General features: G+C 34.4%; 5 protein-coding genes across 5 annotated transcripts; 1 reads left to right on the forward strand and 4 right to left on the reverse strand.

The window, feature by feature from the left end:
• Positions 1–5,407: 5,407 nt before the first annotated feature.
• On the reverse strand, positions 5,408–37,969 carry LOC120197016 (transcription factor MYB4-like). Its single transcript, XM_039198665.1, has 6 exons — positions 37,965–37,969; positions 26,579–26,589; positions 6,860–7,006; positions 6,626–6,755; positions 6,036–6,545; positions 5,408–5,683 (listed from the first exon to the last, which is right to left on the reverse strand). Exons 3-5 carry the CDS (start codon positions 6,990–6,992, stop codon positions 6,062–6,064), a joined length of 747 nt encoding a protein of 248 aa, XP_039054596.1. The 5' UTR covers positions 6,993–7,006; positions 26,579–26,589; positions 37,965–37,969; the 3' UTR covers positions 5,408–5,683; positions 6,036–6,061.
• LOC120197017 (uncharacterized protein At5g23160-like) lies at positions 37,114–38,219 on the forward strand. The gene is made up of 2 exons (XM_039198666.1): positions 37,114–37,555; positions 37,641–38,219. Exons 1-2 carry the CDS (start codon positions 37,319–37,321, stop codon positions 38,112–38,114), a joined length of 711 nt encoding a protein of 236 aa, XP_039054597.1. The 5' UTR covers positions 37,114–37,318; the 3' UTR covers positions 38,115–38,219.
• Positions 38,220–45,288: 7,069 nt separating this feature from the next.
• Positions 45,289–47,427, reverse strand: LOC120197077 (pentatricopeptide repeat-containing protein At1g03560, mitochondrial-like). The gene has a single exon (XM_039198705.1). It carries the CDS (start codon positions 47,382–47,384, stop codon positions 45,417–45,419), a length of 1,968 nt encoding a protein of 655 aa, XP_039054636.1. The 5' UTR covers positions 47,385–47,427; the 3' UTR covers positions 45,289–45,416.
• A 1,280-nt stretch (positions 47,428–48,707) lies between these two features.
• LOC120197055 (putative cell wall protein) lies at positions 48,708–48,995 on the reverse strand. Its single transcript, XM_039198689.1, has one exon. It carries the CDS (start codon positions 48,993–48,995, stop codon positions 48,708–48,710), a length of 288 nt encoding a protein of 95 aa, XP_039054620.1.
• A 2,317-nt stretch (positions 48,996–51,312) lies between these two features.
• LOC120197011 (probable protein phosphatase 2C 52) lies at positions 51,313–54,538 on the reverse strand. Its single transcript, XM_039198662.1, has 6 exons — positions 54,413–54,538; positions 52,891–53,427; positions 52,466–52,804; positions 52,256–52,373; positions 51,956–52,179; positions 51,313–51,852 (listed from the first exon to the last, which is right to left on the reverse strand). The coding sequence occupies exons 2-6, from the start codon at positions 53,131–53,133 to the stop codon at positions 51,442–51,444; spliced, it is 1,335 nt and encodes a 444-aa protein (XP_039054593.1). The 5' UTR covers positions 53,134–53,427; positions 54,413–54,538; the 3' UTR covers positions 51,313–51,441.
• Between the last annotated feature and the right edge of the window lie 17,551 nt (positions 54,539–72,089).

The raw sequence follows: 72,089 nt of genomic DNA on the forward strand, positions 1-72,089 counted from the left end.
TAGCTTCCTCTGGAGAGATAAATGTATCTGTGGCTCCCGTGTCGACTAGAGCTTTAGAGGTTTTCCCATTTGTTGAGATGTTCACATACATCAATCCCCTTTCTGGATCTTTCCTTAAGTTACTCAACTGAGACTGTAATGCAGTTATGAATCGGATGGAGCCCGTTCTAGCTGGCTTAGGCTCGATATCTCCCGTGGGAGCGTTTACTCGTTCTCCGTCCTTTGTTGTTGCCACCATGGCATTAAAAGTACTTCATTGTGGATACTCTGTAACCCGATGAGGTTCATTGTAAATAAAATACCTCAATGAGGGTTTATTCCCTCAATTGCTCGATCCAGGACTAGTAGGGACTCTATTTTGAGCGGGGTCCCTTCCAGGGAATCTTCTATTCGCTCCCCAACTCGATGTCTTCTCCACTCGAGCCAACTTGTTCTCACTAACCTATTGGGTGTTAGCTCCACTCGTAGAAGGCGTCTTGCGCTTTCCAGGATGATCATTGTAATCATTAAGGCACTCAGCAGCAGCTATCGTTACTGTAAAATCTTGAACCTTCTGTCTCTGTAACTCGAGTCTAGCCCACAGCTTGAGTCCTTCAAGGAAATGAAACAACTTATCCCTTTCCAACATATCCTTTATATCCAACATCAAAGTTGAGAACTCTCTCACATACTCCCGTATAGTCCCTGTATGGGACAACTCCCTTAACTTCTTACGAGCGTTGTAATCTACATTCTCGGGGAGGAAGGAGGTCTTCAACTCATTCTTCAACGCATCCCAAGTCGTAATGGAGCACACCCCATCTTTAAACTTGGATCGCCACCATAACTTAGCGTCACCACCTATATACATCGAAGCCATCGTCACCTTAACTTCATCAGAATCCGTGCGCATAGCCCAAAAATACTGCTCTATGTCAACCAAGAAATTCTCAAGCTCTTTAGCATCCCTCGCTCCATCAAAGCGTTGAAGATTGTGGATATTGGCTCGTACGCCCACTCTTTCAATAGGGTTTTTGGTCAAACTAGCTACAGTTGCCTGAAGCACACTGACTTGAGCCTTCAGCTCATCATACCCAAGTTGTATAACACCTATGGCATCTCTTGCCTCATTGCCCAAATCAGTCACTATCTTGAGCAAATCCTCTTGGGTCTCCTCAACTCTCCTCATACGATCACCAGAGATCATATGAGCTCTAAGGGCTGCTAGTGCGGCTTCGATCTATTCTAGCTTTCGTCGATTAACTGAACCAGTCTCCTGTACAACCGGCTCGATAGCTTCTTGCTCTACACCTCTATGAGAGCTTGTCGATCCTCCATTTCGTGTGCGAACCATTCTTGGTACAATCGGCTCAGTAGCTTCCTGTTCTATACCTCTGTGAGAGCTTGTTGCTCCACCATTTCGTGTGCGGACCATTCTCTATAACTCACTGGCGCCTCTATGCCTGCAACACAAATAAGCACAATAGTGCCCAAATTAGGAAGGAAAAGAGCACCGCTGTGCTTGAATTAACGATTGAGCACCTTTGTGCTTCAACCGAGAGCTGACACCTCTGTGTAACTAAAAGTGATTGAGCACCTATGTGCTTCAATCGAGAACTGATACCTCTGTGCAGTTAAAAAATACTGAGAACCTCTATGCTTCAGCCAGGAGCTGACACCTCTGTGTAGCTAAGACTAATTGAGCACCTATGTGCTTCAATCGAGAACTGACACCTCTGTGCAGTTAAAAAAGACTGAGCACCTCTGTGCTTAAGTCTAAAATCTGGCACCTCTGTGCATTAGAATGATTGAGTACCTCTGTACTATAATCTAACTCAAACACCTCCATGCTTTTACAACCGACCGAGCACCTCTGTGCTGCGATCTACAGCCACGCACCTCTGTGCTAGGTTTAGCATTTGTGCACCACTGTGCAACAAGCACTATCATGCTTGACTCAACAAAATGAGCACCTCTGTGCTTCTAGTAAACGAACACGCACCTCTGTGCTCTGATACCAAGTGTCACAGACTTAGCCTAGTTGGTTCGGTTGATAATCCGTGCGGCACTCGAAAGGGACGCTTCCCAACCAAGTCAGCCTTTATCTTGTATAGTTGATCAAACAGAAACAAACATCACGTTAGATCTTTGTAGCCATATGGTCATTCGACCAATAATCTGAGCCCGTGGGGCATAGCGGATGCACCTCTCAACCCCCGGACTTCTCCAAGAGAAATATGTTTTATTAATAAAAAGAAACATCGGGTTACAGAAGACTCACCCACATCATCGATTAGGCCATAGGGGCGGCCCTCGATGGTGTTCACAAGACACATACCTTTACCTGTGGATCAACCCATACTCTGCCGGCTGTCCACCCCCTACATATATGCGAAAACAAAATAACATAAATACTACCTATAGACGTTGAGATGCTCGAACAAGGGATAACAAGTCATACCCCCACTCCTTACCTAAAATATTGAAATGCTTGGAAAGAGGACAAGTTTATTGTACCCTGCCACTAGGCCCTATACAGGGTTGACCTTAGCGTGCCTACCCGGTTGTGGGCCCATAAAAGTGGTCACGACAATAGCACCCCCTAGTTTTCCTTAATTCCTTGTGCAAATAACAGAGGAACAGAACAAAATATTGAGAAAATGAAAATGAAGGAATGGGTGCCAGAGATGAATATGGGAGCTTGATGTTTCGTTCATGGCTACTGGCTATTGTATGCCCCAATCTCTACTAGGCTAACGTGCCTTGCAATGGCTAATCCGTGGTATTTGTTTGCTGGAAATGGAGGGAGGAAAAATCGAAAGATTGAATTTTGCTTCCTTTTGACAAGGCTTACCATAATAAATGAGCAACATTGCGCCAACGGCTCCCCACGGTTGGTTGTTGGTACTGAAATTTTAAGAGGTGAAATTTCTAAAATTTAAAGAGAGGTGAAAATATATTATTAAAAAATATACAAAATATAAAATATATTATTATTTGAAATTTTTAGAATACAAACTAAGTGACTTCTGTGGTAAAAGAATTGTTCTTATTTTTTAATGTGTGCAAGTTGTCAAAACCTCACCTGCACAGTTACAAATAATGATCCTTGGAGTGGCTTTATGCAGGGATGGATCGATGGGGTGTTAGGGTGAGATCACATTCTCTAAAAAATTTAATTTTTTTTATATATTAAGTTTTATTTTATTTTATATGAATTATTTAATTTTATACATTTGAAATTTTATAATCTCGCACTATTAAATTCTTAATATAATTTTTCATATTTGTATTCCCTAACAAAAATTCTTGTATCCGGCCGCATCAACATGAATCTTCACAAAATTATAAGCAGGAGGGACCGTATTAGTGTCCTTCTCATGCAACGCTTTACCACGAGCATTCCAGCTAACTAAAAATTATCCTATTAGTCACTCAGTTATTGGTTCTGTGCTTTTTTAGTCACCGAACTAAAAATATCGTAAATTTAATTACTAACGTTACAAATTAATTAAGTTTAATCAGCGGCTGTTAAGATGATAGTAAAGTTATTGACGTGGCAGTTTATAAATTAACATAATAACATATTTAGTCCTTAATATTTATATATTCTAACAATCTGATCTTGATTTTTAATAATTTAATAAATTTAACTTTTTAATTTTGTAAATTTTAACAATTTGGTCTGAAAAAACTACTTCACATTTATAAATTTTATCAATTTGATCTAAATTTAGTTCCCTTCTCTCAAATTAACCTTAGCCGGTATCAACTAAAATATATAAAAAAATATTTTACCTGAACTCAAAACATCTTTGGTGGTGTATAGGACTTCTTGGGGGTTGTTATTCTGAAATTTAGTGATATAATAAGGGTACAAATGTAAAAAAAACAAGACTTTTGGTGTTATACAATAATTACAATATGTTTCTTTTTTCCATAATGTGAAGTGATTACACGATAGTATCTGTCCAAAATCTTTTTTTTAATTAATCACTAGTATCTGATTTATTGACCGACTAATCTAGATCGGGTATTATAGAGGCGAGGGCGACCCTCCCAACCCAATTTGCTTTATTTGCAAACGCCATGATTCGAACCCCTAACCTTGCTTAAAGGGCCTAGTCCCTCATCCCACTAAACCAACTGATTGTTGGTGTTCAGAATCTTTTTTAACCATTAACAACACATATCTTGCAGACGTAACTGCTCGAACTCAGAGCCTCTAACTCTAGGAAGAATAATATTTCTCTTTACCACTGATGTTACTTGATGGATTACAATAATTACAATATCTAAATATTAGAGATTAAATATATTATTATAACGAGGGTTAGAATCTTAAAAACAACAACCAAAACGTTGGGTGAGAACGTTGAATAATCAAATGAATACATGTATCACATGCAAATAGACCAAAATTCTACTAAAAATACTACATAGCTTGCTTTAGTTAACTAATCACGACAGTGTGATGGACCGAGTCTTTGAGTCAATTCATATATTCTACTATTTATTTTTTCTGCTGACATAAGGAATTCCTAAGAAAACATACGTGAACATGGACTTACCCATGTATATTATTGTTTCATCATACATTAAATATTCCACCGACCTTCTCTGTAATCAACTGGGATCTTCCCTACCATTTCTCCGAAACCATCATGGCGACGTACACATCTCATAACATGCAATTTTAGGTGAAAATATCTACTATTCTTAATTATCATGCCAGGCAATTATATTACACAGATAATAATATTAAAAAATTAATTACTTTATAATTTTCAAAATGATTTATCATAACGTAAATAAAAATTAATCTAAATCTAAATTTAAAAATGAATAATAATTTAAGTAAGAAAAATAATATTTATTCAAAACAAATAATATATATTCATTATTTTTATTTAATAATAGTATCTATTGACAACTTGTGGTTATGCGATTGTGTTTAAGAAAAAGACGTATTTGTGGGTGCATCCAAACGTACAAGGTTGAATAAAGTAGTAGCTATATAAATCTAATATGATGTTATATTGCTTATGCATGCACGACGTTGTATAAATCTAATATGAGATTCAGCTGTTTTTCTCTTTATTTATTTTCAATAATAGAGTCATTTATATCTTTCTTAAAAAACACACACACAAGCGATCGGGTATTGGTTATTCACCTTAATTTATTGTAATTTGTTAGTTTAAAATTTTAACTAATAGTTTTATGTAAATAAAAGATAAAAAATTCGTTACTTTGCATTATAATACAAAAAATACACCACCCCAAAGATCTCATTAAAAAACCTCTCTAATCTTAAGTAGAGGAAAAAGAGTAAATCTTGGGATGGAAGAAGGTCCAACATGAACCCAGGAACAACAAGAACAACAACAACAACCAGGAACAACACCACTAGAACAGTCCGAAACAGACTACAACATTGTAGCTACACACTACCCCGAATGAAAATCAAAAAGGAACAACACACATCCAAAACAAAAAGCAAACCCAAGCTACAAACAAAACCACACGAAACGTTGCCCTCGCTTCATTATTCTATCTCCGACCAATCAGTAACGAACTCCAATCACAATAAACCAGGTAGGACTGCTGGGAATGCGCTAATTCCACCATGCATGTTTTTACTGCAAAAGTCCTCCACCCACTGCTAAATAAACATCAGAGGCCCACCACGTGCGTCACCAACCTGAAAATAATGTCCAACAAAATCAAATGATAAAAAGAAGTGGTGTACGTATTCTAATGCAAAGTAACAATTTTGTTTAAAAAAAAATCAAATGATAAAAAGTTTGATAAAATTTGAAGCTTAAATTATATAAATAGAAAAGTGATGAGATAGTATTACTCACAATTAAATTTTTTATTAAAGTTAATTTAAAATATAATCGAGATTTATTGAAGTATGAGAAAGAAGGAAGACTTAGATTTTTGGTTGTTTGTTTATTTCATTAGATTTTCATTATCCGTTAAAGATAAGAAGAAAAACTCTTTACGACCCCACACATGACATCAAACAGTAAGATAAACACCCAAGAAACCTGGTTATGTTACTGTTTTTAATCAATCAGAGGTTGAACCCTTCAAGCTCGTAGAAACCGAAAGGGTATAAGACTTCATCGTCGAGTAATGGAAACTCAGCCCACATATCACTCCACGTGTCATAGCTATCGTAGAAGAACGGCTCCGTCCAGAAACTTCCACTATCCGCCTCGTATGCTTCAAACAAATTGTTATCTGAAACTGGGTCTAATCTTCTGGATTCAACTGTGTTGTTATCTGTAGTGATGGAGGAGTTTTGATTGCTCGAGGCTGGTTGTGGGGATGACAGTGAGCTTTCAAGAATCAAAGGAGGATTTGGGGAACTGATTACAAGACGATTGGCGTTGTTGTTTAGCTTTGTTCCTTGTTTCTCCGGATCTTCATTCTTATCTTTCCCATCTTTTGGTGTTGAAGACTTTTGTTTAAACCGCTTCTTCAGAGTTGTGTGCCAATGGTTCTTTACTTCATTGTCTGTTCTTCCAGGTAACTCTGCTGCAATGGCAGACCATCTGCGTAGTAAAACCGCTAATTATGAAAATGGTTTTTAACAAATATGAATTTATGGCTCAAATGCAAGTGCTGCAAGTACCTGTTTCCCAGTGACTCATGTAATCTGATGATAGTCTCTTCTTCTTTCCTGCTGAAATTTCCTCTCTTGATATTAGGCCTTAGATAATTCAACCATCTCAGCCTGCAACTCTTTCCGCACCTTGCCAGACCTGAAACCCACAAAATCAAACATCGAATTATGCGTGTTGGTAAAGAGTACCGCTGCAAAATAATACGGTTAGCATTGACTAGCGAGGTATACTGGCTAGCTTACCGGCATACTTGGGAAGCTGACGCCAATTCCAGCAGCCATATCGGGTAACATAAGCCGTTAGTTTTCGATCTTCCTCAGGTGTCCAGGTTCCTTTCCTCAGTCCAGTTTTATCACAGCAAGGTGTTCTCACCATCTTTTCCCTCTCTTCTGTTTTTTTTAACGATCTCCCTTGACACCAGTCACGAGTCTTCAAAGTGGCAGCTATTTATAATCTACCATCTTTAGACCAAAACGTGTTACACGTTTTCTTGCCTCATTTAATATTATGAACATTGTTTTTATTCATTTTCATTTCCATTTTATAGATAAAAATTCGTTAGTCTTCTTATGAGATGATCAAAATCCAGGAAGCCGCTTTCTAGAGTCCACTCCATGAATCAAATGTATATGGAAGAGGGTAAACCCTTAATTTACGTAGCTGGACGAAACATTATTATGATGGAACATGATTATGATGAAACGTGATATCTGCAAAGTCTGGTGAATTTTTAGTTTCCATGAAGTGAAAATATGAAGTTCATAAATATTTAAACAACTGTAGGAATTACCGTAAATTTGTGCTATTCTATTCATAGTCTATAGACAAAATACAGACAAAAAAATGAAATCTGAAATATCTGTGGTAAAGTAAACAAAAAAAAATTATAGATCGTGTGGTGTAGATTTGTAGATGCTGCCTTGAAAAGTAGGACATTAAATGGATATGCATGAGTACCATGGCATTCAGTTATCACACTCAAATACTTAATTATACATCGTTCATACGTACGACGGGGATTTGAATGGCCTGTGTCAAGTGTATACACAGGCAATCAGATAGTGAAAGAATATATATGGTTTTTATTAGATTAAGAGTTAATTGTCTCTAAACTATAACTCTCATTTTAAATTAATATTTAAACTTTTGAATATTTTAATTTAATCCCTAAACTATGATTCTCTTTCTAAATTAGTCCCCAAACATTTGAATATTCCAATTTCATCTCCAAATTCATCCAAATATGTAATTAGTTTCAACCATAATTTAAACTAAAATTTGTTTTTAAAACGTATAATAATATAACTTGGTCTAACGATTTTATTAACAAGAGACGTGATCAGTATATATGTATACTTTTAGATGAAATTGGAATATTCAAAAAGTTTATGGACTAATTTAGAATGAAGGTCATAGTTAATAGAAGAAATTGAAATGTTCAAAATTTTAAGGACTGATTTAGATTGATAGGTAAAGATTAGGGATGAAATTGAAATATTTAAACATTTAAGAGTGGAACTAAAAATATAAAATTATTTATTAAACTGTAAACAATATTCATTAAAAAGATATTTCATTTGTCACATTTTTATTAAACATTTTATAAAATTATTATTTTTTATTTTTGAATTAAATAAATAATAGATTAATTCAAACAAGATTAATTTTGGATATAGAATATTATAGGGTTGAGTTTTTCAAAATGAAAAGCAAAAGTGAGATTTAAATGGATTGAGGTTAGGATGAAAAACATCTCTGATCTTACCTAAAATAACAATACAATGTATAGAAATATAATTTTTATAATATCCATCAAATAAAAAAATAATTTTTATTTATTTGTTTCAGACACAACTTTAACTCAAAATTCATATCCAATTAAAGATGGATACATGATAGAACAATAATTTTTATCTGTACCCTTAATTAGTGACAGATTTAGAAATATTTTTTAAGGTGAACACATATATATTAATAACATAAATTTTTTTGTATGAGGTAAATATAAATAAAATTTAAGGGTGGAACTTTTAATAAAATTGACCACTAATATAAAAAAAATATAAATTTTAAGATAAACGCGTATCTACCCTAAACGATACGTGACGCTGCCCTTAATCCATCCATATATCTAATGGGAATAAGACGAGAAAAGATAGAAAAGAAAGGAAAAGATAGAATATAAAAGAAAAGGGAAAAAGGAAAGATAGAGAAAGTGGACTTGCGACTGAAATTTCAACCTATCCAAAGTTTTAGGACTTTGAATAGCTTTGGAAAGTATTTCTTGGATAATTAATTCCTCATGACATAAAAAATCGTTTCCGCTTAAATATCACAAAAAATATTAACATAAAAATATTGTCATTTTTTTTAATTGAGGTGGAATAAGATTTAAACTTTAGACAAGAAAAATATTAATATTGTCAATAAATTAAAAACACCCCACAAATTCAAAGTGACATAAACTACACGTTTAGTACTTCAAATATTACTTCAGTATCGTTTTGATCACTCAATTATTTTTTTTAATTTTAAAATCATACCTAACGTTATATTTTGATTTTATTTTGATCATCTATCATAAAAAATTAATGGTGATATTGATGTGTCATCATACGATAACATCACGGCATTGTTGAAAACAAAATTTTTAGAAATGTCATGTCAGTAATTCTATTAATTTTTTAATAATATATAATCAAAATAAAACTAAAACATAACGTGATTTATAACTTTAAAAAAATAATAGTTAAATGATTAAAATAAAATAATAATTATTATTATGATACTTAACGTCTACTTTACCCTTATATTGTTTCTAGACTAATCCAGATTGTGTGGTCACAACTTTTTAAGATTATTTTTATTAGTATTTTGTCATTTTAAGGTGTGATTTCTTTAAAACGTGTTTTACCGTATTTGACGAGATTAAATTAATAAAGGGGTAAATTACTAGATTTTCTCACTCAATTTTCTCATCACTCTTATTTTGATCACTCACATTTAAATTTTTTTAATTTAATAACTAAAATTTTAAATTACTCATATTTTGATCACTCTATCGTTAAAGTCGCTAACGGTATTTTGACAAGGCATTTGTTAAGTTAAAACATAAATAAATCTCTTTCTCCAAATTCTCTCTCATTTTCATTTTAAAAAGTAGAACATTTTCATCACTATTTGAAAGGAAAAAAAAGAGAGAGAATATTTTCTTCTCAAATCGCCATAGCTACTGATGCTGTTTCTTTTCAAATCACCATAGTTGATTTCTACGATGTTGTTTCCAGTAGAACAAAGCACATCGTAAACCACCATTTTCAAACTTTTTTTTCCCAATGAATTGTTCACCATGGATTCAATCGAGGTTTTTAGGAGAAAAATTGTTTTCATGGATTCAAATCATCATGTATATTCCTACTATTTCACGTTTTTTTTAAAGTAGGACTGAATCTATGATATATTCATTTGTCAAAAGTATGTCAATAACGTCTTGTTAAATACATACTGAACAAATACAATAATGACTAGCATAAATAAAATATAACAATGATCGACTAGTAATAACATGATAAGCAAAAGTGTAACCAGTTGAGGCAACGACGTACATAAATGGATCACTCAAAGATCTTATAATTTAACATAAATATCATTCATGAGTTAGTAAAAGGATAGTTTAAACTTATATAGTGCAGATTAAAATAATATGTAATTAGTTCTGACTTTTCATCTATTAATTACATAATTATTACTCCACTGAAGTACTATGATTGAACTCGATTTGATCATTTTAAGTAAACTATATCAGATACTACTAAACTTTAGATGGTGTATCATTTATACCATTGATTTTTTTAATTATTTTAATTATAACATTAAATTTTAGTTATGACTTCAATCATACCACTTTATTGTTAAGTTTTATCGGCACAATTTTTTCGTCATTGTGATAATGTGAACAAAATAATATCGGTTTGGAGTGACTAATAATATCTAAAATGATGCTGTTTTAAATACTAAACTTTAACTGTGCATTAATTTTATCACTACATTTTTAAATAATTCACTTTTTAACATTAAATTTTTAACACGTCTTGTATTTTCAAATAGTTGAACAAAGAGCCTTATTGTATTTCACACGAATTATTTTAGAAATAAACATTGTAATGTGCATTTCTGGGTGTTGTTAACTGTGTGATCAATCACAGATTAAGTAGTGAAGATTATTTAAAGGAAAGAATAGTGAGATGATATTGTACATGGAAACTCTTGTAGTTAGTGTGAAGTTAGATTCAAGTTAACGTGTCTTCTGTATTGAGAATATTTTAATAGTTTCCTCTCTGAATAAAATCATGTATACGTGAGATTTGGTTGAGTTGAACAAATCTTTGTATTATTTGTTTATATTTCGTGTTTTATGGATTTTCACTCCGTTATTACCTACTTAAAGTATTATCCATATACAACTGTATTAACATGGTGTAGACACTAATTTTCGTCGATATATATTTTTTTTCTTTTATATGTACCTACATATTTATATATATACATATTTTGAAACTACGTATATAATATATAGTTTTTAATAGTTTTTAAAACTATATAATATATAGTTTTAAAAAAAACATTTTAGAAAATATATATAATATATAATTTTTAAAATCATTTTTGAAAACTTATATATATATAGTTCTTGAAAACATTTTTGAAAACATATATATTATAGTTTTGAAAACATTTTGAAAACATTTATATATTATATAATTTTTAAAACGTTTTTGAAAACTTATATAATATTTTTTTTTTGAAAACATGTTGAAAACATTCGTATATTATATAGTTTAAAAAAAATATTTTGAAAATTTATATATTATATGTTTTTGAAAATATTTATGTATATATATATAATTTATTATTATTATTTATTTTATTTTTATTTTATTGTTTTGGTCTTTTCCAGGTCCAAGTCCAGTGTCCATTTTTTTTAGTCCAACACAGTCACGGCTCCAGCCCGTAGGACAGACCTGATCCAGCCTGTTGGAGTTTAGGGTTTGGGAACCCTAAAACATGTTATGTCACAGTGCCACACAACAGGGACCGTTGGATCAACAAAGAGATCAACAGCCAACATAGCAAGGGAATCAGGGTTTGTTTAACCCACAAAGAGCTATCAGTCGCGGCCAATCTTGGACCGTTGGATCTGAACCAATCCAACGGTCAAGATCAAATCAAGGTTACCAGAAGCCTGAACGCCACCACACACCGGTCACCGAGATTTCCGGCCGAGGGGATCGGGACTGACCCATCCCGAAATCCCCGGCCAACCAACCACGATCTCGAGATCGTCGGAACCCCCAACGGCCAGTGGGGGTTATAAAAACCCACGGCCAACCATCACAGAGGGAGGGGAGCGAAACATATTACTAAAGAGTACACCGACCATCAACACGAAGCCAAATACAGTACCCACATCAATAACAAACCAATCGACCATCACCAAAAAATACTAACACAGATTTACACTGAACAGACCATCAACACAAGAACGAAAACCGAGAGCCATAAAATACCAACAACCAACACACACATCACTATCATCGTCGAACCATGCAACCAAAATAACAGAAAACCAAAGACTCTTCAAATCGAGCAACTACGACCACAAAACTACAAGAAATAACCAAAACAGTCGAAGCGAAGTTAAACCCAAAATAAAGGAAACAAAGCAACGCAAAGATCAACCACGGTGTTGAGGGAATAGCCACTGGAAGTCTGAAAGTCGTCGGCTTTAGAAGGTAAAACCCGAAGGTTGAGACATAGATCTACGTCGTTCAAAGTATTTTTAGGGGTTTTTGCTTTCTGATTTGGGTTGAGGGAGCTGAAAGGGAGTTTTTGGGGTATTTTGGGTGTTTCGGCCACCGCCAGCGGTGGCCGACAGCAGCGGCGCGATGGTCGGGCGGTGGCCTACAGTCAACTGGAGAGTGGAGAGCGTTTGAGAGAGATGATATCTTTGAGAATGAGAGAAATGAACTGAAAATGGGTCTTTTGGACCTTTTATATACGAGGGACCATTGTGCAATTATAGGATTGTTAAACTCTCTCCGCCATCCCTAAGAGTTTGAATCGCTTTACAATTCGATCACTACATGCAATTTGGCCTTTGAATTTTCGAGTTATTCAATTTGGTCACCGTTTATGCTTTTTGCATTTTGCAAATTAACCCTCTGATTTCTGGTTACTTCAATTCGATCCTTTTTTTATATATTTTGTTTTTTTTTATGTTTTATTTTTGTTTATTCTATCATTCTATTTATTTTGTTTATTTCTCTTTACTTTATCATTTTTTTTGTTTTTTATATTGTTTATTTATTTCGTATTTATGCATTTTCCATCTTAAGTTGATTTTGCACTTCTTTACAAATCTAATAATTTCATCTTTTTAAGGGTCTTCGTTCAACCGATCAAAGGTAAGTAATTTGAATCGGTTTTTAAATTTTAATTTAAATTTCTAATTTTTCGCAATTAAAGACAACCGACGAATTAATTGGTACCGAAAGGGCGGTTCAAGGGTGCTAATCCTTCCTTGACCGTGTCCGACCCACCTAAATTCGTTTTAAAGTGGTCGGTGGCGACTCCAATTCATTTAATCCAAGTCGAAACCCCATTCCGGGCCCAACCGAAAGACGGTTCCGACACATGGTTTATTCAACTGCTATTATTATTGTTACCTTATTTAAGAAAACATGATTTTGAATGTCCTACTAATTGGGGGTTGATTAATTTAAGCATTACAAGTCTTGAAGCCATCCAGTTGCTTTCGTCATGGTGACAAAAACGATAAATATTTCTGGAAGCCAAAAGCATAAAGAATTTGCATATATTAATTGATTGATCAAGCCTTTAATATCCCCCTTAAAAAAAATCTGAAATTAGATCATTTAAATAAGACAGAGAGGTGCCACTGTTACTTTTTAATTAGTAAGAGGGGGTGGGGTTCCACACCGTATGTGAACTTGGCCATTGATTTTTGACTCACGAGTAGCACCAATCAACGCAGAAACCTTGCAGGGCTCGACCCAGGAAATGAGATGGAAGCAATCACAAACCAGAGCAGAAAGAAAGAGACAAAGGGTTCCACACTGTTAGTATTATCAGATTAGTTGTTCGTTTTGAATGTTTTCTTCAATTTTTCGGAATCCAGCAGTGAGTGGCCTCAAGTTCTCAGCATTTTCCAATAACTTGGTCAATGGTGCAGATTCAAAGTCAAAACCAAAATCTGTGGCTCAAATTCGAAGCTTTGGAAAGTTGTGGAAAACGAAGAAAAGAAAGTCATGAAATCTTTGGAAAGCCGATTGGATTCACACTGTTTCACTATCCCAAATATCTTTTCTCTTATCAAACTATCACTTTCCAACTTAAATAATAACTAAGATTTTCTCTTACAATAATTTTGTACTGTTTTTCAACTCTATACTAACAAGTTATATTTTAATTGTAACTGGTATGACCTGTTAGTAGCAGAATTTTTAATTGTAATTACGTGTAATCAATCTTTGAAGACTTCAATTGTTAATATATTACATGAATACCAAGACTCGTTCGCTTTATTATTTATTTGTTCTGCCTATTTTGCTCATGTAATGTATGCCATTTACCTTAACTCTAATTATTAGATAAAATAATATTGAAACTGTAACCTTAATTTAGGGTCTGTTTGTTTACTTCAGAATGATTCAAATGCTGAATGATTCAAAGGCTCTGTATGAAGTAACTCTGAATGTGACATGTTTGATAATAGCTTTGAATCATTCAGAATGTACTTCTGTGCTGAATCATTCAGCATTGTTTTGCTGAATCATTCAGAGGTGAGAAACAAACACGTTGAATGTTGAACGGTTCAGCATTCAGTACTGAATATTTCATTCAGAGCCAAACAAACAGCCCCTTAGTCAGCCAAGTATATATAAGCCATAGGAAGGACGATGATGTCTTGGTCTTCATCGTCCCAATGCAGTGAAGCATCCATGTACCAGTCATCTGGATTGTCCTTAATCTGTTCAGTCTTGTGAGTTAATACTAAATTTTATTTTCATTAAAAAAATACACAAAACGTCTATTTTTAAGGTTTTGGAGTTGTGATTATATGAATATTTTAATTGTAATTAGAATTATAACATTAGAGAAAATTTAAGCAAAAATATTATAAGGGATTGGGCCAAGATGTTGTTGAATAAAAATGTTCTCACTTTGGAAAGTTGATTTAAGATCAATGTATTTAATGTTTTCGTACATGGAAAGTTGTTATTCGTCGTCATACAAAGGCAGTTTAATGCACTGAAACGTAGTCCATAAATATAATTACCTGGGGGGAAATTGGAACATTTTTCCACACGTTAATGTAAATATGTTGAATAAAAATGTTCACACTTTGGAAAATTGATTTAAGATCAATGCATTTAATGTTTTGTACATGGAAGTGGTTATTCGTCGTCATACAAAGGAAATTTAGTGCACTGAAATGTAGTCCATAAATATAATTATCCGGGGGAAATTGGAACATTTTTCCACACGTTAATGTAAACATGTTGTTGAATAAGATTGTTCACACTTTGGAAAGTTGATTTAAAATCAATTTATTTAATGTTTAATTTCCCCCTTCCCCATACAGACAAGTGTACAAGCCATGCAATCTTACTCTAAACTTGTATTACTATGTTGACTCAAAATGTTGTGACGAGTTTGAGTATCATGTATGCAAGGTATGGAAGGATATGAGCGTATAATGTCAAATAGTTGAGTTTTCTAACAAAAACTATCTAATATTCATCCCAAATTAATAAAAAAAATTATGGGTAAACTATACCAAATACCGCAAGACTTTTTCCGTTGACTCGTTTATACTACTGAACTTTCAATTATGCCAATTATAGTATTGAACTTTAGTTTTACATTCAATTATGCCACTCCACCGTTAAGTTAGTAACAATACGATGACATGACTAACTGTTGCTGACGTGGCATGCCACACCAAAACGACATCGTTTGATGCGGTTGTTATGATGCCTAAAACGATGTCGTTTTAGATAGTAAACTTTAAGGGTGTATCGATTATGCTACTAAACTTTTAAACAATTTTCTTTTTTACCATTGCATTTTCCGACCACTGTCAGTAACTAATCGTGCCCATCACCAATAATATTTCTGTGGAACACTCGTTTTCATCCCGATAATATTAATATTATTATTTGCTTTATTATTATACTTTTCAATTTTTATAGGTCCAAATACAACAATAACAGCCCAAAATACACCCCAAGCCCGCAAAAGTCACACAACAATGGCCCAATGCCACAACCCATGTATGGAAGCCCGAACCTAGTTAGGGTTCTTTACTCTTTACATTAGGTACCGCCAATCCACGACCGTTGGATATGGTGTTAGATCCAATAGTCTAGATCACCCAATAATTAGGGTTTACCCTAATGTATTTTAGCTGCTGCAGCTACTAAGGGCCTTTTGCCGCTATCGATTTCCACCAATCGGATATGTCGCCTTGCTGCACCAATCCCCAGCCACCGATGCTGCCACCAACTAAGCCACATGCCCTTGTCAAACAACCAAGTCATCAAGCAACAAACCAATACACAAGGCAAACAATATCCATACACAAGAACAATAATCATTCGATTGTAATCATTCGATTTTGTGAAAAAATGAAAAATGTAAAAGGGGTTATAAAGACCCCAAACTATTTTGTAAAAAATTATTCTTCCCTCTAGATTTTTTCCAAAGAAAACAATAAAAAGAAAAAAATCAAAAACCATTTGAAAGGTATTTTTTATTTACAGTTTCAAAGGCATCAAAAAAATAAAAACAACAATAAAGTTTTGCATAAAGCGTAAATATGGATAGATCTAGAAAATACCTAGGTCGTGGGGGTCTTAGCGGCTGCCAAAGTGCGAGAAAGTCAAAGGAGACAAGGGACCTTTAGGGTATTTAGAGGTCTTTTTAGGGTGTTTTAGCCCTGGATCTAGGCTTATGGGTCTAGATCCGAGCGTTTTGGAGGTTTTTGGGTTCATTTCGGAGCACTGGTCACCATGTAAGGTGGCCGAACGACTGCCGAGGGCGGAGGACAGAAGAGAGAGAATAAAGAGTTTCAAATTTTTTTAAAACCAGTTGAAAATAAAAAAAAATGATTAAGTTGCATATATAGAAGAAGTTAGGGGAAATCAAGCTTAGGTCCCCTTAACTTGCACGTGTTGTTGCAAAATAGTCAACTGTAGGGATTGATTTTGTAATTTACTCATTTCTTATGCATGTTATAAATATTTGGTATAATTTTTGTTTAGTCCCCCTAACTTTAGCGTGTTTTTGTATATTAGTCACATGTAGGGACTGTTTTTTATAATTTACCCATTTTTATGTATGCTATATATTTTTAGGGTTTTTCGTGTTTTAACCCTTATAGGTTTAGCGTGTTTTTACAGTCTAGTCATATGTAGTGACTGTTTAATTTTTTAAAAATGTTTTGGACTGATTTAGAAATTTACCCCTATTTTATTCAAATGCATGTTTTAGGCCAGAAAAGGGAATAATTAGGAAATAGCCCCTGTAGTTTCTTGATGAGTGTTCAGAATCGTTAATCTTTGCTCGTTATTTCTTCGATTTTGTAGAATTATTGCTGCTAATTTGGTTGTGTTATGCCTATTTTCGTGCAGATCCTTACTTTCTAGAATTAGTGATAAAACGGGCAAATTCTGCATTTTTTTATTATTTGGTCACGGCTGGAGATATGGGCACGACTCTGGGCATGACGCGGTCTGACGTGGCAGTTTCTAGAAGGTCCAATCTGCGACAGTTTTTAGAAGACTTCCTCAGCATTCCTTCTGGAAGATGGACGAGAATAGTTGCATTAGGAGACTAGTTTAAAGTTTGAATTCAGGAAAAAAACAATTATCTTTAGGATTATTTTATTTTCTTTTCTTTTTTTATCCTTAGGCTTTGAGAGGCTATAAATACCCACTTGGGGTAAGCCTAAACTCATCATCTCATATTACAATATTCTTTTCTTTCTAGTTTTATTAAAGCTTTCTATTTTATTTTATTTTCAAGTTTTTCGATTTTTACTTTATTTTAAAGCTTGTTTTTAAATATGCTAAGTATGACTTTTTTCATGCTTAGCTAAATTTTTCATAAGCCGAGACCTGAAGCGATGAATCAATTCCAATGGGTGAATTGAAACATGCCCTTAATATCTTCAGAATATCTCTCTCAATCTCTGTGCTTATTTTTCAAAATCAAAATAATTTTCAAATCAAAGATAGACTTTGGTCTAGATTGTTGTTACGATTAACGTGTGGGAGGAAGATTCGACTTATAGAAAGCACATTCGACTTCCTGGGAACACAATTGGCGAGATAGCTTCGCCAAGAGGAAATTGATATCGGAATTGACAGTTATAGAAGCAACAATCCGAGTCGGTCGCCATAAACTTAAACGGTAATTGATCTACGGCAATTGATGTTGATAGAATCAATTTCCGAAGTTGGAATCAAAGATTGCCTTGGTTATTTGGTATACAAAATAGAGTCACGAGGATGGCCCTTGTAGACAAAGTAACCGACGTGAATCCCGATGGGAAAATCTAATTCGACGATCTAAAGGAAATTGAGTCAAAGCGAAGCTTGAGGTTGTTTTTACCCAATCTATTTACAATCTTTATTTTCTCATTTTTTTACCTTAATCACCTTTTTTTAAACTCTTTTATTACTTAATCATTTTTTATCAAACCCCCCCAATTCACTACATCACGCCTAACATAAATAAATCGAACATAAATTTATAATTTTCTAAGTCCCTGTGGATTCGACCCTTATTTCTCTTTACTACGTATTTCCTTATTTATTAATTGAGAAGAAGGAATTTTGTTTGACATCGAAACGACAGTTGTCAAATTGGCGTTGTTGCCGGGGACTTCGCCAAAGTTACTAATTTTTTGTTTGCTTTTGATTTATGACCAGGACTAATCCGGGCGTATTAGTGGAGTACGACCCAGTGATCGAAGCCAAAGCTAGGAGACTCAATGCACAGACTCTTCGGGACAGAAGGAGATAACAATCAAATCCAAAATAAGAATCAAATTCAGGTGAATCCGTTGATACAGAACCAATTTCGATGGTCGATCATACTATCCGGGAGTTAGTCGCAGCACCTACTGAACAAGGACCTTTGTGTATTGATTTTTCCCAAGGCGAAACTCCATACCAGTTGAAAACTGACCTTATTCATCTCCTTCCTACATTCCGCAGATTGCCAAATGAGAATCTACATAAACATCTCATGGAATTTCATATGGTCTGTACCAGCATGAGACCACAGGGAGTAACCAAGGACCAAATAAAACTTAAAGCTTTTCCTTTTTCCTTAGCTGAATTCGGCTAAGGAGTGGTTATTTTATCTTCCCCCTAATTTTATTACTACATGGGCTCAAATGACTCGTCTTTTTCTTGACAGGTTTTTCCCTGTTGCGAAAGTAAGTGAACTACGAAGGAGAATACTTAGAATCAAGCAGTTTGATGGAGAGTCACTTTACGAATACTGGGAGCGGCTTAAGAAGTTATGTTCTAGTTGCCCACAACACGGGTTAACTGAACAAACACTCTTTCAATACTTTTATGAAGGATTATCTCCCTTGGAAATGAAGATGATCAACACTGCCAGCGGTGGAGCCTTGGTGAATATGACTCCTACTGAGGCTAGGGATTTAATTTCCAATAATGGCAATTTCCAACAGTTCCGCACAAATAATGAACCTACTCGAAGGGTTCATGAGATAAGTTCATTTTCCTTATAGATAAGTTAACTGAAGTCGTCAACTCTCTTGTTGCAGGAAAGATATGACAAAATTGATTATGTGGAATATGTGCATTACCTGATCATCCAACAGATGGTTGTCCATTGATTCAAGATGACGCAACAGCTCAAGTCAATGCAGTCAGAAACTTTCCAGGACATCCCCAAAGAGCTTACAATCCCTACGGCAATACATACAACCCAGGATGGAGAGATCATCTGAATTTCAGTTATGCTCAGAATTCAAGACCGAGTCAAGGTTATCAAGCGAGACCACCTCCACCATCACAACAACCGCAAAATACATCACTAGAGTCAATTGTCGAGAGGCTAGCACATTCCCAGGAAAAATTCCAGACTCGTACTGAAGCCCACTTCCAAGAGATGGAAAAACAGATACGCCAACTGGCTTAAACCGTAGACCGCTTAGAATCACAAGGTAAGCTTCCACCGAGGTAAACCCAAGGGAGAATGTCAGCACCATCACTCTTCGGAGTAGTACAGTAGTGGCGCCACCTGTTTCATCAGATGAAGCAATCCAAAAAGAGAAAAAGACTGATGATTTAGGTCCCAGAAGGAGAATGACGAAGAACAAATGAACGATCCAACGCTATCTCCCTACTACGTGTCACCACCTTTTCCGTCGAGGTTAGTTAAAAAAGATAAACAAGCTGAGGAAAAGGAAATACTAGACGTACTTCGGAAGGTGGAAGTTAATATACCACTACTTGAGGTTATCCGAAAAGTTCCAAGGTAGTTTCGGTTTTTGAAAGACCTTTGCATAATAAAGAGAAAACTTACCGGGAACGAGAAAGTGAATTTGGGAGAACACGTCTCGGTCGTTTTCTAATGAAAGTTACCACCGAAACTAAAAGACCAAGGTATGTTCGCAATACCCTGTAAAATTAGTAAAGTTGAGATAAAATGAGCCATATGAGATCTTGGCGCATCTATTAATGCAATACCTCTATCTGTTTACAAAATGATTACTAACGAGTCTTTGAAGGAAATAAAGATTTCAATACAACTTGCCGACAGATCGGTTGTCTATCTAGAAGGACTCTTAGAGAATGTACTGGTGGAGGTAAACGACTTGATGTTTCCCATCGATTTTTATATAATCGATATGGAGAATGATCGCACAAGTACATCCTCTGATATATTGATGGGGCGCCATTTCCTAAGTACTGCACACAAAAAAATTGACGTAAGAAGCGGGACTTTAACCATGGAGTTTGATGATGAGATTGTTAAATTTGATGTGTATAAAAAAATGAAACACTCAGACAAAATGGAGAGCATAAATTATGTTGGTATTATCGATCATTTGGAAAATGAATTTGTAGAAACTAATTTTTCTTTTGATATATGCAGAGAGTTAGAAGACCATGATGAGGAAATCAGAAAGTTGAAAAAATATTTTCAGATTGTGCCGATTTGATTCTTTCTAAAGTTCTGCCTTCTGTTTTACAGGCACAAAAAATTAAGTCGAAACCATCGAGGAATCATTTGAGGAAATTAATTTTTGGTAAAAAAGATGTTTTGACGAGCATTCTTTTCAACAAGACTTTTAAATTGGGAAATATCCAAAATTAATTTTTGGTAAAAAAGATATTTTGAAGTGCATTCTTTTCAACAAGATTTTTAAATTGGGAAATATCCGAAGAAATTTTTATGAGAGTTTTTCGAATTTCTCATAAGGAATTTCTTAGTTGGAAAAAGCGAATGAAGTGTAAGTGTTTGTCACAGAACCTGTAGTCTGAATTAGGTCGTCGAGCTAACGACGTTAAACAAAAGCGCTTCATGAGAGGCAACCCATTATTTTTAATTCCGTTACATTTTTATTTTTGTTTTATTTTTTATTTTATTTTGCATGAACCAAATATTTTTATTCAAACTTAAACGACGAGGATTTGCGAAATTATGATTTGAACAATGCTAATTTCGAAGTCTATTAAGCAGTAAATAGTCAAACAAAGTAGGAATAAAGAAGCCCCCAGATTTGCGCACCGTTTCATTAAATGGCGCACGTTAGCAAAACCTATGGAGGAGGCCGACGCATGTTAGGAAAACCCAAAAAAAAGTTCCCCTTTTTTTGTTATCTTTCTGCCATCCCCACTCCTAAACCCCTTTTCTCTTTCCTTTCCCTTTGACCGTAAAACCCACTATCCCTATCACTCTCACCCTTTTTAATTTTTAAACTTCCTTTTATCCTAATTAAAAACAAAACCCCATATTTCATTCAAACTCAAACACCTCTACACGCACGACAGAAAATAAAACCCCCAACTTTTTTTTCTTCCTCACAACACTTTATTCCTTTCCCCAAAAAGAACATCATCGTTTCTTCTTCTTCTTACCATCGCCGACCTTACCGAACCCCTACGCCTTCGCTAACGAGTTTCCACACCATACGCTCATCTCTACTCCACGATGGTGCGCACGTGAAACCAACCCGACAATGCCAACGCTCCTCCGTCCCGGACCGAGCATTGTTCGTCGTTCCTCTTCGCTGTTCTCGTCGTGCCCGTCATTCTAGTCCATGCCAATTGTGGCCACTTCTTCCTCCCCACCACGCCTATTGGATTTCCATTTTGTTCCAATCATTCGACGACATCGGATAATACTCTTAAAGTAAACTCTAATCATATTTTCATTCAACAATTACTAATGTATTATCTCGTTTATGGTTTTACAGGGGGTTTAGATGCTGGTTTTTCACCGACAACACCACTTGATAATGTTTCCAGTTCATGACATCAATCCGGGAAACCCACTTCACTGTCCTAGTGCCTCCCACCGTGGCCGTGGTCAACATTAAATCCAGGGAGTATTGTATTCCTTCTCTTGCACTTTAATTTTACGTTTTGAGGCAAAACGCATTAAGTGAGGGGGGTAGAATCTAGGTTGAATTTCCTTTTGTTTATCTTTATTTTAGATTATAGTATGTGTTGGTTGGATTTACGGAAATTTCATTGAATTTCTTTGTATTGTTGAATGTTTGTGGAATACTATGCTTGTTTGGGAACACATGATTGTTTAGGTTTGGATGTTCTTGATGGTGAATAACATGAATTGTGCTCAAGTTGGTATTTTTGTGATATTCCATGATTTTGTTTGTTGAAATGTGATTAGCTCAATGCATGAAACAATTTGGTGAGATTTGAGCCTTTACGAGCATATCATTTTCGCTCTCATTTTGTTGGATTGAGTGTGTTGAATTTGGCATTGGTATTCTAGAACATGCATGTTAAATATTATCGAGATTACACATGAACATGATGCTTAAAAATGATTTGGGCACCTTAGGATTAACAATTCTGTTTCCCCCACTAAATTGCCTACCTATACATTTTCCCCCTAGTTAACCACTTTTGAGCCTATTCCCGCTTATTTGTTTTCACCATGTTTATAAACTCGATCCTTTTATTTTATCACTCTTTTCTACCATTTTTATGGAAAGTGAACAATTATCCGATGTATGCTCCATAAAAAAGAGGGGGGAAAGACAGCAGTTCGAAAGAGAAAAAAAAGAGATGTTGTTCGAAAAAATAGAGAAAAAAAAGACATGAAAAAATGGAAAATAAAACAACAAAAGTGTGCAAAATAAAAAAAATCAAATGCATTTCGAAAAGAATTTTGTTGTTTGACAATTTGTCTTTTGATCTTGTTGTGCTTAATGTTTTGATGGAGTTGAACTTGTTATTTGTTAGTTCCTTACCTTGAATATTTAGCCATATATTTAGCCTTTTCCCCACCTTTACCTAAGCCCCGTTACAACCAATAAAAGACCCTTTGATTTATGCATCTTGTTCTTATTAGTAGTGGATATTTGATTTACTTGCAGGCTTATGGTAATATAGTATCGATTCTGACATTGAGCTTTTCTTTACCCCAAACACATTGAGTGATTTGAGTCAATCCCGGTAAGGTGTTGAGTTATAAGCATTGAGATTAATGAATGAATGAATGGATATTACAATTGTACTTAACTTGTTCCAATTGATGATGTTCAATTGATTGAATTCTTGACTTGAATAGTTATTGTGGTATTTACCTTACTTCCTCGAATGTGAAACTTGACTAAGAAAGTTAAATGGAATTTTTGACTGATTTGATTAATCATACTTGAGGATAAGCATGAGATAAGTGAGGGGGAATTTGATGAGTGTTCAGAATCATTAATATTTGCTCGTTATTTCTTCGATTTTGTAGAATTATTTTTGTTGATTTGGTTGTGTTATGCCTATTTTCGTGCAGGTCCTTACTTTCCAGAATTAATGATAAAACGGGTGAATTCTGCATTTTTTTATTATTTGGTCACGGCTGGAGATATGAGCACGACACTGGGCACGACATGGTCTGACGTTGCAGTTTCTAGAAGGTGCAGTCAGCGACGGTTTCTAGAAGGCTTTCTCAGCACGCCTTCTGGAAGATGGACGAGCAGAGTTACATTAGGAGACTAGTTTAAAGTTTGAATTTAGGAAAAACAATTATCTTTAGGATTATTTTATTTTATTTTCTTTATTTATCCTTAGGCTTTGAGATGCTATAAATACTCACTTGGGGTAAGCCTAAACTCATCATCTCATATTACAATATTCTTTTCTTTCTAGTTTTATTAAAGCTTTCTATTTTATTTTATTTTCAAGTTTTTCGATTTTTACTTTATTTTTAAAGCTTGTTTTTAAATATGCTAAGTATGACTTTTGTCATGCTTAGCTAAATTTTTCATAAGCCGAGAGCTGAAGCGATGACTCAATTCCAACGGGAGAATTGAAACAGACCCTTAATATCTTCAGAATATATATCCCAATCTTTGCGCTTATTTTTCAAAATCAAAACAGTTTTCAAATCAAAGATAGACTTTGGTCTATATTGTTGTTGCGATTAGAGTGTGGGAGGAAGATTCGTCTTATAGAAAGCACATTCAACTTCCTGGGAACACACTTGGCGAGATAGCTTCTCCAAGAGGGAATTGAGATCGGAATTGACGATTATAGAAGCAACAATCCGAGTCGGTCGCCATGAACTTAAATGATAATTGATCTATGACAATTGATGTTGATAGAATCAATTTCCGAAGCCGGAATCAAAGATTGTCTTGGGTATTTGGTATACAAAATAGAGTCACGAGGATAGCCCTTGTAGACAAAGTAACCGATGTGAATCCTAAAGGAAAAATCTAATTCAATGATTTAAAGGAAATTGAGTCAAAGCGAAGCTTGAAGCTGTTTTTACCCAATCTATTTACAATCTTTATTTTTCTCATTTTTTTACCTTAATTAATTTTTTTACTCTTTTATTACTTAATCATTTTTTTATCAAAACCCCCCCCAAATCATTACATCACGCCTGGCATAAATAAATCGAATAAAAATTTATAATTTTCTTCTCTGTGGATTCAACCCTTATTTCTCTTTACTATGTATTTCCTTATTTATTAATTGAGAAGAAGGAATTTTGTTTGACATCGAAAATACAGTTTTCATTTCTGCATGTTTATATTTCGAACCAGAATCTATTTTTTATTTTAATTTAGTCATACAATTTTAGTTTATTTTAATTTAGTCCCCATGTTATATTTATTTTTATTCTTTGTAATTTTAGCACTCAATATTAAACATGCTCATTTTAGTCACTTTTGTACTTTATTTTATGTTAATTTTGACATGATGGTTTGATTGTTTATATTTTAGTCCTATTTTCATTTTATTTTATTTTAATTTTTGCATGTCGCTTGCATGTCAGTTCATTTTAGTCCTTAATTAATTTTGCATGATACCCTCATAAGCATCTCTTGACTCAAATCGAAATAAATTGACTAAGGGTAATATTCGTTCATTTTAATATTGTCGTAAAGTGACTGTCTTAATGTATAAGAAAGTTACTTTCGATAATTTTAAAACGAAAGTATATCCCATTTAGTGACACGAATTAAATCGAATCTTTCTTAAAATCCGGGGATTGGAAAAAAGATCATGTTCTTTTAATTAAATTCATCGAGAAAAGATTGTTAGATCGAATCTAAGGTCTCGTCTCGAGGTATTTAAATAATTGAACATCCTTATTCTCATTAAATATCGGTAAAATAAATAAATAATTTTATTTTCTTGGGGTATGCTTTTATTTGTTTTATTTTTGCATGTGTTTTTCCATAGGATTTCAAAATAGTAACACTCAAGTCGATATTGAAAATAGTAATATCTTATCGTTTTGGTCGGAATAATATATGACTACTTTAATGTATGAGAGGTCATTTATTCTCGATTGGAAATAATCAGATATTATCGTTTTCTCTCGAGTTAATATTGATTTTTAAGATGGAATAGTGATATTTCTTCATTTCGATTGGAGTAATAAATGACTGCTTTAAGGCATGAGAGGTTTTTATTCTCGATTGGAAATCATTAGATATTATCGTTTTCACTCGAATCAATAATGAATTTTAAGACGAAATGGTGATATCTCTTTATTTCAATTGAGGTAATAAATGATTGTTTTAAGGCATGAAATGTCATTTATTCTCGATTGGAAATAATTAGATATTATCGTTTTCTCTCTTAAAATTATTTTGGGAGTTGTTATTTTGAATCAATAATGAACTTTAGAATGGAATTTTTATATTTCTTTATTTCGATTGGAGTAAGAATACATTGCTTTAAGGCATGAGAGATTGATTCTTCTCGATAGGAAATAATTAAATATTATCATGTTTCGTCCAAAAATTTAAAGAATATTATTTGTAGGGGATATTAAATTAAATTAGACTCGATTTCTTAAATGTCATTGCAAAGACAAATAATTAATCAACTAGGTACCGATTTAGGACGCTGTGGGGGTGCTAATCCTTCCCCACACATAACTGATCACTCTCGAACTCAAATTTTAGTAACGCAAATTTGTTGTTTTATTTAAAATGAATGGTTTTTAAAATGACAAATACTTTTTGGGTGCCCAATCACATCCTAATCAAATATTGGTGGCGATTTCTTGAACCACATTTTATCATTAACCGATCAAAAAATTATTCGAAATGAGACCCCTTCCTCTTTGGGAAATCGTTTCGACACTTTCACAACAAAATCGATACCAAAATATTCTCATTTGACTCCCTATTCTTCTCATATGATTAGTTTTTCATTGAACCCACTCAAAATTGTCAAAATTAAACAAAAAATCTACCATTTTTAAATATTTGGAGACTTTATTAGATTTATGGGATTTGGGGTGTTTGTTAAAAATCTTGACGGTGAAAAGTATTATTTCGAGAAGACGAACAACATACCTCAAAGCTAGCCTCGTCAGTCGATCATTGAAAAAAATCATAATATTAATATGTTGAACTTTTAAATGGATTTTCTGTCGATTTTGAGTGTGTTTCATGAAAAAACAATCCTAGGAGAAGAAAAAAGAGTGAAATAAGAACGTTTTGATACTAATCTTTACGTTACATATGAATGATGAATGTTGATACTTGGTTGCTTGCGATGGCTGGAAAGTGTAACAGTAAAAAAGAAAATTGTTTAAAAGTTCAGCAGCAAAATTGATACAAATTAGTGTCTAATACGATGTCATTTTAAGCATCAACACAGCCGCACCAAAACGATGTCATTTTTGTGTGGCATGCCACGTCAATAACCGTTAGCCATGTCGTCGTTATGTTAGTGACTTAACTACGGAGTGATATAATTGAATGTGAAACTAAAGTTCAATGCTATAATTGGTAAAATTAAAAGTTCAGTGATATAAATGAGTCAAAAGATAAAGTTTAATGGCACTTGACATAGTTTACCCATAAAGTATTCAGACTAAGGAAAGTTACAAGTCCGAAAATGTCACTTGAGGCCTAAACTCACACGTATATTATATGTTATCAAGACTCTTACAATAGAAACTATACATACCATTAATATATCAATTAGTTACCGATAATCAGTTGGTCTAGTGGGATGAGGTATTAGATTTCTTAGGTAAAGTCAGAGGTTCAAACCTTGACGTTTGCGAATAGAGCAAAATGGGTTGGGAAGGTCTCTCTCACCTTTGCAGTACCTGATCTGGATTAGTCGGTCAATTGATCGGATACCAGTGATTAATTAAAAAAATCTGAACCAGTCAATAGTTCCATTGTGATAATGTTTAGTAGTAGTGATTAAGTAAAATTAATATGTGATCGTAGAGTTCGAATCGTATTATCTTCTCTAATTGTAATTAAATATGTACATGTATTAAGATTTGTTCATATTTGAGTTTGGAGGCCTAAATTTATTAATTTAATATTAAAAACTCTGAGAGAAGAAAAAGAACAGTAAGGATGCGCGTGATCCTTAACTTCATTGCTCAATAAGGAAATGATATAATGCTATATTTAAAGTCCCTTTAAGATTTTTTCTCATTTAATGTAAGATTTTTTATATTATTAATAGATTAAAATAAAAATAGAAATTTAAGATTAATAAATAATAATTCAGATCGAAATGAAAGATCATATTTTCCTTATCAAGGTTCAGAATCTTTGCATAGGTCAGTTGCTGACATATAATTATAGTTATAATTTAGTTGTAAGATTAAAAGAGATGTTTCATTTATAACTTCTCGTCACAATATTAAACCTATTCAATCATATTTAATAATTAAGTATAGTATCTCACAAAAAATAATAAGTATAATATAAATACCATATTTTTAACGCATAGAATAGTTTTAATTGTAAAAGAAATGGTTCTTCTTCCTTAAGGATTCATGTTCGACCTGTTGCATCTCCACAGTATATGTATTGTGTCATAAGTTAAAAAAAATTATGAACAAATACTACCTTATAACTATTCAAACTAATAATATATATATATATAATACTATATTTTAAGTCAAATTGGATTGAATTTGTTGTATTTATAATCTTGATTTCAGCACAAACTCCAGTGATTATGGTGATAAAGGAATTGTTGTTATTGCTTGAGATCTCGGGTTCGAGCAATAGGAATGTCATAGGTATAAGCGTTCAATGTCAATAGATTGAGAATGTTCTTTGAACAAATACTACTTTGTACTTATTTTATATTATAAAATAATAATAATAATAATCTTGATTTCATAATCTGTTTTATAACTTATAGATCTGTTCATATCACAATTTACTTTTAACAAACAATAAAAAAGAGCAAATAAACACAAAATAGACTAATTAAAAAGTAAAATTGCAAAAAATAGTGTTCAATGCAATTTTTTCTTCCTTGTTGGTCTCAAGTCAATACTTTCTTTCAAATTGCCTTGCTTTCTTGGCGGCTAAAAATGCTTTTATTAGGAAAAATAATGGTATTTGGAAATTTTGGATTCTTTTGACCATTGCCTTTCGGAAAATTTGATTTTTTTTTCAGAAAATCTTTTCGTCTTATTAAAATTTTTTATTGTTACTTTTTTTTTATCATTTTTTAATTTTAACTTATTATTAATTAAAAATTATTATTGATAAGCCATTCAACTCTTTTTTTTATCTTTGTTGATCGGCGGCGACACTAACTTTAATGTTAGTTGTCGACAATCGATATTCTTTATTGTCCTTTTAATTTTTCTTATTTTTTATTTTCAATAAGTTTACATGTATGATACGTTTTCATATGTTTTTATGACATGTTTTCTTTTTGACACGTTTTTTAGTTATTTGGCCATTGTTTTCACTATCTCTTTTTAAGGGATGATTAGACATCACCACAGTTGATTAAGATGACGTTTATTTGATATATTGTTAATATTCCCTACTTTGGACCTTCGGATTGAATTTGGATACTCGTTTGTGAAGACACCGAATTTCGTCCATTACTATTATGATATATATATATATATATATATTATTTTTTATTTTTTTTATCTTTATTTACAAACTGTATTATACATATATATTTATTTGGGGTTCTATTATATGATACAGACTCAGGGACTTACAAGCCCGAAACGCGGGCTAGCCCAACAAACAAGTGACCCAATCAGAGTCATATGGGGTTTCCAAAAACCCTACAAGCTTCCCCATCCAGCGCCGCAAGGAGGGAGACACGTCCCAGTCGAGGAGTCTTCACATCAACAAGCCTCTGTCTCGTGTTTCTCGGCAACCACCCACAACATGCAAGGATCTCACAAGACAACCACCAACAAACACTCGCCAAGGCTTTAGAATTCTAGTGTAAATAGGACTCTAAATGTAAGCAAATCCTAGACTATAAATAAGTGTAATCAACACCATTTCTACACATGATACGAAATACAAGCAGATATTACACGCAAAAAAAATCACGAAAAAGCAAACAAACGTTCGAAGTAATTTGTATCGAATCAGAGTGAAATAATAGGTAAATCTTTACCTTGCTTTTGGTTTTCTTGGCTTGCATGACACATTTGTTTGCTCTTGGTTCGAGCGGGAACCATTCGGCCGAGGAACAAAAGGGAGGCCCTTTGTTTTTTTCAAAATTATTTTTTTAGATCTACGTTTTTTAAAATCGATTTTTGAAAAAATAACTTTGGTTTTTAGAAAGGAAGTTCAGAAAGCATTCGAAAAAGTGAATTTTTTTTATTTGCCGCCGATGAACGGTGGTCGGCGAGGCGGCGCTACGACCAGATTATGGAAAGCACGGCGGCGTGTTCATCTGCCTGATGAACACACATGAACACTTCAGAGGTTTTAAAACCTTTCTTTTTGATTCAAGTTGGCAAATGGGGAAATAATAGAAAGTGTTCGTGGGAAATGGGTTATATACTCAACCCGAGGACCCCATTCGGATCCCCAGAGTCTGCGTGTTTCTGAAACGGGTGGGGGATAATCTCAGTTTCGGTCCTCTTCCCTTTGGTGTGCCTCAATTTGCCCCAAGAGTCGACCTTTGTCCCGAAATGTCTTCAATTTTGGCCACCTAATTTGTTTTCTTTTCAATTTAGCCCCATGTTAACCTCAATTTGTCTATTCAATTTTGATTTTCTTTAATTATTTGCTTTTTTTCTCTTATTATTTTTGTTATATATATACATATTACGTTTTATTAGTTATATATATATATATATATATATATTTATCATTAGTATTATGTATATATATATATATATTTATATTTCCTATTTTTATTTCTTATATGTATATATACATATATTTTACTTATGATTTCCTATTATATATTTTTTCTATTTTTTATTATTATTTTACTTATATATATACTTGTACCTTTTTTATTTATCTATCTTCTTTTTATTTTTATTATCTATTTTTATCTTTTTATCTTCCTTTTGTTTGTTTTATTCATTTATTTACATTATCATTTTATTTTTATTTAGTTGTCTACTATGTATATATGTGCGCTATTATTTTTCTTCATTTTATGTATTTTATTCATTTTCTATCACTTGCCTTATTACATTTGTTTTACTTTCTTTATCATTTATTTCTTATAACACATATTTTAACTTTTAAATGGTACGCTTTCAAATCAATCAATTGTAAGTAGTAGAGATCGCTATTTTACCTTTTAATTTAAAGTTACATTTTCTTAACTAAAGACAACTGGAAATTACATAGTACCGAAAGGGCAGTTCAAGGGTGCTAACCCTTCCTTGACTGTAACCGACTCCCGAATCTGACATATCACTGTTAAGATGCAGATCAGGTAAGAAATAAGGTATTCGATCAACCCATTTTCTTTAAAATAAATGATCGGTGGTGACTCTAACCCAAATTCATTCAAGTCAAATCCCAATTCTGGGGTCTCCAACCGAAAGACGGTTACGTCAGTTTGCGTTCGTGGATAGCTTTTCACGCTGTTTGATTCTGATTTACGATTTGTCGGTACTCTTTCAATATCTTGATCCTTTTTGTGGTTCCTTTGTCGATGCGATCAGATCTGTTTGTATCTATCTTTATTCGAGTTTTCTTGGTTAGATTTTAATCTTTCCTTGTATAGTCTTATGTGATATTAAGTTGTTAGTTTTGTTTCAATGGTTATAGGAAATTGTCTTAATTATGTGCTTAATTTACGATTATGATTGTAAATCTTTATTGTAATTTAGAATACTTCATATTTTGAAAAAATAGTTTATAAATATATATTTTATAAATTTTAATTGTTTAGAATATTTAAAATAATCATGATCACAATTTAAAAATTTTAATTTTCAAAAAATCAATAATAAACACATTTAATGGGACAATGAAGTATATTATATTATATATTTAAAATAAAATTAAAAAAATACACTGTTAATTCAATTAATTTTTCGATTCAATTAAAAAATTAATAACTATAATTGGCCGATAAAATCAAATATGATTAAATTAGTTTTAAGTTAAGCCGGGTAAAAGTTAATACTGACCTATAACCTCAAACTATGATATTATTTATGAAATAAATATAAATAAGATAAAGTGATAGCTTTAGGGTAAAGTAATCAAATGTTTTCGATTATGAGATGTTGTTATGTTGAGTCATTCGACTATTAAAAGTAATAAAATGATATCTTGACTATTAGCTATTAAATATTATTTTTTGTTGAGTCATCCAACTGTTAAAAGTAACAAAAGGATCACCCAACTATTCATATGTTCCAAACTCGTCTTTTTTTATTATAAAAACGACGGTCGTTTGAGGTGGACATTAACATGTTAACCTAGATGTGATAAAATCTTATCCCATAACTGTTTGAATTGTATTTTTTGTATAGACTATTCGTTTATATTTTGTCATCGAGTTAATGCTTGAAATCAATGGTAATGTTGATAAACATCATTAAAATATGATTTAATCATATCGCAATCAGCAAGTTAACATCCAACTCAGACGACTATCAATTTTTTGATTGAAAATGATGAGTTTAGAGCATATAATAGTTTAGTGATTATTTTATAACTTTTAGTAGTCGAGAGACTCAATAAAGTAACACCCTATAGTCTTGAAATTTTAGCTTAATTTCTGCAATAATGTAGTGAAAAAAAATTGTTCGAATAGTGCCCCGAAAGATTATTTGTTTGAATGGAGTGAATGTTATAGTATAGAACGGAATCGCATTGGACTCCCCGCGTCTCTCCAAGGTCGCATGGAACACCATGCGACCTCCTTCCCCGGATCAAACATCTGCTGCATTCAAAATACTCAGAGCTTCATTTCCACCGAGGATTCAAACACCAGCAATTTCATCCAAAAAAATAAAGACGCATGGTGTTTTGCTCATAAAAAAGCCACTGGATTTATCAAGATTTGAGTATTTTGAAAGGCAAAGCAAAATTAAAGGCTTTGTAAAGATGCATGGTGATCCGGAGAGGGGAGAGTCGCATTCTATATTGTAGCATTCACCCATTCGAACAAATAATTTATTGGGAGCACTATTAGAACAATTTTTTTGGACTGCATTATTGCAAAAAATCAGCCTTATTTTTACTTCTTAAAGGGTATTAGACATATGACAGCAGGAGCTTAGCTGAAGGCTTGCAGTTTGGTTGTTTGGTTGTTACAATAGTTATTTTCTTGATATCGAGGTTAAGCGTGTTGGTGATTCGATATTGTTGAGCCAGAAGAAGTTTATACGTTAATTACTGGTCAAAGCTCAGATGACGAATGCAAATCCTATACCCACACGAATGATATCTTCTCTCAAGTTATCTGAAAATGCTGGTAGCCCTTTGCTAAAAGCCAGTGAGTATCGTAGTTTGGTTAGGGCGTTACTTTATGTTTGTCATACGCGGCCAGATATAGTGCTTAGTGTAAACAAACTTGCTCAATTCATACACGCTCCTTGTGAGCAACATATAACATCAGCCAGGAGAGTTTTGAAGTATTTGAATGGCACTTTCGAGTATGGGCTTGTGTTCACTCCAGCTGATGCATCAGGCAAGTTAACTGCCTTTGTGAATGCTGATTGGGGCAGCAGTAATGATGACAGGAGATCAATTTCTGGAAACTGCTTGTTTCTAGGTGGTAATTTGATAGTTTGGAATTCTAAGAAACAATGGACAGTTTCCCGGTCAACGATTGAGGAGGAATACCGGAGCTTAGCAGATGCAGCTTCAGAAGTGGTTTGGGTCGAAGCTTTACTTGCTGAAATGGGGCTTGAGCGTCCTGATATACCAGTCATTTGGAGTGATAATTCTGGTGCTATTGCGATGAGCTCGAATCCGGTGTACCATGCAAAAACGAAACATGTGGAGTTCGATGTCCATTTTATCGATAAAGGAAGCAGAAACCGGACGAAGCAGGGTAAATATTAGATATATGACAGCTGGAGCTTAGCTGAAGGCTTGTAGTTACGTTGTTACAGTAGTCTGTCGTAAAGTGGTTAGCTGAGCAGTCTACTCACACCAATATATAATGAGGTCTTCTCCTCATGTATTGTACGTTCTTGATATATGAAAAGTATTGTTTCATGTTCAGCATATTTTTGGGTTTCCTAACAAAGGGAAACAGAATAATTAAAATAAAAAAAATATTTAAGTGCAAAATTGGAGAATAGACGCTGAATTATGAATGAAGTCTTAGAAAAAAATAGCAAAATATATTGAGAAAAAAGAAAAATTATTGGAACAATGTACCGTTCTCGACATTACCGAAAGGGTATGAGTAAAGATTCAAACCCAATGGACTTGGCTTAGACTAGCAATGGAATTGCCAAGTTGTTAATATGTGCAACACATGACCGACCAAACTTCCTTAATGATCTAATCTCCTTGTTGTTGTTGTTGATGATAATAATGTCCATAAGAATAAATATTGTGTTGATGGTTGGTAATTCATTCTTATAATCAGTGTAAGAGCAGTTGTTGGCTCGTGACTCCTTTCAGAAAAAGAAAAAAAATAATATGAGAAAGAAGATGAACTATCTAGACGAGAAAGACCTTGATCTAAGAAGAAATAGTCACACAATCAAAATTACTTTTATATTATATATTTGAATTATATTATTATATTTTATTTAATTAATCTTTGTTTTTTGTCTCTTCTTGTAACACATATTTTCTTTTCTAATAAATTAGATATTCATAATCATTAAAGATATGTCGTGATTAAATTATGATAAAATCAGTTTATCAATATATATTATTATCGTTATATGTATTTTTGTTACTGGTAATGTTTATTTGTTACAATAATGTTTGTTTATATCTATAATTTTTATGAATTTAGTTGATATTTTAATCATTTTCTTATATAATTTTATTTTACTCTTCAATAATTAATTTGTATATTTTAATAATTTTAAAGGGGATGTTATATTAATGTAATTTAGTAATTTTTTATTATTTCATCCTTTTTTCAATATCCGGCGCTTATGAATTCCAGTTAAATCTAATTAACACTTTTGATTTCTGAGATTTAAGGATTTAAGCCGAATGTTCAAATATAAATGGACAAGTAGTTAGACTGGACCAGCCTTTATTAAGATAAACTTGGATCTTCTTCGATCCGTTATGGATAACCGGCCTTTAAATATGGAACTAGCTTTGGTGGTCTGGGTCGTACCAAAATTATTTAAAGATGTATGACATTTATTATAATATATTTTTCTATTGGAACTCGTCATGCCCACATGATGAATTTTAATAAAAAAAATTATATTTTATGAAACTTGTCATGTAAGCATGACGAGTTTCAATAAAAATTTATATTTTATGAAACTCATCATGCACACGTGACAAGTTCTTAATTCATTGTAGTAAATAGCATAGATCCTTATACAATTTTCCACTCGTCATATTTCCCTAATTCTTTTTCTCGCCGAAAATATTTTCCTAATTATGTCCTGAATCTAGTTACAATTTATGTATAATGTTTATTATTAAATTAAATATTATATTCGTCCCACTAAATTTGTCTTTTATTGACTTTTCAAAAGTCAAATAATTATTTTTAATATTTTTAAAAAATTAAATTTTATAAAACATATATCTCAAAACTACTTAATCGAAGGTTTTTAAAATATTTTTTATATATTTTTATTAACAATAAATTTTAAATAATAATTAACCAAAATTAAAAAAAATTGACAAAAAAATTCAATAAGTGTTTGAATAGGACGAAGGGAATATATAATTTATACATAATATAGGAATTAATAGACGAGTTTAATCATATATTTTACGCTTATTGTTTGAATTACGATTGAAACTTTAACATTAGAAAAAGTTTAGATCGACAATCCGTTAATTTAACAGAATACGATATTAGATCTCTTAAACAACATTCATGGTTTAAATTTTGGTATTATTAATGAAGCTTGGTTGAATTGGAAGGATTATCATCATAATGAACCTATGTGATACCTAATTTAGACTATAAATTACGTACAAAGACTGATAAAAGAATTTAACCTTAATGGTGCATTTGTCATAAAAAAATTATTATAAGAAATAATAATCTTTTTAAATTTACATTCACACATTTAGTTTGACATGATTCCCCAATGGATAATAATCTTAAATAAAAGATTTTGTTCATTTGATCATTTATTGTATTATTAACTATATAGTTAATTATTTGAGGTGCAAATCTATTAATTATTTGAGGTCGTGGGATCATGTCCCACGGAGGGCATTTCATAATTCGGAGGTCTCTTACGGAAGCTGCTCTCAACCTGGTGTTGGGGGTAGCCTACTATCTTACCTCTCCCTTACCCCATACATATGGGAAAAAGGGACAACCAACCATAAATTAAATTACTTAAGTAGTATAGTAGGATTATATGTTGTTTGAGAGTTAATACATTAAGAGTTAATATTCTTAATTTTATTTTTTAAATTTATAAAATATTTCTTATCATCAAAAAAATATGTTTTATATTAAACTTATGATCTACAATGTTAATTTCTATTTTACTACTTTCAAATTATTATTTACTATAATATTTTTGACAAACTATTATAAGCAGTATTTACATTAATATTTTAATATTTGATAGTTTATAAAAAAAATATTTTAAAGAATAATGAACACGTACAAATATAAAGTTTATCTTTTTAAAAGAGTTAATTGTATTTCAGTCAACAAATAATGGATTTATTTTATATCCGTCCTTAAAATTTTAAATATTTCAATTCCATCCCTAAACTATGGTTACCATTCTAAATTAATCCTAAAACTTCTAAACATTCCAATTTCATACCCAAACTATAACCTTCATTCTAAATTGGTTCCCAAATTTTTTGAATATTCCAATTTTATCCCAAAATGTACGTATATATTAATCACCTCAATTGTTAATAAAATCTTTAGGTCAAGTTATATTATTATATGTTTGAAAAGAATAAAATTTAGGTTAAATTATAGTTGAAAGTAAATAAATATTTGGATGAATTTTGAGATGAAATTAGAGAATTCAAAAGTTTGGGGATATATGATGAAATTAACTCTTTTTAAAATGATATGATATACTAAGTAGATAATTCCCAAAAAAACCAAACCAAAGAGGAAAGAAAAGCTGTTTTTATTTACAACATAATTTGATGGCACATCATTGGGAACATGTATTATATGTTTAATAGGATGAGCACTGAACTTCTCCCTGAATTGATGGACGGCTATTGGAACCTCTTGTGGTCGAGTCCACCAACCCAAGCCATAATTGCATTCCCCCTTTTTCAACCAACAAAACCCCGACTCATTATATCCTTTCACCTGTCTCTCACGGGCACCCACCAGTACCATCCCCTTTTCTCCAATCTCTTCTAAACCTTTTTCACCCGGTCACACGCAGAAACAAGACACAAAGCCGGCTGCTTGACAAACAAACAAGAAAATCTCCTTGCTTCTTTTCTTCCCTCGTTTACACCGAAACTCCAAGCACCCCATAAGTTTAAGGTCTACGTTCTTGGCAATTACCGGCACAAGTAATTAATGAAGACCGTTTCCAGGAACAAGTTTTTGGTCTGTTTTAGACCCGTTATGGACTCTATGCTCGACTCCGAACCAGTTGTAGTCGATCGTTCCCGAAATCATCGGGTCTTAACGTATACGAAGCCCTCAACGACTCCGTCTTCGGTTCCCGATACGGAGAATTCGATCATGGTCCATCGTCCCGGGAAGAAAACATTCTCCCATGTCGTTAAAGCCGTTGTGTTCGAGATCTTATTGGTTTGTTCTTCAACCTTTTTTTTATTCTTCCATTTTTTCCCTGCCTGTCATCATCACCCTCCAATATATCTTATCCTATTGACAGGCAAAGAGGGTTAAAGATAGAAAAGGTATTGATCGAGGATCATATTCATCAAAGCACAATTTCCCAGTAAACAGTCATGATAAGATGTTGGATACAAGTGCTGGTACCGAAGGAATTCGGGAGACGATTTCTGAGTCCAACTCGGTCCCGAATTCAACGCCGGAAACAAGCAAACATCAAGAACGTGAAGTGAAGGAGAAACAAGAAGGAATACAGAGGGGTTGGAGTTCAAGCAATGCCGTGTTTTGGGTTGTTATTAGTCTGGCAATGACCATCTTCTGGGGGAAAATTTACGCAATACTTTCGGCATCAATTTGGCTTTACTTCCTCCCTCGTCTGCAACAACCCGCAGGAGAAATTGAAAACCTGAACAGCATTAAAAGAAGCTCGGAAGAGAAGTCAGAAGATGACAAAAAGATCATAATGGAAGGGTTACTTAAAAGGAAACAAAGCAGAGGAGCATTCAATTATTGACATTTAACAAAGCATTTCTCTCTGAGATTTGTTTCGTTCCAGAAAAGTTGAATCAGAAGGAAGAGACTAAACACAGGCATCAGTTCCTTCATTCTTGTGCAGTATTTTTCTTCTTATTACTTATTAAATTTGGGGGGAGATTTCAGAGCATTTATTCCCCCCCCCCTTTTCTGGGACATGTTTAAACCTTTTGATGAGAGACAATACATTTATGATGATTAGTTCCTCTACGGATTGGTTGGGTCTCGCCTAGCTTGAAAAGGATCGCATTAGCACATCCAATGCGCATAGAAGAGTTATAAAATAATAATAAATGTATAAAAAAGAAAAAAGAAAGGAAGAAAAATATAAAAATTAATAAAGTTGATATTTTTCTTGTACAATAAATAATTAAAAAATCATTAAAGAGAGGCATTACCCTACTTTTCCACCCCATCCACAAAGCTAGCGGATTTGGCAATCTAGTGTAAAATATGTTACATTAAAGGTATACTATTTTCTAATTTAGAAATAAGATAAAATTCATTGAGTGGACTTAGTGGTTAAACGGAATATTATTCTCCTTTGAGGTCATGTTTTCGAGTAGTTGTATCTGCAGGGTTTGTGTACGTTGTCATTTAATAATGGTTAAAAAATATTATAAACATATACTACCTTATAATCACATCGTACTATTAAAAAAATTTAGAAATAAGATAGACTATACCCAAATCATTTAATTACTTTTATGATATAATAATAATAATTTAACAACAATTTATTACTTTATTACACAATGCAATTATCCAGAGGTAGCAAACACCATCAGTAGTAATCCTCATTCAAGTCAATCTATATAATTGAGTGATTTATTTATATCTTAAAAAAAACTACATATATATTATTAAACTCATAATTAAATATCGTTGGGTATAATTTACCCTTAAAAATATGGGTAAAATCATTCTATAGGTGATAAATGAATCAACAAAAGTTGGTTTAATTAGTTAAATACTCTTTCATAATTTGACAAATACTAAGATTTAGGGTGTCACCATCTTATTTGTGGGTCATCCCCACATCAAAACCTACAATTATTGTCACATCAACATTAATACATTATGATGGGGTCATTTAAAGTAGCTTCAGCCACTCCCAATTATAAGTACAAAATCTTTGTACTTAAATAGCTAAAGGAACCCACCACTTTTGGTCTTTGATACATATAATTGGTTTAATCTTCCACTCTCCAAAAGACTTCAAAATTTGAACGGCATTGCTAAAAGTTTATCTCTTCATATTTATACGCCTAATCTTAATTCTTATAATACAAGTTCATCGTCTTTGGCCTGCACTTTTTCGTAACTTGTAATTATCGAAGCTCATTGTCTATGGCCTACACTTCTTCTTAAGGCTTAATATAAGAACATTTGTTTAAGGTACACTCAAAGTTAATTTTGGTATTTAAAATTTTTTTATTAAAAAATAAGTACCTAACATTTTCAATGTTATAATTTTAAGTGTCTGGACTGTAACACCGATAAATTTAACCGTTAAGTGACACGTGTCACAACTATACTTTTTTAAATTTTTATTTTTTTAAAAAAATAAATATTTTTATTAGAATAACCATATATATATTTTTTAAAATTCCCCTCCCCTCCCCTCCCATCGATCCCCAAGCCTCCCTCCCAATTTCCTTCCCTCCCGTCTATGAGGCATGTCCCTCCCTCCCGATATTTGGGATTATTAGGATTAAATTCCAACTAAATCTTCTACCCATTAAATTTAGGATTAGGGATTTATGAGTTTGGAGTAGGGGTGTAAACGAGCCGAGTCGAGCTCGAGTAGTGCTGAGCTCGATTCGACTCGAAAACTCTGAAATGAAGCTCGACTCGACTCGAAAACTCGCGAGCTTAAAATTTTCAAGTTCGACTCGAACTCGAAATCCTGAACTGAAGCTCGTGAGCAGCTCGAAATGAAGAAAAAATTCTTAAATTTAACTCGATTGAAGCCTCAAACTCGAACTTGAACCTTAAATACATAAAATTTTTACTGTATTTAAAAAAAATCTATACATAAATGTTAATATTATTAATAATTTATTTTTAAAAAAATAAAATCTTAATATATTATGTTTTCGAATTGCTCACGAGCTTTTCGAGTCGAATATCAAGTAGCTCGTTTCGGCTCGTTAAGAACTAGAGTCGAGCTCGAGCTCGAGTCGAGTCCATTCGATCCGAGTATTTATCGAGCCTTGATCGAGTCGATCTCGGGTAGCTCGCGATCTATTTCGTCTCATTTACAGCCCTAGTTTAGAGTTTGTGATAAAATTAAGGGCAATGACCAGTCAATGGATGAGCGGTAACAGGTAGGTGACCTTTCGACGACGAAGACGGTGGCTAGAGATGATCTACAACATCTGCAAATGGGTTTGAAATTAAGGATTTTAAAGTTTTGAGTTTCTTTTTTAATTCTAAAGAAATTTGAGTTTCTTTCAAAAAAAAAAAGATAAAAAGTAAATTATAATTTTTTATTTTAAAATTAATTTTTTAATTTTTTATATGTTTGACACGTGTCAAATAACTCTATTTTTTAACAACGGTTACATTCCAAACACTTAAAGTTATAATGTCGAAAATATTAGACATTTAAAAGAGTAACAGAGAAAACGTTAGTTTAACGAAAAAAAAAATTAAACACCAAAAGCTAATTTTAAATATAATTTGAGCATTTATTTTTACATTAAGAATTTTCTAACATTTTGCAAAGAAAAATGCTAGATCTTTGAAAGATTCTACTAGTCTTTGTCACGATGATAAAAGAACTTGTATATTATGATTATCTTGTATCTGTCGTATTGCTATATTAGGCTTCCGTTAATGCTTCATTGTTGTATTTTGTCTATAATGTCTCAACTTGTTTTCGAACATTGTTCTTACTGACGCCATTTTCGACTAAGACAATATAAATTTTTTAATTTCAAAAAAGACGAAAAAGGTTGACAAATAATAACAAATTTAATCGTGTATGCCACTGCTCAACACTGCCAAGAAGAAGCAAAACAACAATCATTAGAACATGGGTTCACATTTTGATTGTTTGAAGCAAAACAATCAAAGGATTCAGAAAGAAGGCCTTCAAAATTTCTATTCTGAACAGCAGTAGAGTAGATACATCAGCAGACTGTTGTTTATATAAACCAGCATACCCCTTCAAGCCTGCATCAAATAATTGACATATTCTTCTACTTCGAATTTTTATTAAAATCACTTCCTATTATTTCAGATTGTAACATCATTCCAAATTGTATCTTTTGTACGCACAACTGATGGCTGATAAAAAGGGCACAGGCTTGATCTTTCTTCACAAATTTTAATTCAATAATCAATAATGCTTTACGCCAATGACTCTTGCTTGAAGTTGTTGGAAAATCTGGACAAATTAATGTCACGAGGCAATAGTGATCCCGTTGAGTGACAAACTCTAATGGAAAAATTAGAGTTAAAAAGAGCTTCAATTTTGATTGCATTGCCTATGAACAATAAGGTAGCATAGATGCTGCAGCTTGGACAAAGTTTCAACCAATCTTTTTGATGTTGAAATTGTTACCAATTGGAAATTCTTCTCTGCCAAAAGCATTGTTGAACGTGGCCTAAGAAAGTTGATAATCATTACTTTTCTCAATGAATCAAGGCCGAAGTTCACTCTATAGATATCGATCCTAGGAATATGGATAGTGCATACAATGTTAACAACATATAAACTAGTCATTGCATTTGAAACCATGACGCTTCTGCCAAATCTACACATTCTGATGTGCTTTAACAATATTCTTTCCATATCTCATTACTAGTATGTGCTTATGGTTGTGCCTTTGAGCCCACGCTATTGGTTGAATCTTCGTCATTACTAATTTCATGTAGAAATCGTGGAATTGGGGGCAGGCTTACATCTAAAGCCCCTTCTAGGATCTGAACTACTTGTCCCATTGATGGCCTTTGGATTACATGATCTTGGATACACCAACAAGCTACTTTACAAGTTCTGGACAACTCTTCTAAATCAGCATTTCCGTTCAGCCTGCTGTCTAAGAGTTTGAGGAGATCATTGCTTTCACTCACTTGCCGAGCAGCCCAAACCGGAAAGAATGTACCTTCTTCGTCAGTTGTGTGTTCAAAGTTTCTCCTTCCCGATACAAGTTCCAAAAGCATCATTCCAAAGCTGTAAACATCAGCTCTGGGTGTTATAGCCACTCCCGAAATCCACTCTGGTGCAAGATAACCCACTGTCCCTCTCATGGCGGTCAGGACCCGGCTAATCTCTCGTCCTAGAAGCTTTGCTAGGCCAAAATCTGCCAATTTCGGACGATTGCCAACATCTAAAAGAATGTTTTCAGAGATTTTCAAAACCGAAGAATATATATATCACGGACTGGTTTATCTCTGTTTGCAACCCAAACGGTATCAACTGCAAAGCAGACATGGGATTCATGTGACAAACACATGAACAAGAGCAACACTGAAAACAAGAACCACCTGGGATTAATGTTCTTGGTCTTCAAGGCTACAACTGCAAGATAACTCAGGGTTCTTGGTTCCTGCAGTACCAACAATATTTATTGAAGAAAACGTGATACGTGTAAAAAAAAAAACTAAAGATGGTGTGAATTAAAAAAAAGTCCTCCAACTGGTTGCATTACTCTATTCTTTCAGTATTACGTACATATAAATATAAAAAATAGAGTTGACTTTGATTTAGTTTAATTTTAAAAAGCCTTTGTATTACTTTGAGATAGGGGGTGTGTTGGTATATAGATACGTATAATACAAATCATTGAATAATCGTATATTCTACGTAATTGCTAGAAAGAAAGTTCAACTGAAACTTATTCACAAGGCAAGAAAACAAACAAGATACCATAATAACAAGAAAAAACATAAAAAGAAAAAAATCGGTGAATACGATTAGTTGTTGCCAAGAAAAACAACGCAGCCGTGACAACAAAGCTCCTTTTCTCCTTCCTCTTCTATGGGCTCCAAGCTCCTCCATGCGTCGTTTTTTGTCGATGTGTCGAACACATGGACTATCGACGTCAACCTCGACGTCTTCCCTACCTGCCTGTATCCAGCCATGAAAAACAAGTGACTCCCAATTGCTGCCATTGTTATGTAAGCTCGTTTAATCGGAGGCAACATTGCATCCGATGTGGAAATAGGCGATGCTAATGTTTCCAGGTGTGATCCGTCGACTTCATCCCATATATGCCCATCGTACACCTCTATGTGACCTTTCCATGTATTTAGACAATCCCCTGAGCTATAAAGCTTTTCATCAACGGCCACGATTTGATTAGGTGGCACGTCCAATTGCCACATTCCCCTCACTAGATCCCACTTGGCGTTCTCTGAGTCGTACACCTCAGCCGAACATCTCCCAATCGTGTTCCATGGCAACTTGTCCATATCCGCCTTCTCAGCAAATCCGCCTATCACATGGATTTTCCCTTGCCATGTCACACCCACACATTTGTACCTCATCACGCTCATATCAGGCAACGGTTTCCACTCGTCGAGAATTGGATCGTACATCTCAGCCGATGAGGTGCCGCGTGCAACGCCTAACGTGCACTGTCCACCCGCCACATGTATTCTGCCGTCGTACACAGTGCACACAAAATCGAACCGTGGGATACCAAGTGGTGCACACTTGGACCAAATGCCATTGCGAACATCGTAGCGTATGACAGACGAGAGGATCTCAAGCCCAACCTCGACAATTTCGTATGGGCCATCACCTACAACCTTGTGACAAAGCCTTCCGCCAATAATGTAGATGAAGTCACCAATGGAGACCATGGAAAAATCCTTCCGCACATGGTTTTCGAGAAGCTCGGGAATTCTGTCCACGCAATGCCAAGAGTTGGTCGTAGGGTCGTAACATTCAATCCAGTTGGACATGTTCGAGGTGGCCAATAGATCATTGGAACAAAAAGAAGTGTAGATGCGATAATTGGCAAAAGGGTTTTTGGCTGCGTCCGAAGGCGATAATAGAGGGGAAATAGAACCCATGAAGTAACTATGGGTGGCATAGAAGGTTTTCGATTTGAAGTGAAACGGGGAGTTTGAATTTGTGGCATGAAGGGGAAGATATAGGCAACCAGGCGGAGGAAACCAAGACAAGGATAGGGTTCGATGTTATCCAGAATGAGGTTGGTAAAGAGGATTGGATCGTGTTTTTGGATCCCATTGGGGGAAAATATCCAAGTTTTTCTTGTTTTGTCTCCTTAGTGTGTGGGTGTATATGATCCTAGGCCTAACTTTAATGAAAAAGAGGGAACCCAAAAGAATCATGCCTCTTACCTGTCCTTGATACATGAGATATTTTTGTTTCTTTTGTTTATATAATCCACGGAAAGAGACGGAATTACTATTCATCTTCTTGTTCTCGTTATGGGATAATTATTATGTAATTCAAACACCTCCATCAGAAAATGGTCATACAGGACGTTCAACTTCTTCGAATGTCATTATTCTTGTTATTTTCTCCGTCTATTGGTGACAATTGCATAGGAAAAGGTAACAAACTGAACTGCACATTCATGAAATAATGAACTTTTAAGAGTTAATGTACTATTGAAATAGTCCTAATGGATCTCAATAAGAGAATTTAGGAATCCATTCATTAATTTCGATACAATCATGAAGATTCTAAAAGGAAGACGAGGGTAATTTGACTAATCTGAATATTGTTTGTGTAGGGATTTTCAGCTTCCTCTTTTGACACCAAGAGAACCAACTAAAATTGAATATGTTGATTCGCTCATTTGAGTTATTGAAACAGAGACCCGTCATATATAAATCTCCTCTCTTTAGATATAGAGCCACAACTCGATGAGAATATCATCTTTAAGGCCTGGTCAAAAGTGCAGCAACTTAGAATACATTTGAGAAAGATACTGCCGTAGTTATGGGCAAATTTCTACAGATATTTTATTTACTTGTTCTACGGGAGTGACCAAGTACATACCTTTTCCTGCATGCCCAACGATTACACGATGGGTGTCCCTAGTAGCTGATTGGAATATGTTACTTGTCTGCTCTCAGAATGAGTGTGGATGAGCAAGCGGGCAACTAATAGTTCTTAGATAAGTTGCAGGTGGTTATTGTGAAGCTTTTATTTAATTTGAGTTACAATAAGAAACTTGAGAAGCTTTTCTATAATTCAAGGTGAAACTTCATCCACTATATAATTTGAGAAACAAAGATCCACGCCTGCGAGTTAAGATGGTATTATACGGTAAGGAACAGAAGCATAGAGCTTTCAACTTTCAAGAAGACTTCGGAATTTCACTCTCCTTTTAATGCTACCCATTCGATCATAACCTATACCAATCTTACTATGCATCAACTTCATGGCCAAATCTGCATTGCCTGCTTTCCTCAAGGCATTGATTAGAACAGTTCGGATTCTTCCAGGTATTTCTCTACCCCTATCAACAATACCATCAGCCAACTTGCAGGCCTCCCTGACACGGCCAGCTTTACACAACACAGTGATCATATCTTCAAAAGCTGTCTCAGGAATAATACCCATAGGTGCTAGATCATCCAAAATCTTGCAGGCCCTGGTTACCTTGCCTGATAGACAAAGCCCAATTGAGAGAGCCCTAAAAGAAGCTGCAGTTGGCGTGATACCTTTATCGATCATCATATCCCACAGCTTCATTGCTTCTTCATTCTCACGCTCCCTGAACAGTCCACTTATGAGTATTGTGTATGTATATACCGTCTGATCACATCCTTCATCCTCCATCCTTTTAAACAGAGATAATGCTTCATCGATTCTCCCACACTTTGCAAGGGCATCAATAAGGGCATTGTAACAATATGAATCCCGTGGGCAGTCTTTTTCAACCATCTCTTCAAAAAGTTTCCGAGCTTCATCGACTCTACCAGCCTTGCCCAACCCATCAATGAGACTAGAATAAAACATGGCATTAACTGCCACTTCATTAGCACTACAAAACTTGAGATACTCCATGGCCTCGTCTAATCTTCCACTCTTACACAAACCATTAACAATGACCCCGTAAGACACCTCATCTGGTTCAAGCCCATCCGTTTTCATCCTCTCAAATAGCTCTAATGCTTCTTCCATCTTTCCACATTTTGCAAATGCATCTATCAAAGTTGTATAAATTGCCACATTTGCTTTAACCCCATTCTGAATCATATTCTCGAAAACAACATATCCTTCAAGACATTTCCCTTCTTTACAAAGTCCTCCAACGACTAAACTATATGCATGAGGTGGAACTTCACATCCTTTCTCCCCAATTTCATGATACAAGGCCAAACAAGAATCAAAGTTCCCCTCTGAATAACATGCCTGCATCAATGTCAAATAAGTAATCTTATCTGGCGCCAAATTTACTATCTCCATGGCTCGTAATAATTTCATCGCTTTCAGAGTTTGTCCCGCCTTACAATATCCTTTAATCATGGTATTGTAGCTCACAACATCAGGTCTAATTTTACCATTCTCCATTACCTCAAAAACCCGCTCCGCAGATTCAATAAACATAGAACTCACCAATCCATTAAGCAAAAAATTAAATGTATATAAACTAGGTTCAACCCCATTATCTTTCATTCTTCGCCACACCCACAATAACTCCTCAACCATCCCAAGTTCCCCAAAGATCTTAATCAAAGAATTTGCCGATGACATTGTCATTACAAACTCCATTTCCTTAAGCTGACCAAATAAAAATCTCATCTTTACCAAATCATTTGACAAAGCTAAAACATTTATCAAAGAGACATAACATTCCAGCTTATGGGTATATTTCTTTTGTTTAGCAGCCAACGTAAAGAACCTCAAAGCAACATCGGGTTTGTTTTGAATCTCAGCAGATGCTAAGACAAAAGCTACAAAATTTGGTGACAGCCTGATCAAATACATGTGGCAGAAAGAGTCTAAATTTGATTCCATGTTAGCAGAACCGTCTAAAAGATTGATAATTCGGCTTACCCAAGGAGATGGCGTCAGGTCTTCAGGGTTCGTTAAGGACAAACCAGAGAGATTAATGAAGGGTTCTATCCACTCGGGAGGAGGAAGATCACTTGAAGTAAAAGCGAACCTAGAGAAAAAAATCGAGATCGAGTTGGATAACAGTTTGCGAGAAACCGGCTGCGACTCAACATTTCTAAAGGGAGTAGAGAGAGGTGGATATAGGAGACGGGATAGAAAGAAAGGAACCAGAGGTTTCACTAGGGTTCTTCTCATCAGGGTTTTGGGGTGCTAATTTGATTTGCAAGGGAAGGAAGATCGATTTTATGAAAGCGAAAATCAAAGGGTTAATTGCACAAAAAGTACTCTAACTATGACCCGGACTCTAAATTCATCTTCAATTCGAAAACTTCTAAATTAATTTATCAAAATAAAAGTATACTGACAGGAATAGCTTAGCTCGTTAGTCGTATGTGGTATCAAACTTTTAGTTTGGGGTCACATTTAATATGAGCAGAGAGTTGAAGTAGGGGAGAAAACTATTGTTGGTCAATGTGGATATGAAGGAAAAAATGAATTATTATGAAGAATAAGAATGAGGGTTGATCGATTTCGGGGAGAAGAGAGTGTGTTTCATTTTAGTCTTAATTAAAGTATTTATAGTAATCTTTAATGTATGTCAATCGTAAGATTATGATGAATATTTATAGGTTGATCAAGCTAAAAAGATCTTTTGATCAGATTTTAAATTTTAAATTTTGTTCTGGTAAGTCTTGTGGACCTGTTTAAGGTCTTGTGGAACTGTGGGGTATCCATAAGGGTTTAAACATGGCTTGGATTAGGGGAGAAAGTAAAGTGAGATAAAAAAATAAATCGATTGAACATAAAAAATTTACCATTCTGCAACACAGAGAAACTCTTAAAGAAAAATTGGGAGATAGACTTGAAGCATATACCTAGAGAGGCAAACCGCGTCGCAGATTTCATCACCAAGCATACATGAAAGTATCAGGAAGACATTATTTTTCTGGAAACTCTCCCAAAGAAGTTGAGGAGTTGTTAAATTCTGATAGAACGGGCAGCTAGACGGCCCTTGTACCCTATTAAACCCAAAAAAAAAAAGTCTTGTGTAGATCTCGTCTATACATTGTAATCGACTTGAGGGCTTGTATTTAGAGGACGCAAACTTTTGATGACTTCGGAAAATTTCATGTGACGAAGATTGAGAGATTTTTAGAGGGTGTCTTCGGAGATATACCAAAGTATTTTTGAGTTGTGGTCTAATGTGCATTTTTACTCCTTTACTTTACCAAATCTTTTAATGTGTAGCTCTACTCTATCAGAGATTAAAAATAAATCCCAAAAGTTATTCAAGAAAAATAAAGAACGGTGACAAGTAGGCGGAGTAATAGGCAAAGACCATGATTAGTTTCGAACTGAAATACATGATTACTTGGTAACAAGTAGTTTTCCAAGTGGAAAATGGAAAGAAGACATTGGACTCCATGGAAAGTAACAAAACTAAAACACATGCATCTAGATATTTGCTTCCCTTTATTCTCTAATTGATCAGAAGCTTCATATATAGCAAGATCATGTTCAAGGATGTGGGCGTGTTGCTGCAGCTGCGATGCTAGCACCGTTGCCGGGAATTGGCACCTCAAAACCAGGGTTCGGAACAAACGTGTCATCTCCACCTGGAATATAGCCGGATCCACCGCTTGAGTCACCAATGCTTCCGCAAAACGGATTTTGGGGTTCAAGAACTGGTGGCACCATCACTCGTCCAATGTCACGTGTTGCAACTGCTTGCAATATGGCAATGGCAAGCACAAGGCCGAGGAGGAAAATTGGAGCAAGAAGCAAGGAAGTAGGTTTTGAAGCCATAATGGAAGAAGTATGAGAGATGGGATTGAACGTTCTTGGATGGTGGAAAGGTGGAAGAGAATGAGGCTTCTTATAGGTGAGGTTTAAGCGAGTCGGTCGATGGTTTGGCGGTGGGTTTCCATTGTGGAAAAAGAAGCCATTGAAAGATGTCTCAAAAAGCAGAAGCAATAGCTGATAATAAGAATGTTTAGGTGGCCTAGGGTTGCCGGCTCGGCTGAGATTTTGCGGTGAGTTATGAATTAAACGAAAATCTGATACTTTAGCAAATTATACATACCTACCAACGCTTTTTCTCCACGAGCATGCACGACAACTTCAAACTGGAGTGGTTGTGGTGCGTATGGTGATTTACAAATTTTAGTCGACTAATTATGATTACTAGCTACATTATAGTGATACATAAAGATTAAAGTTGCCGGCGACTTGTTAAACTGCACCAACTATAAAACAAGGCAATAAAAGGGGAGAGTTTAATCCATTGTGCTCTTATGCATGAGTGTTAAAACTTGATTCCATTTTTTTTAAAATTATAAGTTATTCAATTTGTTTAACTTATTTAAATTAATTATTTGTTGAGATTTAAGTGTGAGTCGAGTTTGAATTTACAAAGTTTAAATAATTTAAAAATCGATAATTAAAACGACATTGTTTTGATAGTTAACTAAATAATTTGATTTTTTGACGATTTGGTTCGTAATTTCTTTGTTTCTTCAATTTCTCTCTCGTTTTAAGTTCATTTTTAGATTAAGTTTAAATCATATGTCCCTCAACTGTAGGAAAATATTTATGTTGCTTCAATTCTCCTTTTTTGACAATAAATTTCCTTTTATTTGACTTTTTTTGTTACCCTTCCGGTTCCAAGGCTTCGACTTAACTAATCTGGACCGACTCGCGTCGCACACCTGATTTTGGTGGGTAAGTCTCCCAGCATATATTGTTTGCTTACACAATGATTCAAACTCGAGATCTTATTTAAGCGATATCAAGTTGCTTACCATTTGAACCAACCCCTATTGGTTCCTTTTATTTCACTTTAGTTCATCAATTTTGTATGGTTTAAATATATAAAAGATGTCCAATATATGTCTTTTTTTCAGTTTAGTGTCTAACATTTATTATATTCTAATTTGGTGCCTAACATTTCATTCCATTACTTAAAATGGGTTAAGTCATGACGAACTGTTAGTTTTCTCCGTTAAGTGACACGTGTCACAATCTCATAATTTTGAAATTTATTTTTTAAAAAATATTATTATATTTATAAAAAAAAACCTTATTTCTTTTAAATTAAAAAATTCTCAAAATCCCTAAAATACCCAAATCCTAACACTAACCCGTTGTCGCCGCCCTTTTCGGCCACGACCACCGCCGCCGATATAGTCCTTGTCATCATCCTAATTATAAGTCATCGTAATTGTCGCCAATTGGCCGTCGAAATCGTTTGGGATTGTGATTATCATCCTAGGGTTCGAGGGGTATAAAAAGTTGATTCGTCGTCGATCGACCGTTGATCAGTCACGATTTCATAAGGGTTTTGGTCGTCGGGGGGACTGAGGTCGGGTGGAGCTTCGTCGACGGCAAAGGGCGATGGTCGGATTGGGGGGTTGAAATGAAGGTTTTCAAATTTTTAGGGTTATTTCAAAATTTATGTTTTCTTTTTAAAAAATATATATAATTTTCTTTTTTAAATTTTATATAAAAAATTTAAAAATATCAAATTGTGACATGTGTCCTTTAAAGGAAAAAACTAATGGCCCGTCACGGCTTGATTCATTTTGAATAACGGAATGAAACGTTAGGCAACAAACTAGAACGAAATGAACGTTAAGCACTAAACTAAAATAAAAGCATATGTTGTGCACCTTTTGTATATTCAAGTCATTATCTATTATTTCGTTATTTTTTCATTTCCTACTTCACCTCAAGTTTATTTTTGATAAAATTTGAAACACATGATCATGTAACACTTTAAAATATCTACATAAGTTAAATTTCCAATTTGACAACAAATTTATTTTTAAATTTAACCCCTTAACTTTTCATGTTATTCAATTTGGTCCTACAATTGAAACCCTTTTGTAGGTTCTTTCTTCCCATCAATTCCTCAACTCATTTATACTCCCATCAATACTTTTTTCTCAAAATATATTTTTAACAAAATAATATTGTAAATATATTATTTATATAATTTTAGTTGTTATTTGATTTGTTATATCATTATAAATCTTTTGTTATGTTTTTTTAAAACTCGATAAGAAAAATTGGTAATATAGGATCTGAAGCTGCTTTTCTCTCACACACCACCAAAAGTACTCGGATTTTGAGAAGTTTGATTAATTTACCAGAAAGGTACAGCACAACATGAACATATTGGCCACCAATTCACAAGGATATTCTTTTCCTTGGATAATACAGCAAAATCAGCCCAGTTTCGTTGATGCGAAATTCAAAGGTTTGATCTTTCCTCGGAGAATCTGGGAAGCTGGACAAGTGAGTTCACTCGGGTCACGCCTTCCAAACCTGACCACTTTTGATCTTCTGTCGAAACCGCACCTACATTTCCTTCAAACTCTGCTGGCACCAGTTTCCCATAACCATCATCGGATTCAAATGCATTACCGGAATGATTACTTTGAAGAGTTGCAGAAGAAAACCCTTGTTCCTTGTTATCAGATTCCGAATCCATTTTCCCATCCAAAAATAAGCAAACAGCAGTACAATCATCCATTTTTGAAGTAGGATACTTTAGTGTCCATTGGCGTGCAGCTGAGTCGACCAAAGCCCTGGCTGCTGACGACCGGGTTGGAGCCGAGGATACAATCTCGACCACCTCTTCGTTGCTCAATACATCCCAAACCTATAATAAATTGCAATGTAAATATTAAAGAGAAGCATGCAGCATGCATGCAGCTCCATAAAAAAGGATGAATGGAAAATCAATCAGTTGTGAGAAAGATTACCCCATCTGAAGCAAGAACGATGAATTGATCGCTATCGGTGAGGAGCCGGTGAGAAAATTCAGGTATAGAGATAACGCCATATTCCTTCAAACAAAAATCCCCGAAAGCTCGAGCCATTGCTAGCCCTGGTGCATCATCAAATGGTAGCCACACTCTATGTACTTCAGGTTCATCTTGCATTGCAAAGACCCGACCTTTGCATTTTTTAATCCTTTCGGCTTCCCCTGGGGCATGTAAATTTGGTATTTAGTATATTTAGTCCCATAAGAGAAAAACAAAATGGTTTGAGATCATATGTACTTGGTAAATCAGGCTTCAGATCGACAGTCAATTGGATTGAGACCATCGAACCATTGTTGTTCTTCGATCCCATGATTGCTCGAGAATCTCCGATATATCCCATGAACAGGCTGGGGCCCTGAAATAGTAAAATCAATCCACATGATTCAGAGAAAGCCGGAAAATTTGAAGATGAAGAGCAACAACCAACAAGCGTTTCTTCTCTCATACCTGTTTGACTATAGTGACGGCAGTGCTACCACTACAGAAGCAGTCCAAATTAGGATGGGACCTCAACTCTTTATCCATGGCCTTGTATGACTTCATGAATGCTTCCCTCCACAAAAACTTTAATCTGTCCTCGGCAAAGATATCCTCGTCGGAATCTTTACCGTTCGAGTTCCCCTTGAAACATGATCCTCTGGATTCGTGTTGCCCCGACTGATATGAATGCATGGAGGACAGCAACTTAAGGGGCAGGGCATCCCGCACTTTGTGAGCAACGAGATGACCTTGTGGACCATGACCATCAAATACACCACAAAAGGTCACATCATCAGACATGAAATCCTACACATTTTGAGCAGTTCACCTCAAGATTTAAACAAGGCTCAGAGCCAAAGGAACTCAAATTCAAAGTAACATTTAAAACTTACTTCCCACACAATCATGGCATCCTGGTTTATTCCCTTTCGACCTTGCTGAGTGAATATGCAAGAAGTTCGGCTCTTTCCATTGGCGTAAATCCTGTTGGGAACTGACGGTAAATTCTGCAGTGTAATGACATTATCCGATATCGTTCTACTCGTCCTCTTCGTCCCAACAAATCCAATTTGTGCCTCTCCATGGCTTCCGGAACTGCAAGTACTCCGACTACTAGTGGAAACACAACACCCCATTTCACCAGCTACACAAAGAAAACATCCGGTCAAGTTAAAAAGCACGATGATCCTCCCTGATCCAGAAGTGATCTCACGTCAAACTATATGTAGTCGTCGGAACGGTCAACTAAGACAGAGACGATCACGCCAAAGATTCCCACCAATCACACCACAGGCCACTTTACACCTCAATGTATATCTTTAAAACTTGGTCAAACATATTGAGGATTCCACATAGAGAAAACAAAACCATCTGATCAAAACAAGAAGCCATTATTTAATTGATTTATTCACCCCATTGTTCCAAAATGGCTGCAAAAATAAAACCAAAGATTGAAGAAAATGCATATAATAATCTTCCATGTGCAACCACAATAGAGTATTAGAGTAGACTTAAAGTTTGTCGTTCATAAGAAATACATTGATTATAACTCAAATAGCGAGACCTTATTAAATAAATCCAAAGGGTAAAGGTGGTAAAGACAGAAGATTAGTAAAGCAAGGAACATTGGAAAAAGAAAACGATGTCTTGTCTTTGAAATAATTAAAGCAAACCATGGAATTTGAATTTTCAAAACAAAGGGTAAATCCAGCGAGAACTTAACAAGCAAACCTTTCACCCACAGAGGCCTATAAGAAACCAAGTCTACGTTTTCTTCCACCTCCACGGCATATGTCAAAAGCATTATTAAATTTGAAGAACATGGTTGATGCCTTCACCTTGTATTTTCATAAGGAGAACACAAAAGCTGAGAAAAAGTTTTGATCGTGCGAAAAACCGAAAAAGATAAAGTTGAAAACTTGAGCAAAAAGAAAGAGAAGAAGCTGAGTTTAGCTTTCTCGGGCCAGAATACAAAAATTTTAGATAAAGAAAAGAAAAGGGATGAAAATGATTCAAATTTGTCAAACAGAACTGATGGAGACAAAGCAAAACATGTAAAAGCAGAAAACGACGATACAGAAGAATGATTTTGTCAAGAGAACACAAAGAAGAGAATAGTGTAGATCAAAGTTAAACAAAAATAAGAAAATTAAAATTCACTGTTTTGATAAAAAAAAGTTCAAAGAAAAAAACTGAAAATGAAACATTAATGTATAAATAAAGGCAGAGTCGACTATAAATTATAATTTATACCTCAAGTATAGAAACAGAGTAAAGAACACTAATTGTTTTGTTCCGAAGCAAAGATATCCACGGGGCTAGAACCTAGAAAGAAAAGTTGGATGAAGTTTAGTGAATGGTCGAATGGTGCTCAAGGTTATGAATTAGCAGAGACAAGACGCTGGAAGAAAGTACCTTTGTTGTTTGAAAATTTTGACCTTCTTTGGAAGAAGCAGAGCAGCAGACTGGTGAGACTGAGAGAAGAGAGGTGATAATAATTACAAGTTGTAAGCGTGGACCGTGGTGCATTCATTAATTGCAAAAGCAGAGGCGAATAGGAGAAAGTCCTTATAGGCAGCAGTGGTCAGCAAAGTTGGGATCTTTATGAACTTCCATTTTCCGTTTCACCTTGTATTTTTGTCTTGGGCTTCGACTCGGTTAATGGTGAAATCTCAAAACAATTATGTGAAACAGGGCAGGGGAAATAATGATAAAAATGGGAAAGGGAAAGCACAATAAAATGGAGATTTGGTGTTGGCGGGCTGGCAGTTGCTACATGAGTACATGACTGACTACATGAGCTTCAGGAACTTTATTTGCTTTACAATGTGGGTTCGGGGATGGTAGACGGGCTTTCGATAGGTACGATAGACAAATATAATTTTGTGAATTTCATATTGTATCTATATTAATTAGGATGGATATTAATATAAATTCAATGGATAGTAGACGTGTGTAATGTCAAAGTCATACTCATAATAGGTAGTTGATAGGAGATGGATTTGAGATCTTACCGCCTCATATTCAGCCACCAAGCATCCGTTACCATTATGAATTCTGGACCATTATGAATTATGGACAATTATGAATTTATAATTAAATTTATGAGCTTTTCTATAAACCCTAAAACTGTGAGGGGTGTGATTTATAGTTTTCCTAAATTTAGTCGTTTTTATTTTCTATGTTCTTTATCGTTTCTCGAGTTCATTTGCACTCAAAGTCTCAATCTTTGTGAAATCTATTCTATCTTTATTCATTATATCACCGTAGAGTTACGAAAAGAGTAAAAAATTTGGATGTTAAGGGATTAGTTTGTTGATGAACATCAAAGGAAATCTTCGAACTCAATTTTTATTTGTTTAACCATAAGTATTAAGTTTATTGATTAACTATTACAGATTATATTTTATAGAAGTTTATTATGGGAGCAATTCTTTTAATTTAATTTGCTATATTCGTAAACATCAAGATTTAAACTCTCGTCTTTATTTAGGAGATAGAATACATCGTCATACTAATTCAATTGATTGTTAGTAAATCTTTGAACTAAATTAATTTAAGGGTAACAAAATATATGTTTTTACATCATAATGACGTTGAAATTCCTTATTTGAATAATAACAGTATGTGAAGCAACCATACTTCTAGGTAGCTTCTACTCAAAAATAACTTTCTCGCTTGCTCTCCGGTTGTCTTCCCATCGCTATGACTATCAGTGTGACAGTGTCCACTTCCGTGAACACTTTTTATATGTTTCTGAACATCAGATGTGAGAAGAGACTTGTTGGCCTGGGATTAAAGAAGGGTATGGTCTTTGACTTTGACTATCATAAAAAGGCACAAACAAAGCACTTTGGAATGAGAGAGTTAGGTGACGTTTGGTTGGCATGAATCTCTTTGAAATAGGGAGAATTGAAATCCAATTTCATCACTTTCTCATGTTTGGTTCAAGTTTTCAAAGGGAATTGAAATCTCTCATGGCTTCAATTTTTCATCAAATGAGGGAAAGTGAATTACATACATTCTATGATGAGTTTCAATTTCCTTGTTGGAGAGAATTGAAATTTGACCATACTACCCTCATAAATATTTTGGTAACTTATTCATATATTGAATAAAAATATATTTTTTTTATTTCGGGTCGGGTCGGGTTTCTAATTCATATATTCGGGTCGGGTCGGTTTTTTAAGTGTGATATTCGGGTCGAGTTCGGGTTTTGGGTGAAAAATATCTGACCCGAAAATATATATAATTTTATATTATATATTTAGGAATAATTACAATAATACCCCTTTATATATAATTTTTTTCAATTAAGTCACTGTTTTTATTGAATAAATTTTTTTTTAATTTCGGGTCGGGTTGGATTTCTAATTCATATATTCGGGTCGGGTCGGGTGAAACTTTATTTTGGTCGGGTCGGGTCGGTTTTTTTTTAAGTGTGATATTCAGGTCGGGTCGGGTTTTTTTAATTGTAATATTCGGGTCGGGTCGGGTTCGGGTTTAGGGTGAAAAATACCCGACCCAAAAAATATATAATTTTACCTTATATATTTAGGAATAATTACAATAATACCCCTATATATATATATTTCCAATTAAGTCACTGTTTTTATTGAATAAAAATAATATTTTTATTATTTCGGGTCAGGTCGGGTTTCTAATTCATATATTCAGGTCGGGTCGGGTGAAACTTTATTTTGGTCGAGTCGGGTCTCGGATGGAGGTTCCCTTGTTATCGAGTCGGGTCGGGTGGACCAAAAACCCGACCCATGGCCATCCCTAATTGGGATGATTTTAACTTATGATGTTTATTAGCATGATTTTTATAATTTATTGAAATGAATAATTAATCAATAAAATTAAAATTTAATTTTTTTAAAAAAATTTATAATATATTGCTACATGTAATTTATAAAACAAACTAAAATTAAGGAAAAAACAAGAAGGGCAATCCTGTCATTTTACATTACTGAAATCAAATTCATCTGACATGTTTGCGAACTAAACAGAATATGGAATTGGATTCCAATTCCTGACAGATTTCAATTCCTTCACAGATTTCAATTCCCTCAGAAACATTCTAGCGAACCAAACGCCACCTTAGACTTAACTTAACTATGGGTTAGGGCCCACTTCAAACAAGTTTAATCCCTGGAGGAAGAGGAGGATGAGCTAACGGGTGATAACGTTAGGGACTTTGTTGAAAACAAACTAAAAGCTTAATTAATGTAAGTTTGAAAAATTGAATAGTCAAAAGGCAAGCACTAAAAAGTTCGAACACTATTTATATAATTTACTCTGAATTTAATTCTAAATAATGATTTTGATTTCATTATGTTTGATATCTTGAATGACAAGGTTGATAGGTATGAGTTGGGTGGTTGGCACTCAATTGTTAGTAAATGTGGGGTGGATTTAAAAATTATACTCGCAATGGGTAGTGTAAAGGTGATAGATATAAATTTTTTTAGATAAGTACGAGGAAAATGTATTTGAACCTGCCTGTCATATTTATCTTCCCTAGTTTCACATTTTAATTTTAATTTGATGTTTTTAAGTTATACTATAGTACTTGTATGATATTATATTTTAATAATATATGTGAAAATAAAATAATTAAAATTTTAATTATTTAATAATGTTTGACGAACATAATACAATAATATCTTATTTTTTAAATTATATTTAATTATATAAACAAAAATTATATAGATATATAAATTATAATTTTAAATAATATTATTGATTAAATATGTGTTATATTTGAAAACAAATTAATCTTATAAAATATTAAATTTCGAGTTTAATTTCGGATTATCCATCACATTTTTTACAAACGTAAAAAAGAATGAACTCTTTAATATCAATTGATTTAGGGGATATATGTAATGTTACATTATCTTTCTAAGGATATATTTTATTAAATTATTAGTATGATAATTTTTTAAAATAAGATTAATATTTATATTTTTATGAAAAGATATTAGGATGAAATTTTATATAACTATTCTCATTAACATCTATCAAAAATTTATATTCACCATGTTATTAATATAATTATTTTATTAAATAAAATTTGAAAAATAAATACACATATTAATAATACAATTAATATATATATATATATATATATATTTTTTTTATCTCATATCTCATATTATCATGCATTCTTCTATATTTTTTTAGAAAATCACCTACACCAATCACTGATAAGGATATTCGATTTCCCAATTTTTTTTAAAGGTGAAAAGTAACATGTTTTTATAGGTGGAAAGCGTGGGGTCAAATGATGATAAAAGATGATGATTCACCCACGGATAATTTTGTTGTAAGATAATTTATGAGAAAATCGCCTCAGTGACCAAAAAAAAGTTATAATATACGATTTTAACCAACTTTTTTTGGATTTGCCAAAATGACCAACAAAATCGCAACGCGAAATAAAAATCGCAACGCGATCCCCAGAATCGCAAATCAGTGTCCAAAATCGCAACGTGATTCTTGAAAATCGCAATGCGATAGTCAAATTCGCATTGCGATTTTCCAAAATCGCAACGCGAATATGAAAATCGCAACGCGAACACATAAATCGCAATGCGTATCCGTAAATCGCAACGTGTATCCGTAAATCGCAACGCGTTTCCGTATATCGCAACGCGTATCCGTAAATCGCAACGATAATCCGTAAATCGCAACGAGAATCTGTAAATCGCAACGATAATCCGTAAATCGCAACGAGAATCTGTAAATCACAACACTGAAATTTTGGGTATATAACACTGAAATCATAAACTAAATCCCTAAATCGCAACTCATTCCATCTCCATCTATCACTCTCTCCGGCGACATCCGTTCCTATATCCAACGACATCCTTCCCAATCCGGCAACAGGTTTTAGTTTCGCAGCTCGTCTGTTTAGTAAATTAATTTACAACCATGAAATCATCTAATGTTGATCATGTTTGGATAGATTTGTGTTTTGGAGGGTCATGGGATAATGTTCATGGTGTTTTACAATATATGCCTTTACCCATGAATCTTCAACTAAAATTGTCTTTACAAAAGTTAACTTATGAAACTCTAATGCTACGTGTTTCAAATAAATTGAATTTAGAGCCCCTAAGTGGATTTAGGCTATCTTATCAGAGAAATGGTAAAGTTTATTTGTTAACCGACAATGAAGATGTTGAACGATTCATTGCTTACATTAGGGTTTCACAAGATGATGTTACATTGTATGTTGTTGAACCTAGAAGTAGTATTGTTGGGTCAGTAGCGGGTAGTAATCAACTAAGTTTTCTCAAAACCCACAACCTTTCTCTAATCCAAATCCCAATCAACTTTCAGCACCAAATTCCGGTTTTCGTATTGACCAGTTAGACGATGATGAGCCAACAGAAAAAATTGTGAGTACTAGTCAGTATTCGAAATTTGGTCTTGGTCAATATCCGGACTTTGATATTGGTCAATACACGGATTTTGATGATGTTTCAGAAGAAGAAACAGACCATGCGTGTAATGATATTGATATTGGTCAATACCCGAATTTTGATGATGAAACAGCCGTTGCCGAAGAATGTAATGTTGATGATAATGAGGAGGAAGTTACGACTGTGAATGAACATGTTGAACATCCATTCTGTAATTCATATAATCCTGAAGAAGAAAAAGAAGAAGAAAAAGTCCCCGAAGAAAAGAAAATGCCACGGGCGTATAACTGGAATATGCCAGAATTACTTCAGATACCGGAAGAAGAGTTGATAAAGAAAGCAGTTGATTGTTACACAAAAGTTATTCGTATCAAGAAAGATGATTGTTTTGATACAAAGGAAGACTTGAAGATAGCTTTATATACGAAATGTGTGGAAGATGGCTATCAACTAAAAGTTAACAAATCAAGCAAAGATCGTTTCGAAACAAGGTGTATGATTGACAAAAACTGTACGTGGCGTATGATTGCAAAGAGAATAAAAGATTGCAAAATGTTTCAAGTTAGGACTTTTATTGATAAACATACATGTTCAAGAACCCAAGTTTTTCCTCACCATAGACAGGCAAACAAAAAGGTGTTGGGTGGTTTTCTGGCTGAGTTAATGTTTTTGAATGGCAGGGTATATCGGGGACATGAAATTATGACTGACATGAATGCTCGGTTCAAGATTAGTATATCATATTCTCAAGCTTGGAGAGCCAAATGTTATGCCTTGGAATTGTTGAGGGGGTCGCCAGAAGCATCGTTTGCCCAACTGCCGGCTTATTGTCACAATTTAAAGCTGAAAAATCCTGGGTTGGTAACTCATATCAAAACAGATAGAGATGGACGCTTTGAGTTGCTGTTTATCGCCATTGGTGCTACGGTTAGTAAATCAATATAATTTTGTTGACTCATTTTTGTTAGTTACATGCATTTCACATTTAAATGATTATATTTCTTGTGTATATTATTTTGTAGATTCATTCGTTTATTACTTGCATGCGCCCAGTTATTATAGTTGACGGAGCACATTTGAAAGGTCGATACCTTGGAGTAAACTTATTAGCAGTAGCCATGGATGCTAACAATGGGATATTGCCAATAGCTTACGGGGTTGGCAAATCTGAAACCTCTGATTCATGGACATGGTTTATGGGGCATCTTAGGGATTGCATAGGTCCTATTAGCAATCTGACAATCATATCCGATAAGGCAAACTCAATTGACAACGCTGTTAGAAGGTGTTTCCCAGATGCTTTTCATGGACTTTGTGGTGTTCATTTGTATAGAAATCTAAAATCAAGGTCTGCTGGTATAAAAAAGCACAAATGGACATACTGGAAGGCTGTAAAAGCTTATCGGGAAGTGGATTTCAATAAGCATATAAATTGTTTAAGACGTGTTTTGCCTCAGTGTGCTCAAACACTAGAAGATGTCGGGTTTGAAAGATGGTCAAGAGTACATCAACTTGGAGCAAGATATGGTTTCATGACGTCTAATAGTGCAGAATCAATCAACGCTCTAAGTCGTCATTCCCGGAAATTACCCATTACTATGTTAATGGAGTTTTTTCGAGCGTCTATTCAACAGTGGTACTACAAGAAAAGAAACCATGCAGGTATTATTTCTTTGAATTCGTAACTTATCATATTTATATATTTTACTAAGTATTGTTTATTTAAATTTACAGGAACATTGGAACATCGTGTTACACCATGGACTGAAAAAAAGATAACGAAACGTGTTGTGAAGTCAACGTCATGGAGAGTTGAACCATGTTCAAACACTTTGTTTCAAGTACTGGATAATAACTTAAATGGGCTAGTCGATCTAAATGCAAAGACGTGTAGTTGTATGAAATGGCAAACATCTGGTTATCCGTGTGGCCATGTTATAAAAGTTGCTCTTCATTTAAACCAAGATGATTCAAGCGCATACGCTATGGATTGCTACACTACAGAAGTTTATCGACAGACTTATGCCGAGATTGTCTACCCTATTCCACATCCTTCTGAGTGGGACATACCAGATGACTTACAAACAGTTTTGCCACCAGCCATGGACAGAAGGCTACCTGGCCGACCAAAAAGTCACGATCGTATACCGTCTAAGGGTGAAGAGAAGAAGAGATCGACATGTAGTCGGTGCAAGGAAAGTGGTCATACAAGGTTGACATGTGGATCACCAGTGCCATCAAAATCATCTTTTCCTCTACCAAAATATGGATCCTCATCAAAATCCAAAGCTCATATGGTGTCAAGCAAAAGGCAATCATCTTTAAAATCCCAATCACAATTGGCTTCACCTTTTGAGACTGTTAACTTAGGTGATTTTTAAATGCAAACGTTGTCTTAAGTTTTCTTATTATTAGAAGACGTGTCACCCACGCATCGATATGCTGTTTTACAAAAAAAGACATATATTAGTGACTTACATAAATTTAAAAAAAAAATCAAATTGAAATATAAGAAAAATATAAGACTTACCCCCCCATCGAAATAGCCATTGTCTTCGACCCCTAATAATACGCCCCACCAAGACCGATCAAGCAACAAATAGATATCATCGGTGAGCTTGCATATGTCAGTGAAACACCCCTGGCTCTGCTCATGTAGATAAAAATCAACAGCGGTCTTAGCCCAAAGGGTGTTATCCAGAATTGTGTCCGGTAGTTGTTCCCTCTCCTCTTCAGATACCGGTATGGTACTGGCCGGTAACTCATACGAGAGCCAACTTGAATCCATCATGTCCGGCACGTCAGAGGGTTTCTCAAGAAGCCTACATATGACGCCATGTGAATCGGGCTCTTGAATGGTGGGAGGGACCTCTTCAATGATGACAGTGGCCTCTTGAACGGTGGGAGGGGACTCTCGAGGAATGATAGGGGGGGCCTCTTCAACGATAGGAGTGGACTCTTGAGGGATGACAGGCGAGTCGGGCTTCTTCTTGCGGTGTCTTCGCACTATTGGGGTGTACGGAGACTTAATAGCACGTGCACGCTGTCTGATGCGTGAACTCCGTCGTGCAAGCATAACCCGACGTAAAGCATCCACTCTATCGGGCCGCTAAATAATTAAATACAAAAATCAGTAAATAAACAGACATGATATTTAAACAGTGAAAACAAAGACAAATATGTTTCAAACTTGCATTGTATTCACCCAAGTCATTATTCTATCATAGTTCACAAAATGCATCAGATAACAAAGAAAAATATGTTTCAAACTAATACCCTGAAGTTAGTATTTGTCTTTGTTTTGTCTATTGGTTGAAGTAATGCAATCCATTCAAGTTTCAATTTGCAGAAGAAGAAATAGTTTACTTTCGCAACACGAAACTTAAAATCGCAACGCGAAACCAAAATCGCAACGCGAAATGAAAATCGCAACGACAGAATCGCAATGCGAAATGAAAATCGCAACGAAAGAATCGCAACGCGAAATGAAAATCGCAATGCGATTTTGGTTTCGCGTTGCGATTCTTTCGTTGCGATTTTCATTTCGCATTGCGATTCTGTCGTTGCGATTTTCATTTCGCGTTGCGATTTTGGTTTCGCGTTGCGATTTTAAGTTTCGTGTTGCGAAAGTAAACTATTTCTTCTTCTGCAAATTGAAACTTGAATGGATTGCATTACTTCAACCAAAAGACAAAACAAAGACAAATACTATTTCACAGTGTTAAAGAATACAAAGTTTAGCAGAATTGGCAGCAACCGAACAAATTTACTTTCAACCAAAAGACAAAACAAAGACAAATACTATTTCACAGTGTTAAAGAATACACAGTTTAGCAGAATTGGCAGCAACCGAACAAATTTACTTTCAACCAAAAGACAAAACAAAGACAAATACTATTTCACAGTGTTAAAGAATACACAGTTTAGCAGAATTGGCAGCAACCGAATAAATTTACTAAGCAATCTAAGTGAAATGGCTAATCTAAGTGAAATTACGAGTAAATTTATCATTAAGTTAAATATGGAAAATCTTAAACTTACCTCGTTGCGTAGAGTATGAACCTCATTCTGCAACGATACTATCATCTCACGTAGAGCGGCAACCTCACCACGTAAAGTTGACACCTCCACACGTCATGCACCATCGTTATCGCGTAGAGTACCGATCTCCTCACGCAAGGCATTGACCTCATCATGTAACTCCCTTGACTCATCCCGTTGAGGTGGAGGTGGAGAACAGGGAGATATGAGTCGTGGCATCTTTGCCGGTCGCCTATCATGAGGTGATGGTGGAGAAGAGGCTCGATGATGTGACGGGATAGGTGATGGCTCTCGTTCTAGAGGTGTATAGTCGGGTCTATCGGGTGATGGCTCTAGGTGAGGTGATGGCTCTCGAATTGGAGGAAGTGGATGCTGCTCATCATCCGTGCCATCAAAAAAACTCTGACTAGCTTGCCACCAATCAGTGGCAAGCTCTTCCTCCGTGGGTGTCAGTCTTTGTAATGGAATGTTGGCCTCCTAAAATATAAAAACTCAAACAAAGTTAAACGTCTACTATTAATAACTAGTTTATATATTATATGAAAGTATTTGTGTTAACTTACATTATTTATTGTCGCATATGGTATTAAGTCTTCCCAATCCAACAGAGTTTTCCTCTTCCAGGAAATAGCCCTGGGAATATCATTTGACGTTTTTATTGCATATGTACGCATGCTGGGGAAAGCCTCGAATATCCAAATCTACAAACAATATAATAACAAAATTAGTAATTGTTAAATAATTAATTATAATTTTAGAAACATTATATAGAAATTCTTACCTTAAAGGCCCAAACAAAGCCTGACAAAGTGTATTTGGACCCATCGCCCCGCAAACTTTTGCGGTCATCAAAGGCAGACGACAACTTAGTCCAGGTAGCTTTCCATATATACGAACCCCACGGAAACAGATTCCATGCATTCAGGTCCTCTACCAATATTATTAGCTCCCGATGAATAGGTTGTCTGGCCTCTCTGCCTAAAAAGCCGGCATACACAAGTAGTAGAAGGCATACTCGGACAACATCGACGTCATCCATCCGAGTGAAACCAGCTTTCTTATTAAACAATTTCTTCAGGTCGTCGACATGTAGGTTCGGCTTCTCCATTGACTTATCCGGAAAAACCCGGGATAACCATGATGGGCGGGCGATATGACGAGTGTACCGGCCTACATCATCGTGTCCGAATCGTAGACCAGTGATTAAGCAGAACTCCTTCCGCCCAAAGCAAGTATACGCTGGTGGAAAATGAAACCATATCTCTTCCTCACCACGTTGTATACTGTCGGGTAGATTTGATGTCATGGTCTGAAGCCACAAATGGGTCAAATTAGCATCTCCACCCGGATGCTGTACTCTCAGCCATGGCCCGAAGCAGGTTTCCTCAAACAATTGTCTTTGAGCAGGTGAAAGCTTCGAAGGAATTGTAGTGGCCAGGCTGACTTTATTTCTCAAGGTCAATTGAGCCGAAAAAAATTTCTACAAAAACAATAAACATACCAAGTTAGATATACCAAAAACTACACTGTGAAGATATACCAAAAACAATAAACATAAAAAGTAATAGTTTATTCTTGAAACTAAAATTTGCAACACTGTTTTGTCTTTTGGTTGAAATGAAAATCGCAACGAGAGAATGACTGTCGCAACGCGAAATGACAATCGCAACGAGAGAATCGCAACGCGAAATGAAAATCGCAACGAGAGAATCGCAACGCGAAATAAAAATCGCAATGCGATTTTGGTTTCGCGTTGCGATTCTCTCGTTGCGATTTTCATTTCGCGTTGCGATTCTCTCGTTGCGATTGTCATTTCGCGTTGCGACAGTCATTCTCTCGTTGCGATTTTCATTTATCTCGTTGCGACTCTTCTGCAAATTGAAACTTGAATGGATTGCATTACTTCAACCAAAAGACAGAACAAAGACAAAGACAAATACTAACTTGAAAATCGCAACGAGAGAATAGCAACGCGAAATGAAAATCGCAACGAGAGAATCGTAACGCGAAATGAAATCTAAGTGAAATGGTTAATCTATTATTGAGATGACCAGTAAACTTATCATCAGTTTCAATATGAAAAACCTACAATAATGCAAACATTTCAAAATAAAAATAATTAAAAAAACTAACCCTCGGAGGTTGATTTTCCATTTCTGAATATTGTGAGGGATTTCTGACCGTGAATGGTTGTGAGGGATTTCGCCGGAGATGGGGACGGAAATCTTCGGAGATGGGGACGGATTTCTTCGCCGTAGAGAGTGAGAGATGGAGATGGGACTGAGTTGTGATTTTAGGTTTTAGGTTATGAGTTGCGATTACGGGATTTTGTCTTAATATTCGTTTTTGTAATTTGAAAATAAAATACGCGTAGCGATTATAATGGCGCTTTAAATATCGCGTTGCGATTTACGGATACGCGTTGCGATTTTATGTATTATCGTTGCGATTTACCGATACGCGTTGCGATATACGGATACGCATTGCGATTTACCCATACGCGTTGCGATTTACGGATACACGTTGCGATTTACGGATACGCATTGCGATTTATGTGTTCGCGTTGCGATTTTCATATTCGCGTTGCGATTTTGGAAAATCGCAATGCGAATTTGACTATCGCATTGCGATTTTCAAGAATCGCGTTGCGATTTTGGAAACTGATTTGCGATTCTGGGGATCGCGTTGCGATTTTTATTTCGCGTTGCGATTTTGTTGGTCATTTTGGCAAATCCAAAAAAAGTTGGTTAAAATCGTATATTATAACTTTTTTTTGGTCACTGAGGCGATTTTCTCTTTAATATAAAGCTAAAAAAAATATGTTATTGAAAATGTTAATATTTTTTTAATATTTTTGATAGAGCGCTATTTAAACTGTTATATTTTTATTAAAAATGTTAATTTTGTTATCTAAAATGAATATTTTTAATATTAATATTTTCAGTAGAAAAAATAACATTTTAAGTAGCGCCCAATATTATTATTTCCTGTATAAAAAAATAACATTTTAAGTATCATTCTATCATAAATATTAAAATATATTAATATTTTCAATAACGTTTTTTTTAATCTTATATTAGACTGTCTTTTATTAGATATCCCTCCACCCAAAGCCCAAAGAATCTTTCATTAAACTGGAATTGAAGTCGGTTACAACAGTGTACAAGGTGGATTAAACACCTACTAGACTTCTGCCCACCCAACCAATAGGATACTTTCTAACAAGTCTGAGTCCAAATGGTCGGAACAACTATCGGCAATTAGGCCCATTTGTTGGGTTCCATAACTTAGTAACAAGTCTGAGTCCAAATGGTCGGAACAACCATCGGCAGTGTCCGGGATCAGCTAAAAGCCAGCAACGAGCACATTGGGTGAACAGTACTAAAAGCACAACTTTGTTGACATTTTGGCGAGCATTGCGGAAGAGATAACAAGAGGAGCACTTTTAATCTTTATCTTGTTATTGACTTTACGCCCCTATTATTATCATCATAACTTACAAAGTTAGGTGCTGAAACAGGAGCATGTTCACATGAACAAACCATCGCAATCCCTTCAATCGGCAGGATTACCAAAAATGAAAGGACAAACAAACAAAAGCTCGAGGAAGGGAGGTGTCTGTCGCGAGAAAACAAAGCCATAAGAAGCAATACATGGTGTTCGAGTTAAACCTACTTATAATAGTCATGAAACTGTAGCAGCAGCCAAATGATCAAGGCTCAGTTTATTAAAGCACAAAAGGACATGAGATATTCATTCATACAGATACAGAAGCATGGCCAGTTTACTATTTGTTTCAAGTTGATTTCTGGTTTAAAGGATCTGACATTCTAGTTTCCTATGGGAAGAGGGGATGGGATAAAGATGGAAACCAAGATTTTGACCTGCCCTCCACGTCGTGTACTTGAAGCAAAGTCCTCAAATTCATATGTCATCTTCAGTAAATGCCGCCAATGGATTTGTCTAGAAAATTCCTAGAAAATTCAACTTGCACAGAATTTTGTATATAGTGCTTTAACTTACAATCCATGTCTCAAAATGGGTGTGTGCCGTGTGGGGGGGGGGGGTGGAAGTTCCGATTATTTCTCTCAATTATTTGTTAGTAGTTTTTAACATTGACAAGTAACATTATTGTACTATTTTCAAAAGTTCAAACAATTAGAAATTAAAATTATAACTATGCATGATTGATGGTTGTATAAAGGCATAACTTTTTTTTAGTAGCAGGTGATTAAAAGGTAGTATCTATTTAAAACTTTCATAATCTATAGTTAATGCATATACTCTGTAGATTTAATTGTTCGAATTTAGAACTTCTAAAAAAGACATTAGAAGTTTCAAAGCTCGGAATTGGATCTTAAGGTTCCAACACATCTACCGAGAAGGTAATTTTTATGCAGACGACCTCTCCAAGATGGGGTGTTCTCTGGACGATAACCTCGTGATCTTTCGCTCACCACCGGCCGAAATCTCTCCTTTGTTGGAAGCGAACATAGGAATCTCCTTTCCAAGAGATTTCTCCTTACATTAATTTTTTAGTTTCTCGTTTGTAACAAAAAAAAATTCCTTTTACCATTGAATCTGTTTAATGGGTTCATAAAGACATAACTTTTACATGTAAAGTTTTTTTTATATAAGACATAAATTTTATATAAAGCTATATAAGGGAACAAGTGTTATATCGATAATAAATAAATAATAAATAGAAATTTTAACTATCATCTGTGACCGTCAACAATCATACTATAATTACCGGTTTAAAAGTTTAAGGATGAAAGTGTAACTTTCCCATTCTACCTCAACAAAAGGGAGTTTTCTTTCTTCTTTTTTCTTTATGGAGGTATGAGAATAATTTTTCTCCTCTCCTCCCTCCTTCATACCAAAGCATCAATATAAGGGATCAAGCCTTCATCATCGATGTCTCTCTACTCACACCAAAAAAGATAAACTAAGTATAACCATCATGAACCATTACCTCCATTGTTATACAATTTGTTCAGAATGATTAATGTTTTTTTAAATGTAAAATTATATTCGATTGTCTATCAATTTTAAAAATTGATAGAAATTGAATTAATATTGTTATATGATAACATCATGTATAATGATCTCCCAATAAAATAGACAATAAAACTTAACGTGGAAAATCCTTTCGAGAAAAATCACGGGCAAAATATGAGAAAGTTCACTATTGTCGAAAGAAGAAGAATACAAGAGGAATCTCCAATGATAACCTAACATCTAACCATAATCCTAGTATCTATTTATAAGGATAGATACTACAAAGTAAACTTATAAAGTATAAATGTACTCAAAGTAGGTTTCTACATAAAAGAAAGAAAATATTCACACTTTTAATCAAACTAGGTTTCTTAATTTCCCTAATTATTTCTTAATTGCTTTGTGTCATATTGACTTCAATTCAAACTCTAACAATCTCCACCTTGACACAAATTTTGAAAGTGCAAGGAGTTTGAGACAAAATCTCAAATTCGATGAAATAACTAAACTCAACAAAAGCATAACTTCCTCACAACGACAAACAAGTTCTCAACCTTGAGAACATATTATCTACATTCTGCCACGAAACCCCTTAAGTGAGAATTCTTCAATAATGATTGTCAATCGAATCCAAGCATTACCCAAGCTTGAATATAATCTTTGCATTAGTAAGAAAATCATGTGCCAACTTTGCTCACAACTGTATCACCATGAGTAATATCATGTACAACATCATCCTGATCATCAATGAAAATTTTATCTTTTTTGTTACAATCTATGTGACAAATTGAACTTTCTTGTTCTTCTCAAATTTTGTATACTCACGAAATCAAATTCTTTTCTACTTTCCAAAATCATTATACTCACGATTGTCTTGTTCAACACAAAATTCTTTTCCATTTGATTCAATTAAGATATTTTCACCAACAATGCTGACATCTGACACATAAGAGAAATCAACAAAACACATCATCTAAAACTATTGAATCCTAAAGAATATAAAACTTGATAGTGTTTTTTCTATCATTCCATCATAATAAGAGAGGCTAATATTTTGAATCTAGAGTACCTAACGAAAATATGATTACTTCTCAAATCTGTCCAACTTGAATTTGGTTTTGCGATCCAATAATGAAATTTCATATTTCACGGATGTCATTATCATGATCGAAACAAATAATCCAAAAGCTCTGATATCAGCTTGTTAGATGATAACGACATACGTAATGATTGTCCAATAAAAGAGACTCTGAGATTTCACGTGGAAAACTCTTTAAAAAAATCACGTACAAAAGAGGAGAATTTTCACTAATGTAAAAATAAGAAGAATACAAAAGTATTTAGAGAAAACAACTTAACATCTAACCCTAACCTCTAGTATCTATATGTAAGGTATTAAACCATGTTTTATTATATTTTGATATAACAAATTAAGGCAAAATATTTTTAGACTTGAATTGAATTTGTTCAAAGTTTTCAAAAATAATTCAAAACCCATTAAAATTGAATTTGATCACAAAAATGCTTTTCTGGGTATTTAGTACCGGTAGTGTTCTTACTTTATCGATACTGCATGAACAATACCGATATTCTTCATGTGGTACCGATACCAAAGGTAAGAGAAGTATCGATACTCTCAAGATAGTATCGATACTCTCAAGATAGTATCGATACTACCAGCTTGCTCAAATTCCAGAATACAAAATAGGTACTGATACCCAAAAGGGTACTGATACTACTTTACATAGTAGTATCGATACCATGAGCATAATATTGATACCGTCAGGTCCAAAGGCTAGTAATAACTAGTTTTAATTAAAAATATTAAAGGAAGTACATATACTCATCAAATGAGTATCGATACTCCCTGTCTTAGACAGTTTTATTTTGTAGAGAAAACATTCTCAACGGCTCCAAATTATTCCCAACGGCTAGAAAAGTCACAAATACATTTCAACATATAAATACAAGTTCAAGACACTTGAAGAAGTGTTAGAACACCTATCCAGGTAATCAAACACAAGATAAGAGCTTTATAGTTGTGCTTTTGTGAGGTTTAAGTTTGTAAACACCTACCTTTTAGAGGTTTCTTTGTTTACTTTCTTTTCCTTTTGTAAAGGGGTTTTTGTTCCAACTAAGCCTTTGAAAAGCTAGGGAGTTTGTAAATGTTATCTCTTTATCCTTGAAAAAGAAACCAAATCAGTGAATTTGTTGGAAAATCCTAAGTGATAAGCTTAGGTAGTGGATGTAGACTTCATTGAGGGAGTTGAACCACTATAAATCCTTATGCATCATTTTTCTTATCTTTTAAATCTCCTTACTCCCTAAAATTCTTAAAAAGCCAATTCACCCCATCTTGGAAAATCATTTCAATTGTTCACTTGAGCTTCGTAAATCCAAACAATTGGTATCATATCTTGACCCATTAGAAGGTTTAATCACCTTGAGACGATCCTTGAAGAAACTCTACTAATTTCTGACATAACTGACAAGAAGATGGATTCGACATCCGACTCCTATTATATTAAAGACTCTCAACCGGTTAACAAGCCACCTTATTTCAATGGAGCAAATTATGCCTATTGGAAGAATATGATGATGCTCTTCAATCTAGCCAACGATCTAGGATCTTCGAACTCAATCGTTAAAGGATACTCTATTCCAACTGATGAGATGGATGATTGGAGTGATGGAGAGAAAAAAAGTTCCAACTCAATGCAAATGCTATGCACATCCTCCTTTGTGCATTAGGCCCGGGTGAATATGAAAGAGTATCATTTTGTTCTAATGACAAGGAGATTTGGACATGCTCCAAGTCACTCATGAAGGAACCAACGAAGTAAAGGAAACCAAAATCAGTCTTCTCAACCATAGCTATGAGAATTTCAAGATGAAACTTGATGAAGACATCAAAACTATGACGGATATATTTTTCGTGATTGTCAACGACCTCAAGGGATTTGGAGAAGTAATCCCTAATTAGAAACTTGTGAGGAAGACGATCTACATTATTCCGAAGTATTGGCAATCAAAGAAGATGTCGATTATCGAAGCTAAGAACCTCAAACACTCACTCTTGATGAGCTTATCGGTTCTCTTCTCACTCATGATTTGATGGTAAAAGAATAAGATGATGATGAAGAAAAGAAGAAGAAGAATAAGATGATGATGAAGAGAATAAGAAGAAGAAGAAGGAAGTGGACATTGCCTTCAAATCCACCAATGAGAGCAATCAAGATACAAATGAAGAGGTGGATAAAGATGATGATGAAGAAAAAGAGATGACCAAGCTCTTCAAAATATTCAAGAGATTCACGACTTCCAAAGAAGTGAAGTATGAATCAAGCAAAAAGAATGGTCCCCTAGTGTGCTTCGAATGTCAAAGAACGGGGCATGTCAAGTATGATTGTCCCCTCCTAAAGAAGAATGTATCAAGTAAGAAGAAGCCATTTTTGGCAGTTTGGAGTGATAAAGATGACTCCAATGATGAAGATGAAGTAACCAACCTATACCTTATAGCCATTAATGAAGATTTAATGGTAACTTCAAAATCTAATGAATTAAATTATTATTCGTTTGATGAGTTACAAGCTGCCTATGATGAATTGTATTTGGAA

The sequence above is a fragment of the Hibiscus syriacus genome, unplaced genomic scaffold (genome assembly GCF_006381635.1).
Source record: "Hibiscus syriacus cultivar Baekdansim isolate YM2019G1 unplaced genomic scaffold, ASM638163v2 tig00117040_pilon, whole genome shotgun sequence".
Classification (NCBI taxonomy): Eukaryota; Viridiplantae; Streptophyta; class Magnoliopsida; order Malvales; family Malvaceae; genus Hibiscus; species Hibiscus syriacus.

What these genes read in the sequence shown, in the direction of transcription:
- LOC120197016 (XM_039198665.1), bottom strand. Translation starts at nt 6,992, where the DNA reads ATGGTGAGAACACCTTGCTGTGATAAAACTGGACTGAGGAAAGGAACC. An exon ending in TCAGCTTCCCAAGTATGCCG is followed by an intron (nt 6,756 to 6,859) that starts GTAAGCTAGCCA and finishes TGTGGGTTTCAG; the next exon opens with GTCTGGCAAGGTGCGGAAAG. An exon ending in CATGAGTCACTGGGAAACAG is followed by an intron (nt 6,546 to 6,625) that starts GTACTTGCAGCA and finishes TTTACTACGCAG; the next exon opens with ATGGTCTGCCATTGCAGCAG.
- LOC120197017 (XM_039198666.1), top strand. Translation starts at nt 37,319, where the DNA reads ATGAAGACCGTTTCCAGGAACAAGTTTTTGGTCTGTTTTAGACCCGTT. An exon ending in TTGTGTTCGAGATCTTATTG is followed by an intron (nt 37,556 to 37,640) that starts GTTTGTTCTTCA and finishes TCCTATTGACAG; the next exon opens with GCAAAGAGGGTTAAAGATAG.
- LOC120197077 (XM_039198705.1), bottom strand. Translation starts at nt 47,384, where the DNA reads ATGAGAAGAACCCTAGTGAAACCTCTGGTTCCTTTCTTTCTATCCCGT.
- LOC120197055 (XM_039198689.1), bottom strand. Translation starts at nt 48,995, where the DNA reads ATGGCTTCAAAACCTACTTCCTTGCTTCTTGCTCCAATTTTCCTCCTC.
- LOC120197011 (XM_039198662.1), bottom strand. Translation starts at nt 53,133, where the DNA reads ATGGGGTGTTGTGTTTCCACTAGTAGTCGGAGTACTTGCAGTTCCGGA. An exon ending in TCTGAAGCCTGATTTACCAA is followed by an intron (nt 52,180 to 52,255) that starts GTACATATGATC and finishes TACATGCCCCAG; the next exon opens with GGGAAGCCGAAAGGATTAAA. An exon ending in TCGTTCTTGCTTCAGATGGG is followed by an intron (nt 51,853 to 51,955) that starts GTAATCTTTCTC and finishes AATTTATTATAG; the next exon opens with GTTTGGGATGTATTGAGCAA.